Source organism: Galleria mellonella, unplaced genomic scaffold (assembly GCF_026898425.1).
Source record: "Galleria mellonella isolate WM207_F2 unplaced genomic scaffold, CSIRO_AGI_GalMel_v1 utg35, whole genome shotgun sequence".
NCBI classification, from domain to species: domain Eukaryota; kingdom Metazoa; phylum Arthropoda; class Insecta; order Lepidoptera; family Pyralidae; genus Galleria; species Galleria mellonella.
Genome location: NW_026442082.1, coordinates 1,077,035 through 1,149,123, shown reverse-complemented (window position 1 = coordinate 1,149,123; position 72,089 = coordinate 1,077,035). Strand labels below are relative to the sequence as shown.

The window sequence follows — 72,089 nt, the reverse complement described above, 5'->3', positions numbered from 1 at the left end:
GCTACTTACGAGGTAAAGACACGGAAATTAAATGATAAATATAGATAAAAAATATTAGCAATTATTATAATATAAGTAGTAAATTTTGCTCTTTAAAGAATAAAGACATCAATCATATAAATTTAATTACCAATAATAATAATAACAGGTAAAAAAACAACAATAAAAAAAATAACAATTCATTTTGCCAGCCCCAGCTTTTTTTTTAAATAAGTGAAAATGGAATGGAAGCCCCGGCTGTGCTATCGGTATACACTAGCGAGATACCAGTGAAGGGTGACAGGTAAGGATGAAGACAGGTTAGTTGGCCCATAGTGACCAATTTAACAGGAATTGACCGCTATGGTTTCCAGGAAGAACCGCGTGGAGGTCGACCTGTTAGGATGTACTGCTAGCAATGGGGCTGTTAAATCTCATTACTAACAATCCCTTTCCCCCATGGAGCCACCTCAGCTGTTGCTATATATGCACACCTCTAGCGAGATGTATCTATACGAATATAGCGCTTATTTTCAGGCGGTCCCTTAACTTATTTAATTTTAGCATTCGTGCGGGTCGCCAATACCCATTTTTCGGATGGGAGACTCAATACACTGAACAATAAATAAAAAACTATATGATGATGGTGAATCTCGCTCTGACATGAATTAGTAGGTATGTCCTCACTAGTTTTGTCTGAATTGTACTCCAATACTTATCTAATTATCTATGACTTTCACACAGAAGGAATCATCCAAAGTCGTAAAGCTATTATAAAAAAAAAATTATTGTACCTATCGGTGAACAACAAGAATTTTCGTAAACACATAATATTCGAATTTAGAATATAGAATTATGCTAGACGTAGGGTATATATATAGATTTTGACATATAGGATTTAGCTTTGCAATAATTGTCTGTTCACCTTATACATAGATTCCATAAACAAGTATCAAACCTAATTTTCAATTGATGATATAATCACACAATGTACTCTAAAAAAATGTGAATATTTCCCTTCTAGTAAAAAATATCAAAATTAATAGATATAGTTCAACTTTTTAAACTATATCAATTTGGACATTGGATATTAATTATAACATATTTTTTTTTTATAAAATTTGTGTGGAACCATCGAAAAGGTAAACATATTTATTTACTTTATGAATATAGTACTCTATAGTCATTAAAATTGAACAAAAGTGTAATTCACGCGTAACAAAAAATATACGAATTGACAAGCCCACCTCTTCGAAACATCGACTTCCTGACGACTTAAAACGAAAGCGCTTTCAATGAGCAGGAATTAAAAATAAATATACCAATAATCGTATTACTCACACTATGGGTACTTTAACCATAAAAGTTAATAACCTCTAATGCAGTAGTAATATTAGGGTTGTTTCGCGCAACCCATAAACAGCGCCTACGCAGGCACCATGAGCGGCGTTAAGTAATTAACCATAGTGGTCTCTATTAATCGGAGTATTAAAGTTTGTATAATACTACTACTTCAAAATGTAAAAAAAAAAATATAATGACATTAAAAAACGTGTTAAATAAGGGCATTTTGATTTAAAATAAAAAAAAAAGCAGCTTCTTGTAGTTGTGTCAAAATTTATATTGATTATTTTTATCTTGTTACTTTTCTTTTAAAAGAAATAAAATACAACATTGAATTACAAAATATTATGTAAACATATTAAACTTCAATTATTTTAATTTATAACACAAAACTATTCGCAATGAATAGAATTTTACTTCGCAAAGAAAAACGGCGGTTTCAATCGAAAAATCGTAACATTATTATGTGACCAATACAGAAGTAAAAAAGTAATAATAATAAAAAAATTGATAAAAATAAATAATGAAAATTGGTTCAAAATTGATGGCATAATTGCATCATATACAAAAAAAAAAATACAAATTAAGAACTTTCTATTTTTGCAAATTATTTATAAGTTGTGAGTTACCTAACTAGAAAAGATGTACCTCCACATTGGATTATTTATCTACATATCTATTGATAGACTTTACTACTACTTTTAATAGAAAAGAAAGTTATATGTTTAATCTTTTGAAGGACAGTCTATAATAATAATAATTTATAAAACTTAAAATTAATAGTTTTTTTCATAGAACTTCGGTACCCTATACGTCTATATACATATATATTACGACGCTTGCACAGTCTTAATTTTTTGAGTTTTGAATTTAAAAGCTTCAATAACTTTTAATATTTACGAATTACAAGAGAAATATTATATGTTTCACAGTATATGCTGATCTGTCCTTGGTACCGCTTATATCTAAGTGATAATCATTAATTTCCAGTAAGCGATTTTTGTACTAAAAACGAATTAAAATTCTAAATTGTATAAAAATATTACTTTATCACCCTAGATCTACAACACAAACATATTTTTTATTACTAAAAGTGCTGTAAATCAAGCAGTCTAGTAATACTTTCATCGTATTCATCTCACTAACAACGTCAGATGATCCAAACGCAATTAACGCGTAATTTCGCCGATGCTGTTAAAATTTATCTAGCGGGTTCAACGTAATTTGATTACTTGTTGCAGAGTTATTGATTATACAAGTAGCAAATGTGGGAATTGGGACTCTTTTCGATTGTATGGATGACAGGTTTCAAAATTCATTTGTAGGATATTTGAGTATGTAGATCTTTAAGGGATTTTTTTTTTTTTTTTTTATACAACTTAAAATGGCAAACAAGCTGACGGCCCACCTGATGGAAAGTGGTAACCGTCGCCTATAGACATGAGCAGTACCATGGACATAACAGAGTATACTGTTTCGCCCATGATACCCCCCATGCGATGCCATTCCTGAGGACTCAGGTGTTATTCCTCTGTACCCAGTAAATTCACGCCATATCCCACCCTTCAAACCGAAACACAGCCATGCAAACACAACTGCTTCACGGTTGAAATACGAATGGGACAGAGGTACCCACGCAATCGACTTTCGTACAAAGTCTCCAAGGGATCTTTAAGGGATGTAACGGTGTTCTTCAAAAATAGTGTAGGTATTAAGGTTTCTCAGGGTCAGTAACGAGTATGTGACACCCCTGGTATTGCAATATACCACACGTCTGCATATAGTGACTTTACCATCAATCGGGCTGTATGTTTCATTGACCTTTGTGGTATAAAAATAAATATGAAGATGATATACAACACTTCAGCGTCAGTAGATGTAAGTACCAACTTTTCTACATCTAATAATCTAATATCAATAATAATCTAAATGTAATAACTTAGTGTAATTCATTTGGTGTTTCTTTAAGAGTTCAATTTAATATTACAGTCCAATTTCTCTTCGTCGATTAGAAATAATGCCATAAGCTCGTCTGTTATAAAGTTTACTTCTGTATCATTAATTTAAACGAAAAATATACTATATAAGCGGTTCATTTAGGTTAATAAAGAGCGGTTGATAGCATAATTATAATAATTAACACCAGGTGACGCTGTGCTCTCAATTGATGAAATCTGTCATAATATTATAAATTGCTTTCAATAAAGTAGTTTATTACATTTGATGAATTCAGTTCAAGTACATTCTATAATATTTTTGCTATGGCGAGACCGTTATTTATTTATCCAGTAATACATCCATTTAATGGGTGGCGGTGTCAAAATATTAAAAAAGTTGCGAAATATTTTTAATTATGGCAAATATGGATAATATTTTAAATAAAGGTTTCATTCTCATATCCACATCATTATCATAATCATCATATTATTTGTCCACTGCTGGACATAGGTCTTCCTCATAGACTGCCATAAGGAACGCTCCTGATCCACCTGCATCTACTGACTCCTTACAATGCATTTGAAGTTGTCACTGCATCTAGTGGGCTTCGTCCTACACTGCGCTTACCCGTACGGGAACGCCACTCAAGACTCTTTCTTTCCCATCGGTTGTTGGTTTTTTGAGCTATGTAACCAGCCCCATTATGGTTATGTTCATGTCTATAAATAATTAACTTATTTCCCATTTTTAGTTGTATAAAAAGTACACTCTTTAAATATATCCTATCTATAAATAAATCGGCGTACGGTGTTGAGAGACAGTTTCGGACAATAGGTCTCAGCGGATGGGTATATAGACGAAGTTCTGATCCGTTGTTTGCAACTGTTGCGGTGAGTTAGCTAAATATAGATAAGTGTATCTACCACAGAATATTTTGCTGTAGAATTTAGGAGCTGATGGAAGATTTATTTTAATATTGTTTTATGCAACCTAAATGGCAAACACGCTGACGGCCCACCTGTTGGAAAGTGCTAACCGTAGCCTATAAACATGGGCAGTACCACGGACATAATAGAGTATACTGTTTCGCTCATTATACCCCTAATGCGTTGTCATTCCTGAGGACTAAAGCGTTATTCCTCTGTACCCTGTGAATTCACTGCCATATCCCACCCTTCAAACCGAAACACAGCCATGCAAACACGACTGCTTCACGGTTGAAACACGAATGGGACAGAGGTACCCAAGCAATTGATTTTTGTACAAAGTCCAGGTTTCAATATACCATGTAGGGGGGAATGGGATTGTTAGTAATGGGGCCATTACTAACAATATATCCTATCAGGTAGACCTCCACGTGGTTCCCCCTGGAAACCATTGTGTTTAATTCTAGTTGAATTCATCAGGATGGGCTAACTGACCTGCTTTCATCCTCATCTGTCATCTCTCACTGGTGCCCCGTTAGTGTATACCAATAGCGTCAGTGGGGTTACCATATAATTATCACCCATTAAAAAAATATACCATGTATTGGATTATAACTTACATTTTTTAAGAATTTGTTCCACAATAAAAAGACCGACTATAAAGGTTTTTTTTTTATTTAATAACGGGGTTATTTTTAAGCATCATAAAAAATTGCCGAATGGTCCCAACAAAGAATGGGCCACCCTTCCGTTCCCGTAGGTGTAGTAAGAGGCGACTAAGGGAACTTAATGGTTGAGGGATGGACAGCAGTGTTCCTCTTAAGACTTCATCAACACCTAACTGAGCTTGCCAACTCGCTTGTCAAGCGTGGCAACTACTGGCTAAATCCCTTATGGAGGAGGTCTATGTTCAGCAGTGGGCAGTTAGCGTCTGATATTATGATGATGATGATTACAAAAATAATACTGAATTTAAAATCTCGTTGATTTTGCAGTCGGTTAAAAATAGGTGGATATTTAATAATTGGCCATTTTAAAAAATTAATAAATTTTAAAGATTTTATTTAAAATCTGCTGAGGATAAATCACTAAATAACTAATTACGTTATAATCTATTTCAATAGAATTTAGTGAAAATGTAAACAAACGTGTAATCGAAATTCAATTGAAGTCATACAGATGAAACCTCATAAATGCATGGCGTGGCGTCCCCTTTTTAATTCGTCAAACACAGGCCCGTCCCCTTTGCACGTAGATTAACTTAATTACACGCCAATACGAGGGTCATACAGTTTTTTTGCAAATTAAAATCTGTCTAAATTTATTATTTACGTAAGTACGAAAAGTTTGATTTAATATGAAAAGCCTTAATAATGCAAATGTCTTAAAAAATCTTAATGAAAAGTCATAATAAATAATTACTAAAATAGAACAGTTAACAATCACCTATAAAATAGTACATAATGATACCCTAAAGATATAGATAAATTTATTTCCAAACATGTGTGTAGGTATAGTAGGTACCAAGACGTACTGGTCAGTCAGTGATGGTTTTTTTATGGGTGATGGTTTTTTTATGGGTGATTTTTTTTTGATGGGTGAAAATGGTATGGTAACCCCGCCTGCGCTAACGGGATACGCTGGCGGAGCACTAGTGAAGGGTGATCGATGAGAATGAAAACAGGCCAGTTAGCCCATCATGATTAATTAATCAGGAATTAACCATGATAGTTTCCAGGGGGAACCGCGAGGAGTTCGACCTGGTTGGGTATATTGCTAGCAATGGGATTCTTAGCCTCGATTACTAACAATCCCTTTCCCCCCTTTTATGGGTGATAATACGAGTAGAATGGTAACCCCACTTACGCCATCGGTATACACCAGTACCAGTTAAGGATGATAGGTGAGGATGAAGCAGGTCAGTTCATCGTGACGAATTCAACAAGAATTGTTCACGATGGTTTCCAGGGGAAACCACGTGGAGGTCGATCTTGTAGGGCATATTGCTAGCAATGGGGCTATCAAACTCCATTTCAAAAAACCTTTCCCCCCTCATTGATGGATTTGTATAGATCTAACATATTCTGCTAACATTACCGTGCTAAATTCTTTCAAGAACAGTGGCAGTTTTAAGTGCCTTACAAAATAAATTTATGCTTTTTATCTATTTATGCCTTCTAAAATATATTTGTTATTTTACTACCCAGTTTGATATTTTACTACGAACATATACTAAAATCAGTCTATCTTTATGGTAATATTTCTTTATTGTAATGTTCCATTTTTTTTTAATTCAATGTTTATCCGTTTTTTTTTAAATCGTTTAAAGGTACCTACGTACCTATAATTTGAGCTAAGGTGAATGACAGCAAATTTTAAAATTAAATTAATATATAATATTGAGATTAGACAGTTTTTAAGTACATAGTTTTGAAAATTTCATATTTTCATATATTATTAACGTGTAAAAGATGATTTTTGAAAAATAAAACATACCGACTTTAATCGTGACTAAATTAATATGAGACTAACATGTGCGTCAAATTTTATTGTTTTTAAAACGAATTCACAAAGTCTTTGAAGTCGTTTAAAAAATTAGAATTCATGATTATCTGTTAATTCATTTATTTCATAATATAATGAAATCGAACACACTATATTATAAAATATATTAACAAATACATTAATAAATATTTTGTATTGCTTTTTTTATAGCGATTTACTAATTTTTTATCCAATATTGTGAACTATAATCGTAATAATAAGTGGGCTACTAAAACAAAACCCTTAACGACGTCCCAATAACGTTATGGGTTTGTCCATAACCCCGGCCCTATTGCGAACAATTAACTTATTGCAACAGTTGAGGGGTTATACACAGATTAAAATGAAGGACAGATGCGATTTTTAGGTAGAAATATAAAAGCGAAGGAGAAGGATTGCTAGTAATGGTTATACTAGTCCTCATTGCAGGTTAACCTCCACGCGATCACTTCTGGAAACCGTTCTAGCAATATTACTTTATGATATATATTTTGGATATTACTTGAGAAGTTTTTCATTAAAAAAGTACAGTCAGTTATAAGTTTATTCAAATAGTCCATTAAATTACCATTTAAATATGTTTCATCATCATCATCATCATATCAGCCTTTAACTGTCTACTGCAATATAAGTCTTCCCCTTGGGGGGTTTTGCTAGTAGTTGCCACGCTTGGCAGGCGGATTGGCAACCCCAGTCAGGGTTTAGAGATGTTTTAATTGAGACGCTGCTGCCCATCCCTGACCCTCCTTTAATCGCCTCATACGACACCCACGGGATAGAAAGTGGTGGTCTATTCTATGCGGGGACCACAAGGTCATTAAATATGTTTGTATACTTATATAAAATAATTAGTTAATAAGAACACAATAATGCCTCTAAATTACAAAATCATTACACTCTCTTTAAAAGAAACCCTTCACTTAGAATCTGACTCCGAAAACTTAATGATTAATTCCACTAACTGAAAACTGAACTGAAACTGAACTGTAGAACTTGCGGTTGAAAGTTTTAACTATAAGTTGGTTGTCTTTGTAGGTATTCAGGGGCTGATCTGATCTGAATTTAGAAACAAGAGGCTCAGAGCCATCACCAACTTTTTATTGGACAAAAGTGACGTGTGTCAGAATCGGAAAACACACAGAGTAAATGTTCATTTTAATAAATTAATGAAATAAAATAATTAATGGACTTCTAAAAACGGTTAAACAGCTCGTCAGATAAAGTTATAGCAGACATGCAAGAGCAATCCTAAATTAAAAAAAAAAAAGGAATTTTGGATCATTTTTTTATAGCACGATATGTCATCGTCCAAAGCAAATATAGTAACTAGATGGTCCATGAATAAGATCAAACAAAAATAAATTGTTATGCTCTTAACGGTTGAGTGAAGTATGTTGGCTCAATAAATGCTTTTTGACGCTACTTTTGAAGAATTCGAGGTTACAGGACGAAAGAAACAGGTCACAGGAAAGGGCATTTCACATTGTCACGGTACGTTTCACGTAAGAGTTGGCAAACTTATTTGTACACGAATACGGGCGGTCTATCGTGTATTGATGCAGTCGCTAACCCATCGTGGTACAATATCAGAAAGGAGAAGGTGGAACAAGGGAATGAAATTCACGACATCGATTTAAGCATATATTTAAGACGGCCTAGAAATTCTTATCGCCAAAGCGTGACCTTCACTCGAGCAGTAATAAAAATAGCAGGCATTAGGATATCCAGCTTGAAACAGACATGCAGGGTTGTCAGATGCGAATTTTGTTTTTTACTGAAACGTCAAATATTTATTCCCCAAATCGATATAATTTTCAGGATTTTTATCCTATCTCTACATCATGAATTTCTTTTTTCATTATTTCTCCAAAAATTTTGCGAATAAAAAAATGATTATCCAAAATTGGGAAAAAAATATCCAAAACGCTAAAGATATGCAAAAATGCTTATAAAGTTTTAGATACTAGCTTACACTATTATATCCACAATCGAAAAGTTAACATTTTAAAATACCTAAACGTTAATTTTTGTATTGGAAAAATCTTTGTTAGTTCAAATTATGGGCTGGACAATAACCCGCCCCATCTCAGTTAACAATTAACTTATTGTTACAGTTAAGAGGGGTTATATGTAGATGTACGCATGTTTAGAAATGGCTTTGTTCCAGATATTACATAGAATAACTTACAAGCTATTGAATCAAACAGTGATGATATTTACTTTATTAATTCCAAGGATTTTTGTTATAATAATCCCATCATCATCATCATCATCTTATCAGCCATTAACTGTCCACTGTTAAACATAGGCCTCCCCGTATCGGGGAATTTTGCTAGTAAGTACCACGCTTGGACTACACAGCTATAATAATCTCATATATACTTTTTGAAATAAATTAAAGTTAATTTTTAAAAACAGTAAATCTTACACTAAATAGCTTACTGTGTCTCCGCCAAAATTATATGCATTCAATGCTTTGTTTGCACACTAGAAATGATAAGCCTATCAGTCACTTAAAATTACACATTTATTTGTTATGTATTTCTAAGTATTTTGTCATCTATATACACATATAAAGGGAAATTAACAAACTCACCATGTTTTGGCGTTTGTGACATTGGTTTCAACTATTTCCCGTTACATATGTACCTCTAAAGTAGCGTATTTTGGTCTATGTAATTCAATAACATTAATTACTACTTAATTTCTGTCTGATTATAATATTTTCGTTCGTGGATACAGTTGTGATTGTGTGCAATATCTGGTTTGTCTTGAAAATATTATCTAATATATTTTTTTTTTTACATTATGGCGATAGATCATTAACACTAACTTGAATAGGCATTAATTATATATACATACAAATAGAAAATTACAAATTATATGTGCTGTCTATATTATTTCTAATACCACTACAAACTTGTAGAGATACTATTGGATCTCACTCTATTGAGTTTTAACGCGATTTTGAGGGTTGTATAATGTGTCCAGTCTAACATTCACCCCCATTTTAATAATATTCTTTGCGTTCACAAAAGGACAGGGTTCAATATAAAATGGTTAGTAGATAAAATTTATTTGTTCTTAATTGAATTATAATCGATCTAGATGCGTGATAAAAATTTGCAGGCGATTTATTGTTAAGTTATTGTTGGGAGACTGGGTCTGTATTGTTTTTGTTTGGCCATGATTTAATAGATAATTAGGTATTATAATACACGGATCTCTATAAATATTCTGTCTGTCTACTTAGAATCTAGAGTGAATATAGATTGAAGATCGACTTTAGAGTCTACATATGCTAAAAAAGTAACAATTTTAGAAATTTTCAATTTAAATAAAAACTAATATTAAAAATAATTCATTTGCATAATAAATATGTATTACGGAGCAGTGGATTGTGATGAGATGGTAAATGATGTAGACACGGATTTTAGTAGAGAAAAATTTATAAACAATGACCAAGCTAGCCACGGACGACACAGCCAGGAACGGACATTGCCAAAAAACACAAAATTGAAATTACAAATAAGAACATTCTAAAAGTAAATATATATAAAAAAGTATATAATAAAATGTAAAGAGTTTGCATCGGTCGGTCGCCAATAATATGGTTGAAATAGATCTTAATTAATGTTAAAGAATCATATATTTGGCTACATTGTTTTAAAGGCGTACAAAAGTCTTATTTACGTGGATACTTTTATGTAATTTCAGATCTTACAGTAACAATATTTATTCTAATTATAATAAAAACTAGAAATAGCAACAAAGTAATTAATTATCTAGGAAAATACACTTGCCTATCTATTTAATTCGAGTCTTTGTTTCAATTAGAATGGTCCCTCTGTTTACAATATTCATATTTTACAATTATTTAATACTTTTAAATTTTATGCATTCGCTGCGTTGTACACTTTAATAACGACTGAACATTATTCCGTGAGATTTTGCAATGTTTACTATAAAACTTGTTCAAATCAACATCTGACGTAGCGTTTGTTATTTATAACGTAGCTAGTAAGCAATCTGTTGTTTAACAAACAAAACAACGCCGTCAGTGTCGGCCCGTGACAGCGAATTAAAAAAAAAGCGACAGGGCTGTCACATACGTGATAACGGTTAAAAACGTATTTAAAATTCGTTACCATGCGTTTAAAATTGTCTTTTTAAATTCACTCGCGGGCCGAGTATTTTTATAAGGCAAAAATAAAATAAATTATTGTGTTAAAAAATTTTGCACGTGTGATTTTTATTCAAATATGTTTGATAAGATTTTATATAAACTGTTCATTTGTAAATGTATCCGTTTATTTTAATTACAATAAATAAATATAAGAGAAAATGTTTTGGTAGACATATTATTTATATCACCGTTTATTCTCTGACAGAAGAAAATTTCAAAGAAATAGCTAGTACAAACTAATCTAAACTAATGGTTATTATACTCAGAAATTAAAATTAAGATAAATTATAAATAATTCTTTTTTTTAGTATAATAAATTATATCTTAACAAGTGTTTACCTACGCCTTTATGAGCGTGACCGGTATAAAAAGTACCTAGCCTATATCTCTTTCCATTTTAAATACTTATCATGTGCAGGTTAAATAATTAAATTATTAAAACGCTAAAAGATAAAAAAAAACTACATTTATACATTTAATATATTAGAAACAATATTTCTTCTATTTACGAAATAAGATATAAGAAATAAAATATAAGAACTATTATTTATTATTCATTTTAAAAACTATAATAATACGTTGCATTTGGACAACCCTTGTTATAATCGACAGTGTAGGGCGAATAGCTAATACAGTGCGGGACAATAAAACGGCACAGCGGCGGAGGGTTCTGATCGAATTATCCCTTAATATAATACGCCTGTAATATGCAATGCGCTGCGCATCTGATATCACTATGCTAGGGTGGGTTACGCGAATTAAATTATTAATTTATTTATTGTTATATTGATCGCCAGTGTAATGGAGTGGATCTTGTGCGTGAGTGTATAGTGTAATTATACTACTAACTTTTAGCCATTCTTATAAATTAGTGCACTGCTTTAACTGTATTCTTATACGTAATGTAGGTAAATATTTAACAAAGAAACTATTTATTGTTTAAATATTAAGAATTTGTTGTACAATATTCAGGGAATATTGATGAAAAATTTAATTAAAAAGAAATATTTTTATTATAAGTCTGAAATAAAAATTGTTTTATACTATTTATAATCCATGGATTTGTACATGTAAATTAAAATACATATAATCTATGTGACAATTTAAAATATGGTCCATTTACCAAATACCAGTCAGTTCAGCTATTACGTGACGTGATTATGTCAACAGACTTCTAAAATTTATTTGTTAAATGGACAGAGGATAATTTGATTGCATGACTTCATTAAATACCGATATAAGATACAAAAGGTATTTACGATTGAAAATCGAATGATAACAATCGAAGGTGTTTTTTTAAACTAATTCATAAAATAAAGAAATAAAAGAGGAAAAAAATTGTAAATGAAAAACTTGTTTTATTATACAAATAAAATATACAGACAAATGTTTTGATCATCAAAAATCATACGATCCATTGAGTCCGAATTGTGCTCACGTACCGTGTGAAAATCAGCAAAAAAGATACAGTCATTACAATGGACAGCGCACTGGGACCATCACAGGCACCCTACAAAATTATAATCACTTTGAACAAGATGTTATCCATATACAGAGAGTCAAGTGCAAAATTTTGTACTTTTGTACCACCCGACAGATTATGGGAATCACGCCTCGATTTCTAATTTCGTAATGTCTTCACTTCTATTTCTGTTACAATCAAAACTTATCCTATGTCTATAGATCTTAAAGTACACATTTCATTAAATTTGGTTGGAATTACAGCAATTATATCAACTGGTGTTACAATATCTTAAGCGACATTTCCAATGTCTGTAATTTCATGTTTTGAGCTAACAGCTTTAAAGTTGTTTTTGGAGTATCAGTAAGAATCAATATCAAGTGCCAGTTAACACTGGTACTCCCTAGGGGTCGAAACCCCAAAGCTTTGTGGGGTTAGAAGTTTATGAAGGTGCACTTGTTAGCCGGGGGAATTAGAAAAACTGTGTTATTGTTTTGTATGGGGGTAGGTTTATGTGATAATAAAAAGTATAGGGATATTGCCATTCTGTTACGTGGTGCCATTGAATTGCGAGATTGTTATTTAATTTTATTTTGATAAATGCGATTGCTCTTTTGTTTAATACCTATATTTAGGTTATGACTTATGAATTGCTTATTGATTTCGTTTAAATTATAGTGTATATTTATTATAAAGAAAAAAAGAAAAGTATCAGAAAAATTCAATCGTTATTTATTGTGTATCGTCGTATTTTCCTCTTTCACTGATTCCTATCAATCTTTACATCTTTACCGACTTTTGTCTATCATTTTTCATACAGTGCTTTGTCCATATTCATTTTAGAGTCTGATCATCATCTTCCTATTCTTATCCCAATTATATATTTGCGATCGGCGTAATATATTTTCCTCTTCCGTTTTTCTCTATTCACAGTTATTTCTACATTCAGATTTATTATGGCCATATTAATTTTCACACTATTCATTGTAATATTATTATGTATGTATATGTTATATAGAATAGTGAAATTTTGAAATTCCTTTTATAAAATAAATGAACACTAAAGGATTTTTGAAAATTCATCCTGTAAGTGGAATACCCTTAGAGATGAATGTTTATTCTTATTATAAATATGGCTAGTGTTTATATCTTTGTTACCAATATAATAAGTATCTCATAATTGCAGTCTTGCATATACTACGTATACGTACTTATGTATGAAGCGTGGGAGTTAGATTAGACCGTGTGACGATTTCTAAGCATTTATTATTTGCCTCTGGAGTATTCTGTAATTTTAGGGGATTGTCTTAGGACCAGTTTTCATTGATCTTCCTTCCCTTCCTTTGCTTCTCTTGTAACTGGTTTATGAAGGGTAAATATATGAAGTGTGAGGGTTGCAATTAAAATGGTTGAGATGGAAGTATTGTGATTAGGGCTGCCATCTTTAAAATCAACAAACCGGGTCATCTGGGATCATTGAAATTTTTCAACTTCTCTTACGACTGTGTTTTCCTTATAATATGTGTAAATGTTTTTATTATTATTTTCTAATCTAAATACTTTTTTTAGTCTTAAACTAACTACTAATTTGTTAAGATTGAAGTCGGTTATTTTTATCTTAAATTATTTATCTTATTTTTAAATTATATTTATTCCTATAATAAAATTACTTCAACAAGTAAATACAATAATTTTGATATTTTAAAATGCAAATAGTATTACAAAACTTGACTTGGACGGAAAACTCGAGATGAATCTTCCTCAGAACAAGGATAAAATAAAAACGACAGAGACAACCGGACAGACGGCAACCCTAACGAGCGATGGGTATTTATAAATTCGCACGAATATCAGATGTAACATGAGATAGTAGTGTAGTGAAAGATATAATTTTCTGATATGAAAGGGTCAAGAATAGGGTGTGAGTGATTATGAGATTAATATATTTTGAAGTTGGGAATTACAATTACGCTACACTATTTACTAGTGGATGAAACAAAATATGATATATGAAAATAGAGGCCCTTGGTTCTCTGTAAATCATGCAAGAGATTTCATAAACTGGTAATTAAGTTGAGACCCCACCTGACGAAAAGTGGTAACACTCACCTATAGATATGAACACAATATCTATTTAACTCGGTTACTTTTTCTTACGACTAAATTTTTATGGATCTATATGTATATATTGATGATATGGATTATATATGTATATATTGACATATTAACGTGTAAATATCTTAATAAACAAATGATAATGATAATAGTTATTATAATCTTAATCATTTCATTACTTATTACATGTTGACTAAGTATATTGTTGTTATATTAGGTATATATAGATTTACACATAACACTTTCTATCCCAGTCTACGGGGGGAATACAGCGAGATATTGTCAGTAAATAATAAACATTTATTTTTATAAAATACCTAAAATAACGGCTAACTTATAAATTGCCTTTTTAAATATATACATATTTACTACACAGACTCGACATTCTACAATTTATTATATATATAGATATGTAGGATCACGTTCACAAGTGTTCACCGAACTCACGTCAAGTGTTGACGCGTCCTGAATATTTGAGAACAAGACGATCACAGAGTCACGGGTCAGCTTGCGCTTGTCATCCGTCAAAGTCAATTTAAACTTTAAATTTACACTTTATTTCATTTTTTCCCATTTGAGGGGAACGCATAAAAGCGTTATCGCGTAAGGGCGATGAAAATAATAGGGGAGGAATTTTTAACAATTGAAAAGTTGACTGATAAAATATTTAAGGCTTTTCGATTTGATTGTACCGTATGCATCTAGTCTAGCCGTTTAGGGTACCTAACTTTTTTTTATTTACCACTGAGAGTGACAAACAATCCGATGGACCGCCTGATGGAAAGTGGTAAACGTCGTATGTAGGTAGAAATAACAACATAGACAAAACAATACACCAAGCGGACCATTGCGGCCCCTGTAATGTTTTCCTCAATTTGGCGGTATTTTTTTAGTGTTAACACACAATGTCTTCTTTATTAATATTTTGTTTATTTATTCTTTTTGTATTTGATAGTTTATTCTCGTATTAGTTGCATACAAAATTTGTCATTTTTTCCACGAAGATTGCAAACAAGCATATAGCTCGTCTGATGATAAACGGTTACTATAGCCTATGGATGTTCTGAAGAACCCCATATTGTAGTCTCTAGAGAAAATTACAGCCTGAGCGTTCACGGAAGAAAACCCCTCTGAAACTGTACGGTACGCGACTGTATGGATGGCAAGCGGTGCGATGATAAAAGGTGACAAAAAGTAATAAAATGATAAGACACTATAATAAGAGGCCATATTTGAAGTATAAAAGCCATATTTGAACCCTTACAATTAAATTAACGTGTATTTTTTTGCGTCTTGCATATTATTTCCTGCACTGAATAAATCGCGTAAAAATCGCACGATGATTATTCGCTGTTTTTTTTTTAACGGAAGCCTTAGGATTACATTAGCGTGTATTTTACTGCGTCTTGCTTATTATTTTCTGTGCAGAACAAATCGCGTAAAAAATCGGGCGATCGTAATTTGCCATGTTTTTTTTTATGGAAGCCCCAGGATTTAATTAGTGTGATTTTTCCTGTGTATATATGCCGTACCAATATACATTAAAATAATGTACCTTATTTACACATTAAGTCATGTTTTTAATGATACGCATACACATCCACTAGTAGGTACATGAATCAGATTGTTAATATTAAGTATGTATTTCTTAATAAAATTGAACTTTAAGGCTATATAATTAGGATACAAAGTTTGTATTAATGTGTAAACTTGACACTGTTGCGGTTTGCTAATGAGACTGACGTATCCCACTTGATTCTTGTTGTCGAGTTACGAATCTGATGTAGAGGACCAAAATGTATTAACAAACAAAATTCATTTTATGCAAATGTGCTAACAATCTCTTTAAAGCATGTTAATAATTAAGATAAATATAAAACAATTTGATGAACTCATTTATTAGAATCTATTCTTACCGTCCTGCTTATTATATATAGTACGAAGTAAAGAAAGGAAATACGAAAAAGGAAGACACTTTAATAAAGCTACCAAATACCATCAATAGAAGTCACTAATTTTTTGTCCAAATTACTTAGATTATGCTATTGATTATTGTTATGATTTTTATTTACCTAAGAAACAAGTACTTTTTTTATTATAAGATAGATTTGAACTTAATCTTATCTCACCTACATGCATATGATAATTAATGATAAAATCAAAAATGTAGTTGTCTTTGTTGTCTTAATGTCTTGTCAGAAATACTTATTCACCATCCTCTTAAAGAGTCTCAAATTGTATTTCTCCTAAAATACAGAAGTAAAAAGGTCATTTCATTTCTTAACAATTCTCGCATTCATGGACGGCTGTAGTGAATCTCTAATTTTTTTCCTGAAGTAGAAGAGAGATGACTAGATTAAAATGTTCTACCGACGAAACTTTTCTCAAAGAAACATGGATTGGAGACGTCAAAATAGTGTGGAAAGCTCTATATTTTTTGTCATTTTTGAATTTACGTTTATTCTGTAAAAATATTTGATTTCATTAGTAAAATATCTCTTTGAAGTTATTGTATACAAACTGAAAAACATTACGCTTTTGAAAATCGGTTAAAAACCCATTACGGTGCTCTCTCCAACCCGTTTTAGAATTACTAACTGAAGTGTGCGTTGCCCTCAGATTGGTTGCCAGCCCCGGATTATATGTGATGCCGCACTAATCGGTCTCACTTACACGCTAATTGCTTTCCACCATGCCACTAAATAACAGCCAAGCGAGAGCTTAGCGCGGGTTACAAGTTATGAAGTCATTAAAAATGCATTGAGCTCAAAGACGCGTTTATTATTTAGGCATAAAATCTTAGGTCTCAGGAGCAACACCGCATGAATGGGTAACCATAGATGTCATAATGTAATTTGTGTTTTCCATGATATTTTAATATTTGTAGAATGTCATTTTTCATTACTTCGGCTGCTAACTTCTTTCCTACTCTATAAGTTGCATAAGAAACAAGAAATTTTTATATTACAAAACTGGCAAACGAAGTAGACCTGTCTAATGGTAACTGGAAACCATTATTTAGGGATGTTTAACCTTTTTCCTACTTTTAACTTATTTTTCTATTATATCTAGGGAAATTCAACTCATTAGACTTCATTCGTATATTGCATGACTGTGTTTTGGTTTGAATGGTAGGATATAGCAGTATAATTATGAGATATACAGATATAATACCTTAGTTCTTATAGGAATAGCGAGTGATAATATAACCATAATAAAATATTTACAAGAAATCAATAAATTTGAGACTGTGCAAGTATTTAATGTAAAATTTCCTTGTTTTTTTTTTTATGCGTAATTACAACACGCTATGATCACAATAGCAAAAACGCAATTCATATGTAGGTATAGATTTAATAACCAATTTTAACAAAGGCCACTGCCATTGTCACGCAAGGATAATGAAATAGAAAAACTTTAAAGTTTTTAATTTTTTTTTTAAACAGTACTATAATAGCCATAACTGCTCTGTCTCTTGACGTCGATGGCGTGACGAATAAATTGTTCACAAAACGCATATGACAAAGTTTGTCAAGTTTTGATTTATAGCGGGAATGTCTTGAATTGGTAGTTATGAGATTATGAAAACAAATGTGAATTGGCTTCAAAAATAAAGAAGAAAAGGAAAAATATATATTATCGATAAATCCAGCGGTATTTATTAATTTTTCTTTGCTACTTTCAATTATTTGATGTCGGCTTGTTTCTTTATAATCAAGTTGTATTCACATGGCGGTGTTTCAATTTGAAGGGATATATCAATAAAATAACCGGGTACAGAGGGATAACATCATAATCTTCTGAAATAACAATGCATGAAGAACGCAGTAGGTAATGGTTACCACTTACTATCAGGTGGACCATGAGATTATTATTTGCCATTCTAAATTGCATAAAAATAAAAACAAAGGCCGACTTGTTTTCGTGAAACAGAATAATATTTGTGTGAAACGTCAATGGTGCTAGTGATCGTCTTACATTCACCTAAAATGTATCGAATTATTTATTTAAAAAAAACTGTTACAATAAATGTAATGTATTGTAACAATGCACTACAGCCTTACTATAACAACATAATAGTTCAGTTTGCACGCCACAACCATTAAAATTAAAATTGTCGGTCACCGGTTTGATTCCTGAGTTGAGCTCGAGACGTGCCCTCACGTCTCATTTTGTGACTAATTTGGGACAAACATCACGCGATCCAAATAATACGATACAGTGTTTTTGTGTTGGTTTTCAAATATTTTCAACTAATTATTAGTAATCTTTATTATTTTCAAACGTATAGTAGAGATTGTTTTTGCAAATTATTACATAAGTACGTATTTTTCTGAAAAAGTTTAAAGTGTACATTACATTACATGTACATTAGTTATTTATTCAAAAAATAATGTAGGTATATTGTGTCTGAAATTAAGTACGATCATAGAAAAAAAGCATTAAATTAAATTGAATAAGTAATAAATAACAATAATAAATATATTTTACAATCAACAATGTCAACTTCATCCGTAATATATATGTCAAATTTATTTTCAATTCTAGTATTTACGTTAATCACTAGTACAAGTCTTTAACTGAGTAATAGCATTTTTCCAATAAAAGGAGTCGTAGTTTAAATTTAAAAGAATTGAGATTACTCGTAACAGTCCAATAAAATTGACATGTTATTTAGTCCTGACTCATTGAGGATATATTTTTAATTCATCATTCGATTTCAAAAAGGAGGATTTTAAATCGATTGTATTTTGTTTATGTTTGTTACTTCCTAACTCCGTCAATTACAAACTTATTTAGAAAATTATTTTTTACCTGAAAAAATATACTTATAGATTAGTCCCATAGAAATTTTAACAAAATCAGTTGAATACTTTAGTTTCGAAATCAAAATAACTGGTTTTTTTACAACCAAAGTCGATTTTTTTTAGGATTACAAACCCCACATTATGCCATAAAAGAAAGCGACACTGATAAATGTGAACAATTTTGAATCAGATTAAAAAAAGAGAAGGTTTCTTAGTAATCGTATCGTAATTTACAAGTGGTATCGAACCCTTAACTCTGAGGAGAGATTTTGCCTCACTCTGCGTGTTCTACCATTTGTACAGATGCCTACAGCCACTTTCTACCACCGTACGGTTCGCCATTGACAGGTAGTTCACCCTTATACCCTAGGGCCTAGATGGTCAGTTTCAGAGACGCTTTCTCCAACGAATACTTAAGTTATGGAATGAGCTCCCTTCCGAGGTTTTTCCAAGAGACTGCACCATGGAGTTCTTCAAAACCGGGGTAAAGAGGTTTCTTAAGGGTCGGCATCGCGCGCCTAATACCCCTGGTATTGCAGGCGTTCATAGGCTACGGTAACCGCTTATTATCAGGTGGGCCGTATGCTTGTTTGCCGCCTCAGTGGTATAAAAACATCGTCTAATTTTCATTAATATCTTATATAAATATATACATACAATTATAAATATAATATCATTAACATTAAAAAAGAAGAGACATGGTTCTCAACTCGATTGTACTTTTTTTATGTTACTTCAGAACTCTGTCATTTATAAACCGATTCGGTAAATCAGTTTATAAATGACAGATTTTTTATCGATTTTATCAAAATTAGTTCAGTACATCGTTTAGTTTTTAAAACTAAATATTTTGTGTGTTTTTGGTGAACAAAATCTACTTGTTTTGTGAGTATCTTCATAAATTCCGAACCGATGAAGATATTTACTTGTAAGCAGTAAAATTTCCTCCCATGATTGATTGATTGTACAATTTTTTTTTCACATTTCAAATAATCGTTTCTTTATTAGAGCAAAATTGTAAATTATTAAAGGAAAATCATGAATTCTTCATGAATTATAATTTTCACAATTATAAGAGAACAGTTAAAATGTCGCTGTTGAAATTTAACCTGTATTCTTAACAGACAATATTTCTTCTTAAGTACAGCAGTATTAATTCTGTATTGTAAAAAGAATAAATATGTCCACACTTTCATTCATCCGCAAAAAAATACAAAGGTAACATCAATAATCCTAACCCATTAGAGCATCAAACTCACGACCAAGGTGACTCCTAACTAAAATGGCGCCATAATACATTTTTTGTGGCTTAATATCGATTACGTGGCGACATCCTTTAAAAAATCATTTGGAATAACCTTAATTCTATCCAATGTAACGATATAGATACATGTATAAAATGTATATTATTATTCATTACAAATTTTGTTTACAAAATTATTGAGAGAGGCAAGAAGTGGACAGCAATGGATAAAATAATAATCGATATGAACGTAATCCAGAGCGATGGTACAAAAACAATTCGTTTATTTTTTTTTTCTCTACAACTCAGCTAATGATGGCACAGAAGTCACGTTTTATAATGCTTTGTTATTATACAAAACCTGAGGCATTAAAATTGTATTACAACCAGTAATGGAGGTCCTAATTGTCGTTAAATCGACCGTTTTCGACGACGGAAATAAGTTTAAATCGATTCCGTTTAAAGTTGTTTCGAGACGATTGTTTTCGATTCAAGAAATTGTCTTTTGAAACTATTACTTTTTTAATGTATTTTTTTATAACAGTTTGTGGTTAAAAAATTATTATGACAGTCGTTTTGTTATTAATTCATACAATGTATATATCGATTATTATGAGCAATCAATGTTGTATCGGTTTTTTTAATTGACTTCAAAAAAGGAATTTCTCAATTTAGTTGTATTTTTTCAACATTTGTTAACTCATAAGTCCGTTATTTGTTAACTGATTGGTAAACTGTTCTTTTATCTGAAAAGAAAAAGTAGATTCAAGTTCTAGGACTTTCCATATTGGTCATCAATCTCCGACCGTTATTCAGTCTATTCATATGTTGCGACATGTGTTTCATCTCCAAACGAGACATCTTCAGGCAAATTAATAGATCTCTACTCGGAGCCTAGTATTAACCGGTCGATGCCCAGACAACGAATAATAATACCATTTTTTTCTCTCTTTTGTCTTTTATTACTTTGTTATTGTTCTTTCTTTTTTTTTTTAATTACGAATATAGCGAAATTAAACAAAATAATTCTAATTATATTACTAGTAATTTAACTACGCTAGTACGTTATAATGTCTGCATAAACCAGTACACGTATTCTCTGAGCAGCCTGATTACTTAGGTTCTATTAACTTTTTCTGGAAATATAGCTTTAAAAATTGTCATTTTAGATATGCAGTGGCTTAACATATCGTCATTCTATATCATCATCATCATATCAGCCTTTAACTGTCCACTGTCGTTTTATATATTCGACATGGAATAATAGAATATAAATAAATTGTTAATTTTATAAACTGTATCTTTTTTATATAATTAAGAATGGCAAACAAGCTGATGGCCTATCAGATGGAAAGTGGTAACGGTCGCTTATAGACATGAGCATTACCATGGACATAACGAGTATACTGTTTCGCCTATGATACCCCCCATGCGTTGCCATTCCTGAGGACTCTGGTGTTATCCTCTACTCTGTAAATTCACTACCACATCCCACACTTCAAACCGAAACACATCCATATAAACAACTGCTTCACGGTAGAAACACAAATGGGACAGAGGTGCCAAAACAAACGACTTTTGTACAAAGTCTCCCTCTGGTAAATGGTATCTCTCTTTGAACAATAAAGAGTTTCCATTAATTCCTTCATTTGTTCATAAATATAAAATGATTAATAAAAAATATATTAATTTGGTCATCTCAGTACAATTACTATTACCATCATTTGTATAATAACTGTCATCATCATCATATCAGCCTTTAATCGTCCACTGCTGAACATAAGCTTCCCCGTTAAGGGGGTTTGCCAGTGATTGCCACATTTGGCAGGCGGATTGATATCCGCAGTTAGGCTTCTACAGATATTTTATGAAGGACTCTGCTGCTTATCCCTCGGCCTTCCTTAGTCACCTCTTAGGACACCCACAGGAAAGGAACGGGAGACCTATTCTATGTCGGAACCACACGATTATATAATAACTATGTACAAAGTTAATTAATATCCTTCTCTAATTAAGTAAGGCCTTTCCCCAGTAATGTGATGTCAATGTATTAATATGATTGGTATAATGTCAATAAAATGACATAGCTAGTTTATATAAATAAAAATCAATTTGTAGCCTAACATGACGAATTTCATAAGAATTAAATACGGTCGCTTTTAGGTTCAATCGCGTGGAGGTCGACATATTACTAGCAATAAAGCTGTTAGACCCCTTTATTAACAATCCCTTTCCCCCAAGTAAATAATAATTCAATTTCAAATGTTTTCAATTATTTCACGTGTTTCAACCGTGAAGCAGTTGTATTTGCATGGCCGTGTTTCAGTTTGAAGGGTGGAATATGGCGTGAATTTACTGGGTACAGAGGAATAACACCTGAGTCCTCAGGAATGGCAACGCATGGGGGGTATCATGGGCGAAACAGTATACTCTGTTATGTCTATGGTACTGCTCATATCTATAGGCGACGGTTACCACTTTCCATGAGGTGGGCCGTCAGCTTGTTTGCCATTCTAAGTTGTATAAAAAAAATCTCGGCTGGGTAGCGTTCGGAAAACTACACCTCATCTTTTCATCCAAAATACTTCAGAGTTTGAAGACGAAGGTCCTTAACCAGTCCGTTTTGCCAGTGATGACTTATGGAATCTAAACGTGGTCCTACACGATTACCCATATGCAAAAGCTTTAGATTACTAGCGGGCTGTGGAGAGAGTTATGTTTGGAGTTTCTTTGCGTGATAGAATCCTATACAAGGATATCCGCAAAAGAATCAAAGTAACCAACATAGCCCAAAGGATAAGCAAGCTGAAGTGGCTATGGTCACATAGCTCGAAGAACCGACAACCAATAGGAAAGAAAGGTTCTTGAGTGGCGATCTCGCACGGGCACAGTGTAGGACGACCCCCACTAGATGAAGTGACGACCTCAAATGGATTGCGGGGAGTCAGTGGATACAGGTGGCTCATGTCCGTTCCTTATGGCGCTTATGGCGTTTATGGCTTGGACAATGAACATGGGCCAGGTGTAGATAGAATTTTCAAACATAATAATAATATTATTATGGTTGAAAATTCTATCTACCTGTGCGAATCTGTACCGGATCTCTAATTTACAATAAAACAACACAATTCATATTTTTATATTTTATTAAAACATCCTCAATGAGTATGTAGTTTCTATTGAAAACTGATTATTCGAACAATAAAATTTACAATTGTTTGCTGAATGTTATGTCGAAACAGAATATACGGGAGTAGGAACTTACATCACGAAAAAATCTAGCTTTTAATATTTTATTAGATATGACAACATTGTGTGAGGTTTGTTGAAATTCCGTGGAATGGTTTTCAAATATTTGTAAAAATTTTGCCTTATCATGTTATTTCTATTTAATAATATATTAAAGTTGAAGATATATGAGATTTGTTTTAAATTTATTATTTTATTTTTTAAATAAATGAAATATAAAAATCCCGAGTGAGTGCCCGAAGCACTCATGTAAAAAAATCGATATTCAAATATAAAACAAATATATTATTTTTCAAAAACTACCGATTGTTAGTTTTTATTCTATACGTCAATATCTATCATTACTTGATTTCTCATAATGTGGTATATTACACCTACATATATATTCAAATATGATGTATTAGATTATTTCATAGCCAATTTTGAAATGAAGTATTTATATTTTAAACATACTCCCGTACATGTTGCCTCTCTAAGTAAAACATAAACGTTTTATAATAATTGAGCTATACGTCAATGCTTAATATAAACTTAATATTTACAAGTACATGGAATGTCTATTCAATATTTCACTTTTAGATGAAGAGAATAATATCATGCGGTATAGGAAATAAAGTTGAAATTCGAAGTTTTAAATTATAGGTAACCAATAAAAAATTGTTGAATGGATATAACATTTAGATGTAATTGAACACAACATAGTATCATTGATAAAAAATGTATTAATTTTTTTTTTATAAAATTACATATGTTAATACTGAGTTATTCCTCTATACTTTGTGCGTTATATAATAGTGTGGATGTTAGCTGACATTTCAATGGTAGGTATTTATTGTAAAAAAACTGTAGTTAGCCAGTAAGATTTTGGAGGCAAAGACTATCTAATCATATACTTTTTATACGACTGCATAAAAGAGAGTGTAATGTTCATTATATGAGTTTGTTAATTCCATCATTACTTTTAGATACCTGAATAGAATTGGATTAATAGGCATCCGTTAGAATCCTTACTAATTTTGTGAAAAATAACTTGATGGTTATTTTTCTTTTAAATTAATTTGTGTATTGGCAGGGTCATCGTTTTTTAATTTGCAAAACAGACTCGTGACAATAAAATATTTTAATTTGTCTTATTTTTAAGTTCTTATCAAATTTGTTAAATCGTAATAACTTACGTTTCGGTAATATTTTTTTTTGTTTTGGTAATCTGGTAAAAGCACCATACTATAACGCACAGATTAACTCTTTAAAAAAGAGCATCTATAACGACTGTCCAAAGATCACAAGAATCCATCATAACTCAGTGTTACATTAAAATGTAATATAAGAAATGCCATTTCCTTTTGTAATAAATAAATGTTTTGAAATAGTATGCGCTAAGTTTGATTTTCAATTAAATTACAGCCTTACTTCTAGTAAGTATTCATTAAGTACAAAGCGAGATCCTAGAAATGTGCTAATGAGCGTAATGTTTAAGAGCCAAGTTCGTAAATAATTTATTTACTATATTTACAAAAAAATAATAATTGTAAACATAGATTTTATTTTACAATCATTAAGTACTATATACACGTATCCAGTATATAATAATAATTATATAATGTTATAAAATAATTAAATAATTCAGTAAATGTCATATAATACTGCTGGTTTGTATTATCAATAAACATAGAAACTCGGTCATTGAAGACATAGAAAATCTATGATATTACCTATATTTATGATATATTACAATTTATTAAGTACATGAAAATTTATATTATTAACGTTGACAATATTGCTTAAAATATACGAGACTGCATGTTCTAATAACACAAATTATTTTATAAGATTAAATTACTTAAACTTAAATTTTTAATACACGAACTATAAAAAAATTTCATTTAGTCGATGATAAGTTCTTTTTTTATGTGTGATTAGTTTTATTTTAAATAATTCTTCTGAAATTATATTAAAAATAGATGTAAAGTTTTGCCTTCCAGTAGCTACATAATGGAAAAATTGAGATCGTAAGATATTTCATTAGCATACATTAAGTCTATTATATTCCTTGTAATTTTTAATAATATTTACAATTGAGAGCGGATCTCGTGACTTATTAATATGGGGATTATAACATCTTTTATACAGAACTTGACCCAAGTTTTCACGTGACTATTCCGATATAAAATTGTGTTAAATTTCAACATATAGGTGAAGCGACGGGTGGTGGATGAGGTGGTGGTGCTGTCGCTGCCTGGGCGTTCAAAAATCCATTCTGGTTTCCAGCCCAGGGCTGTAAGTTTTGTAAAGCGCTTAACGCTGTATTTGTGGGTGGCGCTGGTGCAGTGTTACTAGGAGGTTGGTAATGAAGCGCTGATAGCGGAGCTGCCCCTGGTGGTGGTTCAGGCATGTAGCCTTTGCTTAACGCTTCAGCTTGGAGAGAGAGCATCAAGCGATTAGCCGCTTGACGCTCAGCTTCGCGTTCTTCAGCAGTCTGGCGTCTGTAACAAGAAGGAAAGAAAAATATTTATAAAATTAATTTATTTTCTGTTTTTATTTTTTAAATAGATGGCTAGAAGTTATATAGTTACATATATAAAGTCCACCCAAGTTGCATTAAACTGCCTGAAGAAGAATAAATCAGTAAGAAATATAGTAATGTAGTCCCCTAATAAAGTATAATATTATATAATAATACGTAGTTACTCAAAATTACCAGTAAATAAAATAAATAAATAAGTAAATAGTAAACTGTTTACATACACATTATTTATACGTACATACACATACGTATTACATAAAATATACCAGTTATTGTATCCAATAAATTGCCTAAACCTGATGATAGAATACAAATAAACGATCAATCTAGGAGTTTTCATTAAAACATGCTAAACAATGACATCGATCTTAATTTAAAACAATTAAGGCACACATTAGCGTGTACCAACATTAGTTTTAAGGGTTACTACACGATAAGGTAGACGTATAAATATTTAACAGCGCGGCTGAATTGAATAACATTAAAACAATTATCGTTAGCTGCCGCTTAAATGGGACCTTCTGAAATGTCGGTAAATAATACATGAAGCTAGAAATGTGCCGTTTATACCTTAATTTGATTTATGTCATCGTCTAATTGGGGGTAGGTAAATGCGACAACCAAATTAGTTGATTGAATTAACTCTGTAATAGATTATTATTTTGATGGCCACGTTTTTGTTGTGGATTTGTGAAATATTAATTTCCTGTTATCCTTATAAATAAATAACAAAGTGATGATGAACGTTATTATTTTTTGAAAAACAATATTTGAAATCTTTCAATTATTTAAGATATAATAACAATTAATTTTTTGCATTTTTATCTGTCTGACACCAACTGTTTCCAGTTCCAAAAAGGAATTTCCAAAAACTCTCGTAATTTTTTTTTATTCCTTGGAAATAATTATAAAGATGAAATTAAACTTGTTTGTTTGTTACCTCTGGACGCTTTAATGGCACAACTGACCGTCATGAAATTTGCTATACACGTATTATTTGGGATGGAGAAAGGTTAAAAACTAGAAAACATAGGCTATTATTTATTTTGGCATTGCGAACGAAGTCGCGGTTAAAACTAGTCTCATTTCAAAACCTTCATGCAAAATTTAAGCTGCTAGCTTAGTACTTAATAGTAAATTGATATGCCACTCATTGTGTAAATTGTTCTAATTCTTTTTTATATTATATAGATTATTACAGCTTCTAAAATGTATTTATAAGAGATATTCTTTATTGTTTTATATAAGGATATCATCAGTTGATCCCAGGAGTCAAGTGCGACGTCTGCCGCGATAAACTCACAACTCGAGCTGGTACGACCGCTCTTAACATAGCGCCTTAAATGTTTGCATTATTTATGTTGCAACACCAAATCAGTTGATCAACTAGTCTATAGATTTCATTATGTAAATCTAAACAAATCTATGGATTTTGGTCTGTTACTGCATTTGTATTAAAATGTAAAATTAAGTCTTTTTTTATTTCATAATATTCAATACGTACCTATTATTTTATTTAATAAGGCTATCATTTACCAATATAAGAGACAACTAAGAGTTGTGTAAAATTATTTTTTTGAAAATGTAAAGACCTTGACGAGAGTGTTTTTACTGAATCACTCCGCAACAACGAATGAACTTAAATGAAATTTAGTAGACTGATAGACCACATAATAGATATTATGTTTAGACTATATATTTATCCTAATTCACGTGGACAAAGTTGAGCGACACATTTAGTTTTTTACATAACTTGAAATAGCAAACAAGCTGAGAACCCGATTAGAAACTTATTAAGTTTGTCTGCACATATTTTTATAAATATTCTTCTTATTTATTGATACCATTGTTTTTACTAAGTATATATTGCATCAACCATAGAAAAAGCATTTCTTACTGGAAACGTCACGTCACACGAACTGTACCGTAGTTTAAGGTTAGAATTTCTCTTTATTTATGCACAAATAGTTCGGTATCATTAAAGTAGAAACAAATCCATGACAATCCTATTACTTGAACGTCAGTCGTTTTGACTAGTCGTATAATAACCTGGGAATGCCGCAGCGACCGCAATCCAAACTTGGACTAGTTGGGCAACAAGTCGTGGTCTCGGGTAATTTTGAATTGTTTTCCGACTAGGAATTATAATATGCCGGAACTAGAAGTGGCAAGATGTAATATCAGTTATTTAAGACTTGAATTATTAAAAAAAACTTATTTTACAGTTATAGTAGCTGTATATTTTATAAAAATGATAATGAATTCACAACTACAAAAAAAAAACACATTCTGATACATGTACATACATGATACATAGGTACATGAATTATAAATGTACATAATGTTTTTATCCATAGCTACTTATATTATAGATGAATCCTAAATTGTATCTAGTAGCGAATATATCCACGTATTTGTAAAATTGATTAAGATTTCAAGGTAAATTATATACCAATTTTTTATTTGCTAAATTGTAAATAATATTAAATTAAATAATTACACGGCCGCCATTAAATGGATATAAATAATCCTAAGATTCAAGTACGCTCAGTGATTCAGCCCTGTTGTCTTATCTAGAAATGTAATATTAATTCTTAGTTAGACAGGTACCTATATAATATTCCAACAACTTAACTCTTAGTGGCCTCTACTTAAAAGGGGTGAACACACTTTACTTTAAGCGTCTCTTAGCTTAAAATTTTAATTTAGTACAGTAAAAGACTCTTGAACTTTAGCTGATGTTAAGTATAAGTTGACGGTAACGTCTAATTATAAAGACAACTTTTGTTCTAAGAAGACGTTATCAAAAAAGGTGAACATTCTAATAAATTACCCACATGTTTGTATTTTTTATTCATATTTAAGAATTTATTTTATATTTAAGATCATGAAATAGTTGCTATATACTAAATAATATGAATTGTAAAGAATATTTTAGGATATTTTTGGGGAGGCTTAAGTTGAGCAGTAGGGGTGGGGTTAGTGGGGGGGGGGGGATGCCAGTAGTCACCACGCTTAGCAGATGGATTGGCAACCGCTGTTAGGCTTTGAAGATATTTTAAAAGAGACGTTGCTGCCCATTCCTCGCCCTCCATAGTCGCCTTTTACGACACCAACTGGAAGGAAGGGGAGACCTATTCTATGCCGGGACCACACGGCATACTACGTTTATAGAACTACTGTCTACATCATGTTATAGTTTGAAATGTAGATTATACTTTTGAATTAGAAAGTCATGAATGAATACAAATACTCACTACTTCCTATGCCACTGCGTTAGGTTGACTGGAAGAGATCTCTTTTAGAGATAAGTTCACATTTGCTTACATTATTACTAATTGTTATTATTACTGTATGTTTTATTGTAATAAAGAATATTAAAAAAAAATTAGAATGAAATAAATTTTTGTATTAAAAATTGTACAAGTGTTTTGTTATGGCAGTACTGAAAAAGAATATGATCCGTTTGATGGTCAAATTAGGAGCACAATAGCCTACAACATCAAGGGTAGAAATTACGTACCGTTACCGACTCGTGTTTGAATTAATAATTCACTCAGAAGATTTTAATACGGTAATAGGAATAAAGAAAATACGCACTTATGAAATTATTAACGCACTTTCGAATACCGTTACACTAAAATGTGTTATATCGCTTTAATTTAAGCTTGAACGTTACTTAATGCCAATATTTCCAGAACATTAAGATAAATACTGTTAGCTAAGTACATGGTCCTTATGTTGCACTAATTAAGATACCAACAAACCCCTGAGTGGTCTGTTTAGCATTAATTTGCATGTGCCACCGTCGATAATTTAGCGTGTTCCCACAATGAAGTTATAAAGTGCAAAATCGTTTGATTGCACGCATAAAAGTTTGTACAGATGAATGAAGCTTTTAAGTCTGAGTCGATATTATCTCGCGGTGTCGACGAAGTTAAAGAGTCTCAATTATATAGAATGCTTTTATCGTTATTGAAAATTTTCGGTGCCGCGTTGTACTCGATAATAATCGCGACATTTCACTTTAATGTTCTTTATCGGGGTACACGAGCCTTAAATAAATAACAGATTGGGTACTTTGCGTAGGTAACAGGGCATGTTCAGTGTTGTACGAGATTGAACTCTAGTGTTGTGAAGTTGTGGTACAATTTCAGTGTGGTTTTAAACATGAATAAAGAAAAATATGGGGAAATATAAAAAATAATGTAGAATAGTCATGTCTAACGTTACTTTTTGTCATAAATTCTCTTAATATAATACTCATTGTCGATTTAGTGTCAGTAATTTATGGTTAAACAAAAAATCAGAGATATCGCAATTTTATACAAATATATTTTACAAACAAACAAAGTAAATGAAATAAAGATAATTATATATCTTTTAATTATTTGATGTGTAATGGAAGATTCTGTGTGTATCTATGTTTAGTAGATATATTATTTTATTATAGGTTTTGTATTTTTTTTATCTCTGTATATACGTGTATGGTTCATTTCAGTTGACTAACTATATAAACTTCTCTTTTCATTTAAGAGTTTCCACTTGTCGGTGCAACTAATTCATGCATCTTCTTCTAGCCAGTTCTATCCCAGGCCATATCCTTGATCTCCCTATACGACATGACACCTAGTGTTTCTTTTATCTGTCCCGTGTAGTTATTCCTCGGTCTTCCTCTTCCTCTTCTACTATCGTATAAATATGTTTTAGTACTTATTGTATATTTTTAACATAAAAAATAGTTTAAATTTTTCAATTACTGTCTGTGCCAAAATAAATGAAACAAACAAAGAAAAAAATATATTTTTATAAATATCGCCAGTAAAGTTTTTGATAAAAAAAAAATAAACTCAAATCGGTTGATTACTGACGGTGTAATAAGGTAACAAACATAAAAAAATTGGTTGTACCGGATTGATGATCCCCTTTTTTTACCTATTGAAAAATACTTGAAAATATCTACTTTTAAATAGATAAAGGTTTGCATTGTATTAAATTAAAATTTAAGGTGTATAATGAAATTAAGCATGTGTGAATGTATTAACTAATTGAAGCAAGTCTAAGCGAAGAAAGTTTGACGTCATAATTCACGTTTATTAAAACAGACAGTGGTATGAATACAAAGTTAATTCATTCGTTGAATTCAAAGTTTAGACTGATATACAGCTACCTCGAAGTTTCAAGTCTATTCTATATAGACCTCCCAGCCCTGTTTAGGGCCAACACACACTGACGCAGGTGAATAATATGAATATTATTATCCTTTCAAACTTTGTTAAAAGTTTCGTAAATACAGATTATACTTTAATATTATAATAACTACAGGTTTACGTGTAATTTGGTCGAGAAAGCTCGACTAGTTTTTATTTTATTTATTTTTATTTTATTTTTAATAAGGCACACATAACAAATTATAACCTTTGTTAGGTTTATATATAGGTAATTATGGTGTTAATACTAGGTTATAATTCAAAAACATGTGTACACAACATGATTAACATTTAAACATAACATTTCAATTTCGACACGTGGAAGACATAATAATTAGTAAACATTATATACATATAATTTACATTAAAAGAAATTTAAACTATAAAACTATCATCACACAAGAAAAACAGCCCAGCTTTAGGATGGCTTTAACATGAACTACATCAAAAAATAAAGTTTCGGGATCATTCGGGACCTTTAGTCTTGAGTAACTATGACACATTTCAAACTTGTTTTTGACTACATTAGCTGTAAAGAAGCATGCCGTATTCGTCTTATAATCTCTTATTTTGTAGGTAAATTATGATGTCTCATTTCGAGGTGCGACACGTGTCGCAAAACGTGCGTGGATAAAATGGTAGTTGAAGATAAATGACTGACATGGAAAGTTGTAGAACGTCTGGTAATAATAATAGTAGTCAATCTTCGAGTGGTAGTAATCGCACACATAATGGTACAAAATGATCCTAATTAAATAACCAATGATAGGAACTTCTGTAAAAGTTCATTAAAAATTTTGCTAATTAGCTTTTTTGTCAAATCTTACAAACATTTCTCATTCGTTTGAGAAAAGTCAAATAAATTATTTTCAAATGAGTAAAGAATAAATTAGCTGAGTTAAGAGCTATATTAATGGGGCACATTGCACAAAAGCCAGCCGGCTTTGCGACAATAAAAGAAAGAAAGGGAAAGCGAACGTCACTCTACGTCGTTCAATATCTCTGCGATCAATTTATCGCTCTTCACCACTGTCGTCTGTGCGCGCTGATCCTTAACGTTAATGAGGATTCAGCCAAACGGGAGAATTATAACGAGTTCGGAGAGTTCTAATTACGTTGGATGAAATTTACCGACGTAATGAATGATTGAACAAAGCGTTAAGTCTATTATTGTAGCAAGAACTTTATTAGGACGGTTAATGTAGGTACGAGGTGTGCGATAGTGATGTGCCATGTCGATTTATCGAATTACTAACATTAATAGTCTGTTGATCTGATCTTTAGTCGCGTAAATTAGGATAAAAATTATCCTATATATTAGTATGAGTTGTACTATATCAGGACACAAAATTTCATACAAATACGTTTATACGAAATCTAATATTTTTTTAAGGGAAAAACGAGTATGCTTTTTTGCTCACCTGATAATCAACCGTCGCTCATAAGCGCCCGCCATAGGTACTATAATAATTTTAGATGAGCTTCTGGCCTTTTAAAAAGTTATATGTTTTTTTACCATTTTAACTATCGTTGAGAATCGTCTCAAACTAGTTATGAGAATTCAAAGACAATAATATTGTAAGTAATTCAAAGGAGTTAATTTCTTAAATTGGTTCTATCAACACTCGAATACCCCGTAATTGTCGAAACGCGACATGTCTTCCACTGCAATATGGAGATGGTTGAATTTATATTTAAGACAAATAATTTGCCATATGAGAAACAATAATCATCGATGTCGATTAATCAACAAACGCTCAACACTGGCAAAATTCATAGCGTTTCGAGTTAAGCCCGCGTCTTTATAATTAGATAAAGCGAGGTACAATTAAACTTTCCTTAAATAAGCCAAACGTAGCGGGCTGGCAATTAGTAATTTCGGGCTGATTATTTTATAAGACCTTCCAAGGAGGTCGGTGTAAGTGCTGGAATTGTCAAAATTAATGAAGTCTGAGTCGCCTCTAATATTTGACACGAGGACATTATATTTTACCTGTGTACTGGAATTTTAAACGTGATCATTTTGTGATTAATATTTTTTTTTATACCATTGACGTGACTAACTTAGAATGGGAAACAAGCGGACGATCCACCTGATGAAAAGTGGTAACCGTTGCCTATAGACATGAGCAGTACCATGGACATAACAGAGTATACTGTTTCGCCCATGATACCCCCCATGCGTTGCCATTCCTGAGGACTCAGGTGTTATTCCTCTGTACCCTGTAAATTCACGCCAATAATACACACCAATAAATAAAATACGTACGTAAATAAACATTAACTTTTGAACTTTTCCCCTGCTTGTTTTATACTTTAGAAAAGACGAGAATTAATGCAATCAATGAGTGGGTAAAAGAAAACACTTCTGCCTCAGAAGTTGAGACACGACAGCGCCACGTCTTATGATCACGGCCAATTAACTTGGTCGAAACATCGAAAATAATTCAGATAAATTATTTTACAGTTTACTTTAATATCTTTAATTTAGATATTATATATACGCTTCATAAAGGTGGATTAGCAGGAAATGCCATTCGCATTTAGTCCGTCTATTTTACGCTTTTATATACTTGTGTACTAAATATTATATTATTTATATAAATATATTTATTAAAATAATTATAACATCATAATAACAAAAATCAAATAAATGCTTATTGTTACATATAAAATTATATTATCAATATTTAACTCGACCACAAACATTTCTAAGCCGCTTCTAATATCTTTGGCAATAGTAATATAAATAAACTAATTAATAAATAAACGTAGGTACAAATAACATGTTTGTATCAGCCGTTAACTGAACATAGCCTCCCCGTAAGGGAGGTTTTGACAGTAGTTACCACGCTTGGCGGGTGGCTCAGCAACTGCAGTTAGGCATTGGTGAAGTTTTAAGAGGGATGCTGCTGCTTATTCCTCGAACATTAAGTTCTCTTAGTTGCCTCTTACGACATCCATGGAAAAGGAAGAAGTGGCAAATTCTATGCCGGGACCACGTGACGGTATAAAATATTAAACATAGTATATTATTATCAAAAATATATAGCATATTGAAATTTGAAATGTAAAAAGGAAAAACAATTTATTAATTGCCATTGCTAACGAAACAACCATCCTTTGTAAAAGGAAAAAGGCATAAATTGTTAAAGTACACCCATTTGACTCTTCTAGGGGGAATTTATAAAGGTGGTGGCTTCATTTCGCCGAATGGCGCGCGGCGGTTGATTCTAACAAATTTATCCCGGCTAATTAAGATGTGCTTTATTAATTACTTTGGGTTTTCTCAACTGTTTTTCGTTTTACGTTTTTTTTTATAATTCAAATTGTGTTTTAAAATCACTTTGGGGTTAAGGAGGACTGCGTTAATTCCGATTATAATATTTATAGATCTTATAATATAAAATCCAACTTTTGAATCAAAATAATTCTCGTATTTGTCTTTTCTAGAAGTACATTTTAATTAAATATACCGATATCCGAAATTCGACTTTGAATGCTCGAAATGCGAAATTATTTAGTTATCTTAAATACATATTAATCTATAAAAATTAATTGATGAATGTATGTAAGCATAATACTTCAGAACTGCTGTACTTATTTGATTAATTCTATTTTTATTGTGTTTGTAATTGTCAAAGCAGGGTTTGTATGAAAAAAAATATTTAAAAAATCGTATGGAAAAGTAAAAATTTTAAATAATTAAATTTGAATTAAATCTCAATCTTAAAAAAGAAAACGATAGGAAAGAAAGATAAGAAAAACATTTTCCTATCATTCGAAAGAAATTGGAGTTAGCCCTTAAAATCCAACTACTTAATTTTCAAAAGTACCGAATTCCCACACTTAAAATAAAAACAGAAAATATGATAAGGAGATAAAAGAAGCTTCATCTAGCATAGATGCATTTGCATTCTTGTCTGTTATGGACGCCCAAAAGATAGACTGTCAGAATTTGCCATAAAACTGGAAAATTTACTAATAAGTTACTATTTTTACTGTCATTTTTATTCACTTCATCTTTATTCAAATAGACTCGTTTACAAGCTCTTTTAAATCTACTACAGGCTTCAGAAAGTTGTTTAGAAGATTGAGAAGAGACCACAAGAAAACTCAACAGTTACTCTTTTCTACTTCAATGAAAGAGACTACAAAAAAATAACTTACAGAAATTTTAAACAAAAGAATAATTGACCCCACCGTAAGGTCAACTGATGTCCAAATAAGTACTGATGTAAAAGTAAGTAATCAATTAATTGTTTAAATGTTGTTAATTGGTGTTGTTGTTGTTGATTTGTTACTAATTTCATTTAGAGAATTATTATTAATCATTATTTTTTATAATAATTTTATCAAAAACCTGGTTACCTTCTCATTAAGTTCCATTGAAAGAGACTATATTTATTTGACATATATGGAAATTTAATGATTATAAATTACATATTATTTCGTTGTTAGTAATTCAAAATATCACTTTCTCATTTGTATAAAATGTCAATAGCACACGAATAAAGTCATCTTGATTTATTTAATAAAATTGAATATTAATATCTTTATCGCTACAATGCGATATATTAGATATACTATTTTGTAATTATTGATTTATCTACTTTCAGTTAATCTGCATTGTCTTATAGGATATAACATTATCCAATTTTTACTTATATTATAAATGTTTTAACCAGAGGGAGACTTTGTACAAAAGTCGATTGCCTCTGTCCCATTCGTGTTTCTACCGTGAAGCAGTTGTGTTTGCATGGCTGTGTTTCGGTTTGAAGAATGGGATATGGCGTGAATTTACAGGGTACAGAGGAATAACACCTGAGTCCTCAGGAATGGCAACGCATGGGGGGTATCATGGGAGAAACAGTATACCCTGTTATGTCCATGGTACTGCTCATGTTTATAGGCGACGGTTACCACTTTCCATCAGGTGGGCCGTCAGCTTGTTTGCCATTCTAAGTTGTATAAAAGAAAAAGAAAAGGATGTTTTTACATTTGTGTGTTCAATTTTTTGACTTTATGAGGTACATAAAGTCTTAACAAGTTAAGCTACTTTTCTCCGGATCAATCAAATTCCCAGTCGTGTGGATGAAGTCATGGGCAAAACTAGTATTATTGTTAAGAAACTTATGAACCTATATGTCAGTGTTATAATTTCACTGCTTATAAGTATCGTCTTAAATGATCAAAGGCATCTCTGAGAAATATTTAGAGATAGATAATAATAGAGGCATTTACATGCAGCCATATAAAAAGACGTGCACTAAATATTAGGGGTGGACGATATATGGCATGTATAGATATTGACCTAATAACTGATATATTAAATATCCAGTCTAATTAATGTAATAAAATTATAAGTAGACAAGGTTGTGCTTGGAAGATAAATTAGAAATAAAATTATTGATTCTTAATAAGAGCAACGGAAGACAATACAATATTTTTTAGAAATTTTGTCTGTATCTCTGTCTGTATGTTTATTTTGGTGTCACACAAAAAGTATTGGACCAAATTATATAATGTCTCCACAGTTGTATTCCTGAAGGTCTACCTTAAAATTGGTATATGTTTTATCTTGATGCGGCATCTAAAAGTAGTCTATTTCATTGTAAGTATTCTCTATTTCTGAAATCTACGCTTATGAAGTAGCCGGTAAAAAGCTAGTGTGTAATTTTAATATGAAAAGTTCGATCGAAATGTATACAGATAGATATCCGACCAATATGAGCGATATTGAAACGAGTGTTAAATAATTTCCTGTGTAAGTCAATATGTAGATATCAAAGCAGTACCAATATTATCCATGACTACTAAACACGTAACCACCCCTTTTTCATGTTGGCTAAAACAGAATAAAAATATCTAAATAAATACCAAGCTATCATAAAGCAAAAGAGAACTCACAACACCACTGTTGGCAGTTATCAAAACAGTCAAATAAATTCCGGCGCAGCTTTTAAATCTTTAAAATGTTGAACTCGTAAAAACTCCATACATAATAGATGTTAAAATGAATTTATTATGATTTTCAAATTTTCCGCATTGGACGCGGAGGTATTCACTTAAATTCACTAGAATTTTAATTTACATTTATAAAATCAAAAATTTCATACAAATAAATTAAGAACAAAAAATATAGACTAAGTGATTAACTAAGTAAATTATTAGTACTTGCATTAAAACATTACACGCTTTATTGAATTAAATAATTAAAAAAGGTATAAAAAAGCAGCAGTTTGGTGTTTATTCTACTAATATTACATACCTACGTCTGTTATATTTGGTGACGCCAGTTTGAAATTAAAAGATAATTTATATTAATATTTGTGCCGACTCGCTTTTCGTTATATATAAGGGATAGGTACTTTACATGCTCGCAAATTTAATAGTAATCTGTGGGCTATGGACTGATTGTGTCCGATCTTTGTCGGTGCTGCCCTCTCGCGCCGATCGCTTCTTCTGTTTCGAACTTCGTATGAGTAACTGCGACTGGCCGCTCTCCTACAAATTAATTAACGAATAATATATTTCTGCTGTGTTTCGTGTCATCTTTCTGACCATCAAAACACCGGATCCTGTAGAGAGCTGCTGGAATTGTTCGCAGGTGAGTACCTATCCTATTTTTCAAATTACGAAAAGCGAGGTAAAAATCAGCCGGCGATTCGGCTCAAATATCGAAAGAAATAATTGTGATTATTATTAAGTTTGCTTCACCAATATTTATTAATATTTTTAAATTATATTCCGACAATTGCAGGGAGTCAGTGGATGAAGGGAGGCTTATGTCCAGCAGTGGACGGATAATGGCTGAAATGATGATGATTGAAGCAATTATGCTTTTTCTTTCATTGTAATTTCATTATTATCAAGGTTGGTGAATAAATGTCTATATATTATAAATATATCAAAATGAATATAACTTTTATTCTACATGTTGTAATTTTCACTGTCATTCGATTAAGTTAGGAGAGAACGAGCAATGAAATTAACCGAAGAGAAACACATCTCCTCCAGGACGAACACCCCACGATCCCCGTATCAATCAGCAAACGGATTTGTTTCCTAATTCCCGAGAAGACAGCCTACAAGCTACAATTATCCAAAGACATCTTGATGCGACGCGCCACAGATCAAACGGCTCATTCCTAAACTATTATCTACCTTAACACAAAAGGAATACAATCTATTATCCCTCACCAACAATACATTTCCAGAAATTAAATCGTAAGAACGGATCTTCAACGAATATAGACCGTTTGCGGTAAAAGAAAAAGCTCTATTTGAGATGAGAATATTCAGGACCCTAATTCGGCCAGTTTTAATATTCACTTATACAGGGGAAAAGAATTACAGGAAGAAAATGAAGCAGGGTGTGTAAATAAATAAACGAAACGCCCGCCATGTTGCTATTGGTGGGTACATTACGTGTTAGATCGTAGCACACCAATTCGATTTGTCGATTGTCGGAACACTGAATCGAGTAATTCCAACAGAATAGCTATCGACCTTTAGAATCTGTGAATAGCAAGGAAATTACTTCGTAATGGCTTTCTTGTTTAATAGTAACTTCCAATATACTCAGTTTAGATTGTGAGTGAGTGATTTGAAATTATTATTAAAGTTAGTTTTGAGCTACCCTTCTAATACTTTTGTATTATCTCTTTTAAAATTCATAAATGATTTTACAATTTTAAATGTTAAAGAAATAAAATTAAGTATAGGTATGTATAAAACGTTCATTTTGAGAATCTAATGTTTATTTAATGCATGAGAATTTTAAAAGTAAGGATATTATTATTTCAATTATTCTTAAACAAAAAAAAAAATATCAAGAAAAAAGAAAATATTCTATTTTATAAAAAAAACATTTCGTATTCAAACGCCTAACAAGAGATTCCATTCTAGATAAAAGGCATGGTGATAATATGAAGGAATATGTAACATAAACTCAAGACGGCGCATAAAATAAACTAAAGAACGCACGTAAAAGTCACAAAAATAGGCAATAAAGCAAACGAACGGGAACAATGCATGTAAAAAGTCGAGTGTACGTCTTTCCGCCGCAGTAAATAATTGATGACTCAAACTGCCGAGTTGTGTTCTTCATACAATATTTATCTCCCTAGCTTCCCCATGTTACCGCCTGCTTGATGCTGTGTACAATATATGTATGAGCCGTATAGCCACTTAACCGCTGCTGTCCTTTGTTACAACGATTTAGCCTTTTTGGGGAGCAAATTGATCCGAGTTGGTTTGATTGGCGAAAAATTTCTAAAGAAGTTATTCTTTGATTGATGATTGCAAAAGGAGCTTTTTTTCTGTACCTTCGTTTATTTTAAAATTATATTTTATATTAAACAATCTAGTCCGACAAACGCTGTTCTGCCCTCTGTCATTAATACCGAGACCATTTTTTTTTATTTCATGTCAAAAACTTAAATCTTATCTCTCGAATTTCTCGATTGAGCAGTTTTGGAGATTAGCGAAAACGAACATCGTGAAATGGATTTTTACATCCATATTAAAAAGATTATAATAATATAATGACTGATTTAAAATTAGTAAAATCATAAAATTTTACAAATCTCTGCAAAGAATAACAAGTTAGTCTCTGAAAATTTACTGAATTACAATTAGGGATTGACACAGATATCTATATATTTTTTATTACTATTACATCAACCGTTAACTGTCCACTACTAAACATAGATCTCCCCCCTAAAAGAGACTTTGCCAGTAGTTGCCACGCTTTGCAAGCGCAGTGTCAACCACAGTTAGGCTTTGGTGACGTTTTAAAAGGGACGGTGCTGCCCATCCCTTGATTATTAAATTCCCTTAGCCACCTCTTATGACACTCACGGGAACAAAAAGGGTGATCTATATAAAATAGGTTTTTGCCTTTGAATAGTCGGGACCACACGGCAATATTGTATAGATTACAGATACAATATATTTATTGTATTATTAGACGACAATAACCAATTTATTTAATAAGTATAATAAGTCATTGACCTCTAGAATTGAATTTGTATTATTATGTATATCGACTAGATACCACACAATCAACGAGCGTAATCGAATTATGCAAGTGTATGAACATTTTTATCGATACCTCATTTATTATATTGTCACGTCCTTATCTATTTGAATAGAGTTGGATACGTATAGGTGTGTACAGTAAACATATGATTCTATTGTTTCTACAACGAATTGCATTTCAATTTTATGTAGGTATTATGTTTTTCGTTGCGTTTTGATTGATCTTAAGCAATAGAGCTTCCTTCCTATTTTTTAACCGACTTCAAAAAGAAGTTGCTTTTCAATTCGGTTATATATTTTTTATGTTTGTTACCTCATAACTGTATCAGTTATAAACCGATTTTGGATAATTCTTTTTTTTTTCTTCAAAGATATATTTGGAGATTGATCCTATTGACATTTTATCAAATGATTTTGATAAAATCTCTATCGGACCAATCTGAAAGTATATCCTTACAGATATAGATATAAATAATAAAAACAATTCAAATCGGTTTATAAATAAATAAATGAAAATAAATTAATAAATAATAACTGACGGTAGATAACAAACAAAAAATTAAACGTAATTCCGAGAACCTCCTCCTTTTTTTAAACTTAGCTGAAAAATAACATCTTGCACTTCTTGTCGTTAAGAAATATTTATATTTTGCAGAATTCGTGTATATTTGATTTTCCTAATATATAGAACTCATTTCAAATTAATAGAGTTATAATTATTTTACTTCTTGTTCTTCCATTAAACCGAATAAAAATTTTAAGCCATAGACAATTTTTTTCTTTCAACCTTTCTCTATTCTTCACAAGTAAAAGGTGCAGATTTAAAATATAAAAATAAAAAAAATTGTTTTATTTTAACAACATGATACAGTTAATGCAGTTACATTAATTTTACACTTTGTTCCCTGTGTAAAATATATCATTGAAACTTTAAAACATAGTGGTAACAATAAACTTATAGTTTTAAACCTCTAAAAGCTTTAAAATAAAATCTTATTTTTCTAATAGCTTTATAATAAGCACATTATTTATTTATTTTTTATTTAGTTTCTTATATGCTTTTATATCTCCTCCATTTCGTCTGACATAGACAACAGAGCTTTTTATTGACGTTGTTCACAGAAGCTTAATATTTTTATTTGAATCATTCCGGACTGATAAACATAACCCATTTGTCATAGATAAAATGCCACTTAATTTGTGTGTCAGGTGAGACTGAGGTGTAATCTATATTGGTCTCAAGTTGTCATCTCAATAAGAATAATCAAAGGTTTTGGTAGTTTAAAAGATTTATAAGAATGCTTGACTCTTAGTAGAAAGATGAGTCCAAAATTATAGCCATTGTCATCACCATATCAGCCGGTAACTGTCCACTGATGAACACAAGCCTTCTTCATACCCACAAGAGGAGTTTTTTTAGTAGGTAGTTGCCACGCTTATCAGGCGGGTTGGCAACCGCAGCTAGGCTTATAGTGAAATTTTAAGAGGGGTACTGCTGCCCATTCCTCTATAATTAAGTTCCCTTAGTCGCTTCTCACAATACCTACGGAAAAGAAAGAGGTGGCAACATGCCGGGACCACATGGTGGCACATAATAGCCATTGTATATATATCAATTTACATTCATAAATAGTCTAGGTATCTACTCCATGGCAGCATATTATCACAGTGTAAGAAGCTAACAAACTACAAATAAACTAAACATACGAATGTATAGAAAAGTTTTTTTAGACTGTGGTAAGTTTCCCTATATTATTAAGAATCATATGTATCTTTAAATAAATGTTAAACCAATTTTAATAAATTATTTTATTATTATAATTTATATTTTAGCAATTGCTTAAAATCCATATAAAATTCCAATAATATTTTAAATGTAAAAGCACTCTTTAATTGAGTAAATTATGCATGAGGCATTAATGTAATAAAAGTTATTCCAAAGGTCATACTTGATATTATTGATATTATTGATATTATTATGATAGGTAATACATAAAGTCAGCTTTAATATTTTAGTTTCAATATTTCTGAACCACTGGAATTTAGTTTCATAATCTATAACTACATCGGTGCATTTACATGCATGTACTTTACTTTGAGTTACTTTAGAGTTTTACATCATCTGTTAAAATATATTCATACATCATAACGCGAATTTATAATACTGTTGAAATAAAGCATTAGCTCTAGTTGTAATTGACTCGAATTATTATGTCGAATGAATCAGGAAGTAATTCAATGAACCAGTTCACGGCTGCCTCAAAATTCAGGTAATGTCATAAATAAGTAAGTTGCTTTATTTATTTTTTTATTTTGACAAAGGTTAAGCACCGTTTGTAAATTTTATAGTAAATATGATTTTCTTAATTATCTCAATTTAATAATGCAAGACTACATAATCTTTTTTATATATCTTTATTTCTTCTTAATTCGAAATATGATACAATATGAATGCATCTATATCATATTTCAAATTAAGAATTCTTTATTTCTCCTAGCACTTAAAGGCATAACAATCTTGCTCTAGTGAGTAGAACAGAACAGAACTCACATTTTATAAGTTAAATGTGTATATATGTATAAATATATATTTGAATTATGATAAATAGAGATGAAAATATCATAACCTGACTTAAATTCTTCCGTTTTTATCGAAGACATTTTTTGTCAATTTATATGTACTTAACAAATTGTATCTGAACCTGACAATAAATTGTATAGTTTTATCATAATCTAAATGAGTCTTTTATTTTAAATCCCTACAGCATGAGAACTTGTGGAACTCAAATTCCAAAACCTGATTAATATTGTGTCGCCGTGTTGGTATTTTAAGTAGGGTTGTCGCTTTAATAGATCAGAGACTTAATATAAAAAAATTGCAACGTATAAAAATACAACTTTCTTGTAACATTGTCTCTATAATAAACTACTTGTTTTTGTATTTGTTTTATTGTTTAATACATAATATGTAATAATTTTATTAGATTAATTGCACAAAAAATTTAATAAACAATATCAAAACAAACTGCATTTATAATTCAAAATAGAAAATAAAAAAATATATTATACCTTAGGTATAAAAGTACCTAATAAAAGTTGTAATAACCAATCAATAATAAACAATAATTTAAATTTTAAATAAAGAATGAAAGAGTACAATAAAAATAATAACATCGTCGTCAAGTCAGAAAAATTACTCGGGAAATTAATCAAGTATGCACCTACAAATCCTATCAACGCGTTCTAGCCACGTCGCCCCTCGTTAGACGATAAACCAACTTTTAATATTGTAAAACAAAACAAAAACAAGAAGCTAGTTACAGTGATAAGCCGCCCATTAACACGGCTGGTTAATACAAAGAGACGTCTGATAAATCGACCGAGCAGTGTCTTTTCTCTGTTAATAAAAAAAAATGGAAAGAGAAACAGTGTGTGTTTAATGGGTTGAATTTTTTTAAAATATTTATTTGTGTAATTGGTACTTAATTGATACATGAATATAAATAAATCTGCATAATAACTACGAGTAAGTATCTAAAGAGAGTGTGAACTTAAAATAAAATTGCGAGTTTTCCGATTAAAGAAAATTATAATTTGATACTATATATTCTTCTTGAAAACATTTGTGCCTCAATAATAAATCAACTGTGAAATAGTATAGATAAAATAAGCATAACTTCAGTAATAAAGATGGTAATAAATGTAAACAATGTGATTGAACAGATAAATCCTCTTATAACATTATATTTAGTTTAATTAAAAAGGGTCGACTTTACAACATTCGAATGAGAAAGATCTGTAGAGAATTTAATTAAAGATTAAACTAGTATTATTACTATCTACTGCTACTATTACTTATATTATAAACGTGAAATTTGTAATCAAGTATATTTGTTAATCAATCATGGTTTTTTGTCCTAATGAATTTGATCCAAATTTAATTACATACCCTGCTTCAACGTTTGGGAGAATCTTTATCCTAATTCATCTGGTAAAAAAACATTTTATTAATTATTGTAATAAATGAATAAAAATTATTAAGAATAATAGTGGATTAAGTACAAACGTGAAATATGCTATTGATTTTGCATAAAATCATCGTACATGTGCATGAACAGGGTCCATTCTTACAATAGCGAAGCAAACTGGGGTCGTGCCTAAACAATGCATTATCCAACAAAGCCTATCGAGAATTACAGCGAAACTGAATACAATATATCGTAACACTATCAGACAGTAGATCACGAGCATCTCGAGAGGCCGCATACCTACTGCTTTTTATTTTTATTTTTTTTATTGTAACGCGAGCGGTGGCATGGCACCGCCGCCGTATCGAGCACGCGTTATCTTTGCCCAACACAAACACCACTTGTCCATTAGAACGTAATCGGTTGTGATGCCACCAACCGACTCCAACTTATAGTTTAATTCGACATTTGTTTACCTTTGTGTTTAAGTGAAATTCCTTATTCGAATTGCAATATCTTCCTTCAAAGCGCCCGTAGATATTATACATATTTTTTCGAGTCTGATGCGCAATATTCCGCTACTTCAAGAACCAAGCCTTCTTATGTTATATTTTTAAATATTCTTTAACTAAAGCACTGTGTTTAATTCCTTTTAAAATTATAATTAATTCATGCTGTTGTAGTAATATACAATTGGACGATTAGATGTTGTTGTAAGGTGGCGAGATTATAATCTATAGGGTGAAGGGGGCTATATTTAGAATCTGAAATATTTCTCACATAATGATGAATAATTATGTTTTTTTTATACAACTTAGAATGGCAAACAAGCTGACGGCCCACCTGATGGAAAGTGGTAACCGTCGCCTATAGACATGAACAGTACCGTGGATATAACAGAGTATACTGTTTCGCCCATGATACCCCCATGCGTTGCCATTCCTGAGGACTCAGGTGTTATTCCTCCGTACCCAGTAATTTCACGCCATATCCCACCCTTCAAACTGAAACGCAGCTATGCAAACACAACTGCTATACGGTTTAAACACGAATGGGACAGAGGTACCCAAGCAATCGACTTTTGTACAAAGTCTCCCTCTGGTAAAATGTTATTAAATATCTAAAACATGTTTACCAAAAATATTCAATAATCGAAATGAACACATTATCTTAAACTGCTTGTAAACAAGTGTATTTAAATAAATATTTCCATTTTTATTTTATTCTATTAATAACAATATGTCTAGTAATATTCTTTGACTTGTAATTATCATGAACAACATTCACATATTTATTTGAATATAAAACACCTCTTTAAACTAGTATAATAAAACGAACTGATAACGTTTCATGTTTTTAAACTAATTTTATAGTAAATCAAAATAATATAAATTAGTCGTTAATGCTTTTGGGTATACATTAAATAAGACAGATAAAAAGTAAGTTTGACTTATTGAAATTCTGACATAGATAGACATTTGATAGATATCAAAGATAATGATTTTTTTAAGCAAAATGTTAATCCAAGGGAGAATGATCTTTGCAAAATTATAAGAAATTGCTTACAACAGGTATACAAGTATATCTTACAAACCTATGTAACCTGAGCTATTAGTGACTTATGAAAGTCTCTAATACCCATATTTTTGGAAGAAACCCATATTTATTAACTTGAAAATTTGTTAATAAATAGATTCTGTTTACAAAAGCAAAAAAATACCGACATCAATCGTAAAACCTGTTATTTTTATTTAAAAACTGAACTACTAAACAGTAACTTGCGACCACTCTGAAAGCATACCTCTTCAGATAAAAAAAATTAAATAAGTTTATAGATGACAGTGTTCTGAGGTCACAAACAAAAAAATCGAATTAAGAAAAATAATTTTATGTATTAAAAAAGGAAGAAAAAAAGTTTATCAATGTTTCTCTTGCAGTATCTAAGTTTACAAATAGTATTTAAAATTCCTCTAAATTTTGAATTGATAGTGTCAGTAGGTACATACTTCTCTAAATATATGAAGTATCCTTTAGTATAAACGCTGTGTGGTCCCGGCATAGAATGGGTCACTCCTTTCTTTCCCATGGGAGCCGTAAGAGGTGATTTAGGAAACTTAATAATCAAGGGATGGGCTGCAGCGTTCTTCTTAATACATCACCAAAATCTTACTGCAGTTACTATTATCCAGCTGCTAAGCATGGCAACTACTGTTAAAACATATATAGGCCTTTTCCATAAGGGGAGTTTTCCCCTTATGGGAAAGGCCTATGTATATAATAATAATAAACTGTGACATAAGAAAAAATAAATGTAAAATTACGATTGAATTCACGTAATCCTACTATAAGAGTTATTTTTTACCTTTTTAGTATAGAACCCTAAAAATTGTAAGCTTTTAATAGAGCAAGTTATCTACGGGTTTATTTAACCTTATCGAAAATAATGATTCAATATTAATGTGTCGTCCAGTTAAAAGCTTTTACGAAACACGTGTCTGCTTATTGATTGACTTGTATTAATTAATTTGGATGGTAATTGCCATTTTCCATAATTTATTGTAAGCAGATGGCTTGTCCGTGATTCTGTTTAACTGGTGTCGCTTCACTTTAAAACAGGTTAATTAAAATGATGTATCGATAGTCCAAACAGACGCATGATATATCAACACCGATACTGATAAGTGAAGTAAATTGTAATTAGGTACATACATGTTATATAATATGGAAATTTATTCAACACAAAATTAACTATCTATTTATGATAATTAATTATTTAGAAGTAATGGGAGGTATTTAAGTATGGAAATCATAGTTATTTGTCTAATTGTATTATCAAAATCTTTTGAAACACGATCTGCAAGCAAATTTCCAGTAAATAGGTACAATTTAATGTAGGTAGACTTCCTGCATTTTGAAATACGTAACTTCGTAAGTTCCGTGACACAAAATAATTGTACATGAACCTAAATAAAAGACTTAACTTTATCTTCTCGCGTGTTAAAAGTTTTTTTTTTTTTTTTACATAATTTATCGCGACGGTCTCGACACATTCTTAGCATTTTTCGAACGAATTTAGAACTCTGTCTATATATATTACGAATGGAGATTCATATTTATCTTGTGATGTTGTAGCAAACAATAAATACAGCCGAATTTAAACACCTTATAAAGTACGTAATAGTTAGATAAATAATTAAATTGATTTGTATCCAACTAGCTATTACCCGCGTCTTTTATTGCATTATGTCCTCTTTATGTTGAAATTTTCAAAAACCTTGATGTACGTTTTTTTAATGCCTGAGAATGGAAGGGTAACCTCGCGCTATCGGTATACGCAGAGATAATAGGTAAAGATGAAAAAAGTCAGTTAGCTCGTCATGACGAACCTAAGCGGATGTATACGTTTAAAATAAACCTATATTTCTTTAAGCTTACTAGACTATTTTTGTTGTGCGTTGATAGGCAGTCAGGACTAACGATTTTATAAGTATAAGTACATATTTGAACAAGAGTAATTTAATACAAGATACATAGATGAATAAAAAGAGGTAACATCATGCAATCATGCTGACACTATATTGTCATAGCATCGTTTATTTTCTTTGCATTTTGCCCACCCACACTACTCCAGTCTGATTCATGGATATAATTTGAAACAACGTTGTAATGATAGATAAATAAATATCATTAAACATATTAAATACAGAGCCTAGAGGGCTCTGTATTTAATATGGCAAATTCCAGTTTATAGTTCTAAATTAAGGCAGGCTTGTACTATGTGTGCAACAATAGATACTTTCTCACTTTTTTTTTATAAATATACACTTATTATATATAGAACACACTTAGAATATAAACAAAGATAAATACTTATAAATAAATGTAAATGTTTGTATTGCACAGAAATCGAATTCGCGACTGGAAGATAAGGTGTGTTAAGGGTAACGGTAGCCATTTTTTTTTATTTATGTAATTTTTTCACGATGATTATATATATATGTAACGGGAATTTCGTGTATATATATATACATATGTGTGTGTGTGTGTGTGTGTGTGTGTGTGTGTGTGTGTGTGTGTGTCAGCTTATTTGCTTACCAATAAAAAAAACTAACCTCCACTTAGTCCGTCGGTTCTGAAACCACGTTTTCACTTGCGCATCTGTCATTTTCAAAGTTTTCGCTAGTGACGCTCTCTCCGCTGACGCCAGGTACTTCTGTTTGTGGAATCTTTTCTCTAACTCTGCTATTTGAAGCCTGGTGAATGAGGTTCTGGGTTTCTTCCGTTTTGGAGGCGTTCTGTTCTGGTACGGGTGTCCAATCCGCCTCGTGATAGGGAATGATGCTGGAACAAACATTCAATTTAGAATTTATATGAAACTAGCTTTGCGCCCGCTACTTTCCACGCGTGGATTTCAGAAGGAGGACAACCAATGAGATAGAGACTTCTAGATGGCAATACATATAACATATTTAGGATATCAGGACCCCAACTGCAAAAACACAATACAATTTGGCGTAGTAGTTTTTTCGTGATGCTGGAACCAACATACAAATAAGCAGACACAATTTCTAAAAAAAAATATTTTGGCATCTATTAGTTTTATTCAGACTCCTCATTTTTTTTAAATCTCCCATCTATGGGCATCAACTAGTTACAAGTTTATTATTTTGGTAAGACTATACTATATACAAGCTTGATGGGATGACATATCAAAATACTTTACTTAACCTTTTATCCTATTTCCTTACTAATCCTATTAATATTAAATATAAATATAAAAGTTTCTAAAGAAGCGAATTACGGTTAATTAGCTAAACCGATTTGAATGGAATCGAGCACATAAATGTACCGTACAGTATATTAACACATAATATACTTCTATCTGTCGTGTGCTCCTGGCATAGAATGGGCCACTCCTTCCTTTACCGTGGGTGTAGTAGGAGGCGACTCAGGGAACTTAGTAGTAGAGGGATGGACAGCAGCGTCCTTCTTAAAAAATCACCAAAACCCAACTGCGGTTGCTAATCTGCATAGCAGACAGATGTTGTCTGCTATGCAGATTAGCAACTTTAGTAGATTAGTTGTGCTGTCGGAAAGCAGAGCACCCCGCAAGTTCCAGTCATACCCGATGTCCCACAGGATTGGTCCTAGCACCGACCTCTGTGGGATACCACGCTGCATCTCTATTCCACTCGTCGGGAAATCGTCCCGTCTCCAGGCACCTGTCGAACAGGTCCCGAAGACGGTCCCCTAGGGCACCCAGGGCCAACGCTAGAACGCGGCCGGGTATCCCATCAGGCTCCTGTGCGGTGTTCTTCGCCTGGAGCCTATCCACAGCCGCTGCGAACTCCTCCTGGGAGACTCTCGTAACCCCAACAACTCCGGCACCGCTAACCTCACGGCTCCACGGTACCATGGGAACAGGTGTAAACTCCGGCTGCGTTGGGAGTAGGTTGCTAATTCGCCTGCTAAGCGTAATAACTACTGGCAAAAACTCCCTTATAAGGGAGGCTATGTCCAGCAGTGGGCAGTTAATGACTAATATGATCATGATGATACTTCTATCTATAGGCATAATATTATTATGCTTATTAGCCGAAATATATATAAGGGTACGTTTTGTACGCTACATTTTCCACTTAAATCGCTCAACGAATCGATATTAATTGTGGCATCGTAATATTTGGCACAGAGAAGGACTGAAGCTCTTTCGAACTCCAACGAACCTAAATCCTATGATTACATAGTTAAAATTGCATTGAGAGTTAGGTTTATATTCAAAATTTATAATAGAAACTAAGATTAACGTCCGTTTCGAACTTGCGGTTATCAGAAAATAGTATCTGAACAATTACTGAAATAATAGTCTTAATAGGTAATCAAAAATCTTATCTTTATAATGGGAATCACGACTATAAATGGCGTTTGAGTAACAAAAGTCATGAATAAATAAAAATCTGATTAAACTTTATTCGCTATTAAATTACTCATAAATGCGTTTCGTGATTACTGCAGAGGTAGCAATCACAATTTCTCATTCATAATAAATGTAAAATTATATGTTGATGGCCGTTCGTGGAAAATCGCCTTAAAACTGACTGTTCTAAAGTCCGTTACACACAATAGCAATCAAATATTGTTATTGCATCGTATATATGATTAAACTAAAGAACAAAAGCATAATGACAACGCACAGCCTACTTTGATCGCCTAATGGCATGTCTATTCGATAACTGGCTCATACGTGTCTATATTTTAAGAAAAAAGTAAATTCATCATTCAAAGAAGCGGTTAGACGTAAATTCTCTTTTCAAAATTATATCCAACATGGCGGGCCAGTAATTGCGTTTTAAAATTCGAAGCTCAATAAATTATATTCGTTTATACGAAGCTCAGAGATTGGTCGAACGTTCGTAATGACCAGTATTTTTCGTAATCGATCGATTTGCATTAAATGATCCGTGAGATGAGATCATGTCGTTAACTATATTACGTTCGATTCAATGTCAATTCAAAATTCATAATCGACAAAATAATGATCATGAATAGAGGATCATTTCGACATAGTCATTTCGAATTCATTTTAAATTCGCAAACCGTAAAATGCCTTTACATTAGTATGTCTATGAGTAATCATTTTGTTGATTCTGTGTAGGATTTTAGATTGGATTTCATGTTAAATATACAGTAAAATATAATAATTTGATTTTCTGAACCTCGTAGATGAGTCATCAATATCATACATTGATGCCTTGACTACGTGTCCGTGAAATTAAGTCTAATTTACATCATGAAACTACTGTCATGAAAACAGCATAGTTTTCTAAAAAAAAACAGTTTTCATATTTTGCGCAATTATTTTATTAACAATAGTTTTACTATTGTTATACAGCTAATTTCATTAAAATACGACGTGAAACTAATGCCACCAAAGTGTCTGCATTTAGAGCAGGTTTTTTATGTAGTTATTAAGACAGTAGTTTATTACATTTGATATCTTTAAAATTAGTTCCTGAAATTATTTTAAGTAATTTATACAACGTAACCAATTTCATGTTCTTTTAGTTTTGTATGTTATGCAATTTACACGTTACTAATACCTATCCAATCGATTTTCACAATTATTTTAAAATTAGAAGCTACAATTTTTAAAACTTCTTATTGGGAAGCAAAATCTGCTTTTAAATTATGTGTTCTAAATTCAAATAACTCCAATGCAATTTTACATTTCGTCATTCATTAATGTATATGTGTTTACGAATAAACTTTCTTTTTGTTAAGCAAAATTTATACTTGTTAAAACTCCAGTACAACCTTGTTCCTGTTACCCTATTCTAAATTCAAATTACCAACTCATTCGTTCTCTACTCAAACATGAAACTGTATTAAAAGACGCGCTCCTATTGGCCGTTCTGAATGGTAATGGTTGCCTCACGTGACCGCAAATTGTCCTCAATTGCAGGGGTAACTTAACCATAGTTTAAGAACGTACTTAGTGACTTTTATGTTCTCACTAAATATTTGACTTTAAATACGGTGTTTCGTGCATTTTACTTCTGATTGTCACACAATGGAACATGATATTGTAGGTATGTGTAGTAATTTGTGTTACAATCCGACGAATAATTTACAAAGTACTTTAGTCATCGTTTACTTTGGAATATGTTTGTTGTTACCGTGACAACTGGTAACCAGAGCGTTGCGGTAATATTGTTTATGTATAAAATTTTTGTTTCTTATTTTTGTTTTCTTTGCGCATTGTCGTCGACTCATAATGTTTCGTACATAATCAAATTTATTCACAATGCTTATCTGTTACTGAATCAAATAAGATTACATAATACAATAAATAACGTTTATAATTTATATAGTAATATATTTTTACATGCGCACACACACACACACATATAAATAATAAATGCCTAATATTACAATTATAATATTTGCCATAATATTTTATCTGTGCAGTCATTTAGTCGATGTGAGGGTCAAACAATCTGTGTTATCTTTTAGCATGTACATATGTATACAAACTTTCAAATATACCTTTTGTTCAATTTATTATATACGCAATAAAATAAAAATACAACAATCTCCAATAAACTATCCCGTAGGTACCTATCCTTTGTCTCCGCCGCACATAAAAAGTATATTCAACTAACAGTACGAAACAATAAAAGCGATTACTTACACAGTCTACTGTAGGCACACTTGTGTCACATAATATCAGGGTAGAAAAGGGTGGCGTAACAAGATTCCGCGGTCCTAATTCGGTTACACCGTATGATTCATGGGCGCGTCTACGTGGCTACCGACAATGGTTGTTAGTTACTACATTTTGTAGATGCCTAGGGATTCCAATTTTGAATTGTACATTTTTTTATTTACTTTATTAACGTTTCGAGCTGCGAATAGGCGTTTTGTATATTCCATATTTGAATATGTTTAAAAACAGTCCTTCCTAACTTTGAAGAAAAAATTTTTGTGTGTTATCTATGTAAATATATAGTTCATTGAAAATATTATATTATAGTACTTCTAGATGATTGTATAGATTCCTTTTTCAGTTTCGACAATATAAGAGCAGTGCCGACTTTTAAATAATAGACAGAATACTCGCTTCGAATTCAAAATTAGAAGCCTTTTATTATAATATATAAAATTAATTCTTGGATCTGAAAAATAAGATCGAGTGTTGATGCAAATATGGCAATTAATACAGTACAATACTCGCGCTGTCAATGTGACTTCATCTTAAAGTATTCACTATAATACTACTACAATTTATGTAAAAGACTAAAAGTATATGCTGGATTAATCCACTGTATCGTCAAAATCGACAGTTATAACATCAGTGTTAAAATTTTTATTGGATAAATAGCTATATTTTATTTTATTATACATCATCATCATAAAACTAATTATATTAAAGATAAACGTAAAGAAAAATTAACAAACAAATTAACGTTGAAGGGTTTAAGCGTCTCAGAGGGTAATCCCTTTATGATATTATCCCTTTGGGCAACCCTTTTCTCCCCCGGTTGGGGTTTTGGGCACTCAAAGTGAATCTGTTTTATATATATCACTTTATTACACCCTTCTGGCATTTTCAGGGCTTTTAAGATTACGTATTATTTTGAGGTAAAGTGATGTATGTATTTTTATTTATCTATGAAAAAAAAATTATATGTAAAGTTATATGTAATAACCTCTTTTATAGAATCAATAGATTCAATATCATCTAAACTGAATATCTCCCTAGAAATATCTCAACAAAACAACCTAATTTTTATTCTAAAAGACGCGCTTTTAAAATAAATAACCGGATTGACAATTAACGTAAATGGGTGACGTTGATTAAGGTAAGTTAATCCAGTTATTTAATTTTTTTTTTTAATGCAGAGATAATTATTAATTTTTAGGCCCTGATCTGTACCGAAGCTTATTTTTTAAAAGGCTGTCAAATAAAATGATGTTAGAAATGTTGCCATGCTCAAATAGTTCTATTAAATAATAAACATTCAGATATCGCACAGCTCTTTTAATGGCTATTAAATATATATATAAAAAAAATAGAATATAGTTCCCATTTAATACGAAGTGTCTTTAGTTCACTCATATTTTGCCCAATATCCTTAAACTCGTAATAGAGAAAAAAAAATTGCTATTCAAAATTTGAAAATAGAATGTAGGCTATCTATTTATAAGGACGTATCTTCACTTCAGTTACATCCTACTCGGTTGAAAAAGGAAGGACGGGAAGACAAATGCCTGACGTCTAATTGGGCGCAGACGTCACTTGGGATTACAGACACTCGTTCCATCACTCCGATAGTCGTATTTGTCTACGCCTGTTGAGTTTTCGCCCATTGTGTGTTGTATGATTTGATGGTGATTTACAATTTTGAACGATGTAGGTACACGTATTTTACGTGCGTACATTTTTATTGTACGCTTTGGTATATATACTTTGAACTCTTTTTTCTTCTTCTTTTAAAGATCTCACTTATTATTTGAGACATTAAACATTTTTATGGGTACGGGACATTAAACATTTAGGGCTGATATGATGATGATGATATGATGATGATGAGAGTGATATATAATTCCAATAAGAACCCTATATCTTCTATTCATAATGGATTCTAATATAATATGCGACTTTAATTAATAAATGAAACCCTATATATACAAAAAAGAAAAAAAAAAAACTGTGAGAGAATTTGATAGAGTTCTTTGTAGTGGTTTAAAAACAAAAATGTTCATCAACACCGTACCCATAACGTCACCGTTTCCGACCAAACCGGACAATGGTCGGAATAGAAGAATAAATGGACATACTTCATACATATTACACGCAACAAGCGAACTCCCGTTTCCCACTAGTTACGGACGAATGGAATCGGGTGTACGGCACAGGCTCATGGAAAATTCAGCGGCTGAAAGCGGAATGCAATCGAGCTACGGGTTATGTTGCATTTTGGAGTAACATTGCACTCGTTTGCTTGAACAAAGGCTACCTTTATGACATTGTGCTTTTAGTGTTGCTGTTTTGTAGGTACGTGTAAAACACTGCAGCCTATCTAATGCCTGTACATTCGTAATACTATGCGCTCGCTTCAGTGAGTAAATAAAGCATAAACAAAAGATTTAAAGGAGGATGAATGTAGTGAGGATGGAGGTTTTTATATTAGGTTCTTTGTGTATTCAACATTAGAGACATTGAGGAAAGATACATAGAATACATATCTACTCATGAAATACATAAATTTATTATTATAAATATATGTTTTTAACATGAGTTTTTTAGATATACTTATTACGCCAAATAGCTACAGCCTTTTTCTTTTCTCATTTACCCCAAGTTGTCTGGAAGAGATTACTTTAGCGGTAAGACCGCCTTTAGTACCTAGGTACTACATATGTGTAATATAATATATATATATATATATATATATATATATATATATATTATATATAGTGTTGTATTATTCTTTAAGTGATGCAATAAAGAATAAATAAATAAACAAATATGTCTGTTAGCATTATTCTGAGCGTATAGTAGTAAAAAGTTATGTATTAAAGTATATCTAGTATCAATAATAATGTTTTGGGAGAGGGAAAAGACTTATAAGTAATGGAGTCTAAAGGGCACATGGATAGCAATATCATATCACATGGATATCGACGCAGTTCCCCCTGGAAACCATCGTAATTAGTTCTTGTTGAATTCGTCAGAATAGACTTACCTGCTTTCGTCCTTACTTGTTATCATATACTAATGCCCCGTCTACAAATATTTATAACACGTTCGGGGATACCATTACTTTCATTGTTAAAAATTTCATGAGCACACATTATAGCTTAATATACTAATGGTTTAACTTATGTGTAGTAGTAGATCGAGAAATAATTATATAATTTATTTCAGTTTAAAATAGATAGAAAAAATATTTTTAAATAAAAAGAACACTTGGGATAGCAGATAAGCTGAATGCAGAGTTAATTGACTTATCAATAGAATTAAATAATTGTAAAGAAAAAATATATAACAAAGATTTAGAAATAGATGAATTATCACAAAAAATTAAACTATTAGAGAACTCGTTGTCCAATTTATCTTTGAAATACGAATCAGCTAAGAATGAAATACATGAATATTCTGATCAGTTGGATAATTTAATAAAATTAGGTAACTACAACATGGAGCGGTTTGTTTCTCTTACGGATAGATGTCACTGTAATTCACCAGAGTCTGATAACTATATCCAACCGTCCCACCATAATCAGTTGAACATTGATATCTCATCCGTCACGGAACCAGACGTTTCATGTTTACCCACACGAAACAGTACAAAAGTAAATAAATGCAGCACTGTACATGAAACCATCAGGAGAACAATTGTTTATTCAGATGAATTTGGCAAGGATTTAGGTAGTTTATTATCGAACTGCCTCTCGCAACAAGTAATAAATAATTGTTTTCCGGGATCAGGTATATATAAGATTATAAAAAATATAGTAAATGAAAAATATGATATTCACACGACCCTAGTAATAGCGTTAGGGAATTGTTTGCATATGCGTAAATCTGATATAGTTAATTTAATAAAATCATTATATAATATAGTGGAGCTTGGTATAGGTAAAATATTATTATGCGCATTTCCCTACTCTCAATCCCTGACTAATGAACAGAATAAGTTCATTTATAGTATAAATAATTTAATTTATTCGATGACATATCATTGTAATGATATATTTTATTTTGAAAGTAACAAATTTGTTACAAATTATTATATGACGGGAGGTAATTTTTATCTTCCTAAAAAACAAAAAAAGACTATTGCTAGTTTACTAGCGTATAACATTTATGATCCCATTATAAGTAGTATAACGGGTTTAATTAGTAATATTAGTAATTATACTAATAATGTGACATGTGTTAATTTAAACTAACATCTACGACATTGGTTAAGCCACAGGATATGGTCATTATTCATCAAAATATTCGTGGCTTCTCCAGCAAAGAATTAGAATTAAGTCTTTTCTTAGAATCTAACAATGTACGGGTGTTATGTCTGACAGAACATTGGCTTAAACAATATGAAATAATTTGTCCTTTTGAACATTATAATATAGCTAGTTTTTTTGCTAGGAACAATGCCATTCATGGCGGGTCAATTATTATTTTAAAAAATGATGTAGAATATAAAAACCGTCAAGACATTGTAAATATTTCTATTGAGCAAACAATTGAACTATCTTGCGTAGAATTAGTTACTTGTATAATAATTTGCGTTTATCGTCCGCCATCGGCTTGTTTTGATTCTTTTGAACTGGCTATGGAGGAAGCATTGAGACGAGTCGCACGGAGGAATAAAACATTATTTGTATGTGGCGATTTTAATGTTGATTTATTATCGGAATGCTCAATAAGCTTAAGATTGATTAACTTATTTAAATCATTTAATTTGCACAATCTTTTTTTAGAACCCACTAGGGTCGCAGGAAATTCTGCCACTTGTATAGATAATGTTTTTTGTAATTGTGAAGTAAAGGTGAAAATGAATTTCGACTGTCTTGGATCTGATCATTACGGACAAAAAGTTATAATTGAAACTAAGGGATCCAAAGGGACTCAAACAATTACATGCAGACAAATAACACAAAAGAATTTGGCACGTTTTAAAAATAAAATTGAACATAAAATATCTAGTGTCATAGTACCTCAATATGACCCGGACATTGTATGTGAACATATTTTTAATTTAATTGAACATGAAGCTAGCAGTGAATTTAAAACAAAAACATTTTCAACTAGTGTAAAATCAAAGTTTTGTGACTGGGCCACGTTTGGTATTTATAAGTCTAGGGCTAATCTTTACGAACTTTACGAAAAACGAAGCTATATATCCGATCCCTTATTTCATGAACATGTAAAATCTTATTCGAAAATATTTAAAAAGGTTTGTCATACAGCTAAGTCTCTCTATTTAGGTAAAATAATAACTAAATCTAAAGATAAAATAAAAGCCACTTGGAAAGTAATAAATAGCGAAACTGGAAAAGTTAATTTTCAAAATAGCAAAATAGCTTTAAATATTAATAACAAATTGGTAAATTCCGACACAGAGGTCGCGCATACATTCGAATCTTATTTTACTAATATTCCATTAATTACGACACAGGCTCTAAAATCTTCCCCGTCTGCTGCTGAAACTTTACTAACAGACAATGTTAGCAAGTCATCAGCTGTATTTAACTTTAGACATACATCATCAGTAGAAATAATGAAAATATTCAAACAACTTAATAATAAAAAAACAGAGGATCTATGGGGTATATCTGTTAAAATACTGGATAGTATAATGGAAATTATTGCGCCCTCTCTTGCTTTTATTTTCAATAAATGTATAGATGAAGGTAAATTTCCTAACATAATGAAAATTAGTAAAATCATACCGCTTTTTAAATCTGGAGATAGGAGTGACCCAATAAATTATAGACCTATATCCATACTCCCAGCACTCAGTAAAATTTTTGAAAAAATAATCCTTATGCAACTTGTCAGTTATTTCAATTTAAATAATTTAATCCACAATAGTCAATTCGGTTTTTCCAAAGGTCGTTCAACTACAGACGCAGGTGCAGAGTTGCTTAGACACGTATTTGCTGCATGGGAAACCAAAATGGATGTGATAGGTGTTTTTTGTGACCTTTCTAAGGCTTTTGATTGCGTTGATCATAATACATTGCTAAAAAAACTTGCTTTTTATGGCGTCAAAGACAATGCTTTAAATTTAATAAAATCTTATCTATCTGATAGAATACAGAAAGTGAAGATTAGCAACGCTACGTCTGACGGGTCACTTGTGCAAATGGGTGTACCTCAAGGATCTATTCTCGGTCCATTTTTATTCCTAGTTTACATTAATGATCTCCCATATGCCATGCAGGATAGATGCGGCATAGTATTGTTTGCAGACGATACTTCATTGATTTTTAAAGTTAATAGAATGACTAATAATTATGACGATGTAAATAGTGCTTTGCGGCGTCTCCTGCACTGGTTTACAACTAACAATCTTATGTTAAACGCTAAAAAAACAAAATGTGTTAATTTCTCTCTATCTAAAAGTTTTAATACTAATTGCAATATTAAATTAAATGACGAATCTCTCGAATTTATAGAATCTACTGTCTTTCTAGGAATCACACTAGATAATAAAACACAATGGGGTGCACAAATTCAAAGCCTTGCAGCGAAACTAAGTTCAGCAGCTTTTGCCGTGCGTAAAGTTAGACAGTACACTGATACTGATACTGCTAGATTAGTCTATTTTAGTTATTTTCATAGTTTACTCTCTTATGGAATATTACTATGGGGAAAAGCGGCAGATATTAAGAATATATTCATATTACAAAAACGTGCCGTTCGAGCGATCTACTGTATGAAGAGTCGTGACTCATTAAGAGAGAAATTCAAAGAGGCAAATATTCTCACCGTTGCTTCTCAATTTATATATTCAAATATTCTATATGTTCATAAAAATCTTGACTTATTTCCAAAAAACAGCAATATTCATAATATTAATACTAGATTTAAAGACAAACTTGCTGTCCCCAAGTATCGTTTAGAAAAAGTTAATAGGTCTTTTATGGGAATAGGTATAAAAATTTACAATAAGATACCAAAGGATATGTTGGAATTACCCTTAAATAAATTCAAAACATCTGTTAAATCATATTTACTGAGCAAAGCCTATTACTCACTAAACGATTACTTGAATGACGAGTGTGCATGGCAATAGTTGTTCATGCACTGAATTTTCATTTAATGTTAGACATAGACACCTATATAAATATACATTGTAAATAAACTGGCTTTAAAAAAAAAAGTAATTCAATTGAGTTTCTTGCCAGTTCTTCTCAATTGGATCTATATACCGAACTGGACGGTAGGGTAAATATAAAATTATAATGTAAAAATTTGACGTTCATAAGCGGCTAAAATGTCCTACATGAATAAATGATTTTTGAATTTGAATTTGAATTTGAATTTGAAGAAATTTCTGTCGTCTTAAAAACATACACAAGCATCAAACTGAACATAACAACGTACCTTGAACCTTGTACCATGAAGAATAAAAGACTAAATCTCATTTATATTGTGGGTTATAGTTAAATGACATTGTAATACATAAATAAATTTATCAATTCTAGATCTTGCAACAATGCAATAGGGTTCATATGCTAAATAGGAATTTCATCTCAATTGTAATTTTCATAACAGGCCGAAACCGCGTTTATCCACAATTAGATAACCCCAGTGGGCCGAATGATGACAGCGAAGGGACAAAATTTTAATGAGCAAGCGTGTGGATAATCGGCCCATCATGTGAACGTCTCACGGACGTAATTAACTTGACTGCGATGGAATTTTGTTTGCGTGATATTTTGTATATTATGATACTTGTAATGAAGGTGTATGGCTACTGAAAATTTTATATTTTTAACCGAATTCGAAAGAGAAAGAGATTCGTTCTCAATTACTTGCCCATTTTATATGTATACTACATAATATTTGTTTAATAGTACAATAGACTCTATTCTAGCTTCGATAAAACAGTATTACATGTGTAGCTAGTGAACGAAATAGGTTACAGACCTGAAATTTGGATAATTTATCTAAATATAAAATATTGTATTCGTAATATAATTAAAATTAATTTTTATTATATTATTATTATTATGAACTGCAACAGCTAGCTTGTATAATTATCACGACCATTGACTTCAATCGAGTATTACGCCGATGTTGTATACTATTATGTAGTATTGGTAAAATTACCTTCATCCAAAATAAGACCTTATTGACATTATTAGAAAATACGATATGCAATGCCACTTAAACTGTTCGCTGAATCTTCTAATCTTTCTAAGGCGGTATGCTCTGGCAATATAATATTTTATGAACGCCTGGTCCCGGCCGGCACCCATATATTTACACATTTGAAATATGGCAGCTTTTATAACCTCTCACGTTATGGATTGGCGATAAAATATATCAGTATTTAGGCATATTTTTATGGCAACATCCTCATATTGTCGGTTTATGTGTCATAAACAGTGACAGTGGTAAAAGCTAATATACTTTATGCTATGTAATTGATTAGTTTTATCGATATAAATAAAAAAAAAAAGACATGGTAATTGTGACCCCAATATGATCATCAGACATAATGGGACTAATTCTGAAATATTATTTTATGAACCTACCTATAACATTCTCTGAAAAGGAGATAAATGGATATGATGTTTAATAGAATCGAACATAAACAGTTAACACAGGAATAACACCTGAGTCCTCAGGAATGGCAAAATCATGGGCGAAACAGTATACTGTATATGGTACTGCTGATGTCTATAGGCGACGGTTACCATTTTCCATCAGGTGGGCCGTCAGCTTGCTTGCCATTCTAAGTTGTACAAAAAAAAAAGCTGCGGTAATTAATTCTCTGCGAAAAATTTTAGATCGTCACTCCAAGAAATTCAAATTTTGTTATCTTTTATATTCTTAAATTCCTATATCTTAAATGAATAGTCTGCATATATGAACGATCAGATGTTATATAGATATATTAGAATTTAAAAATATTTTTATTTGAAATACAGAATTTTGTGTATACAAATATATTTTACGCCGCCACAAGCAGGACTTTGTTCTGCAAAGAAAAAACAGCTAGGTATGTCAATTTATAAACGCTTTCGACTGCAAGAAAACTATAAAATCGTTTCAAAATTGGTAAATATCGTCAATACTTTGTAATATATACATATATACTATAATATTGTAAATATAAAAGTATATAAAAATGCTTCAACTCACACTTAAAATTTGGTCCAGTTATAGATAAAAAAATAAAAAGAATAGTAATAGTAAATAATTAATTATATACAATTACGTTATTATACGTATTTTGTATACTATCGTATAGTTACACGAGAACAGCTATTAAAAAAATAATAACAAAATGGTTCTCATTTTGTTATTATTTTTTTAAATTCGTTTAAAAATCGAACGCTTATGGATAACTGCTTTTACTGTACAGAAAAAACAAACTGTGTTTTATGATGAGTCAATTGGGTCACCTTATTATACAGACTTATTATTAGAGACATGGGCTGTGATGTATCCGCAAAAATATATTTATAACAAGCATTATCCCCTTGTTTGTAACCTATATCATTTAGGGTTCTTGACAACAATATAATTGTACTCGTAACAGTTGAATATTTAAGCTTATCTTTTAGAGAAAAACCTGTGCCTAGCAGGAGCAGAGGTTGTAATAATTTCGTATCGAAAATTTTGCAGATTTTAAAGGAATTTGATGCATAAAAGATTAGTATAGGTGCGGTTGAACAATACAGTTTCTGTGTCAAACTATCTCATTGTTTATGTTATTTTTAATCTCCTTCAATCTGCACCATATTAAGAAATGAATAAAAATTGCATATTGTTCATTTTAAAGACAGATAATTATTTATTTATTTATAAAACGGCTTGTGAACTTTTACCAATTCGCCTAACAAGGTCGTATACAAATTATAAAAAGTATATTTTAATAATAGATATTATAATCATAATTATTATTAATAATAGATGAAAAGACTTGTATGAGATTTTGTTACATAAAAACAAATTAAACCATCACCATATTGTGTGAATAACAAGTACAACAAAACAAACAGGAAATTATGTAGAGAAATAACAATAGGAGGCTTAAGTAGTCTCTTCTAAACAGTTTTAGGTACAATCATAATCGATTTTATTTACGCCATCTATTTTTAGTAACATGAGCGTGAGTAAATATATATATTTACATATTATTTTTGTCACAATTTAGAAACTTTGTACGATACGAAATAGTATCTATATGTTACCGCATAAAGTACACGACAGCAATAACAAGCGGAAGGGGAAAGCGGGTTCTATTTTCACACATGCAAACAGCATAACCCACGAGTATATCATCGCATATTGGTTCCCGTCAAATTTTCATAACGCCGACGATCCGACCACCCGGGAAATGCGGGCAGAGAGGTTTCGAGGGGAGGCGGTGGTAATGGGAGCCTTATTTTAGTATATTCTATCGATGATTTTGTTGCGCATTTTGATGCTCTGGAAAACAACGACGTATAAAACGAAACTATATTTGTACGTAAGTTTAATTTACGGATAGATATTTTAGACGAACAGTAACTCCGTGTGTAAATATATAAAGTTCTATTGAAATAAGTTATATTTACATACTTGTATCTATTCAAAAGATATTACCTTCTTTTCTTTGACAGACGGGTATAAAGAGAGGAATTAAATTGCGATCTATAGACACTAAAAGGGTCGAACTAGTCCGGATGGGCCCGGGTGGCTGAATACAAACCCGGGACCCGAGACTAGATGATGGTAGTTGCACCAGTTGGTAGCGGCACTGCAAGCCCCGCAAGCCAGGCCCATAGGGGCCTACACAAACTGGGATCCGGCTGGCAAATGCCACCTCAACTATATGGCCAGTCCGACTCTGGACACCAATACAAACGAGCCATCAGTATTACGAAATTATATTTAACAGTCAAATCTTCAATTTAATGAAATAAAAATCAATTAATATTGATTCCAGTAACATAATAATCTTAAATGAAGAATAAATGAACATCTGCCGCGTAATTTCTTTCCCTTGACCGGTTATGCCCGTAATCCGTCGCGGTAGACACATTAAAAGCTTAAAATGCCTCAATCCCATTATTTTATTGACACAAATAGCGGTGAGCGCTAATAAAATAAACAAACTGTTGTAAAATGCCAATTATTTGTACCTATTAATTATATTATTAAGTTATTGGCCGGCGGACTTCAAACAAATAGGCCGGGTAATGAAGAGATCAGACTGGTTATAATTACCGTAATAGATATTTTTTTACGAATTAAGTTTTGGTTTGGAACTGTCTGTCGTAATAGCCTAGTATTGTAATATTATTGTACTAATAAAATGTCAATAGAGACTCTATTGATATTTTATTAGTTTTCTGACTATCAGTAGTTTTTAAGTTTTTTAATGGAAGTTCCATTTGAACATCACAGCTATGAGATTTTTTACACTTATCTATATACCCTTTGATTACCTTCTGTATTTCTTGGCATTATGACACATTTACAGATAGACATGTTTTGGAATTCTATTTGCTACGGAACCTTATAATTTTAATTTTCGTGGTATGATTCCATTGTTTTATGTATCCAATGTAATAAATACCTGATTATATCAGTTATAAGTGATAACAAAGCTAAATTAATTTACCATACAAATAAAATTACTCAATAAAAATAATTTTATATGTGTATTATTTAATCCATTACTTAACTGGCCAGTTTTTCGAAATGGGCACATCAAAATTGAAGGAATTTCGCTCAATTTATGCAATAATTCTTAATCAATATGCTATATATTTACCTGAATCTATTTTGACAATTTATTTTATGACACTGTTTTTTACTTCTGTTGTTGTTGTATAAATTTTGTCGCTAACTCTAATGAGTTACTATTTTTTTTTAATAATACTTTAAATTTTCAAATCACTATGAAATTACCATGACTATGCTAATTGTGCTGTATAAAAAAGCATAATATACCTATGTACTTTAAAACATCTTTTTGTTATTAATGCAGTTGTGACCTAAATTCTGACTCAAGCATTCATTAAACAAAATAATGAACTTAGAACACAAATCGTGCCGCCAAAGCAATTGAAGACAATTGCAAACTAAAGCGATTATGTTGTATCAAAGCTAAGAATATTGTATATAATGAGTCATTGTATGCCAATGAAAATCAGATATTGCGTACAGGAGTCGATTTGAGCCTTATCTACTCTTTTATTAAGGAAATATACTAATAAATATAAATAAACAAATAAAATAAAGTGTATTAACAATAATGCAATCTTTAACAAATCTTAAATCATCAGCTTAAAGTTTAAAGACAAAGATCTTTAACCAGTGAGTGTTTCAGTTTCACTCCTATTTTGGCTGTTCTTATTTTCTTATTCCTATTCTGTATTTGACTTATTTATATGGCTATTCATCTTTTACAAAATTCATCCAAATCCTTTTTAGATTTTCCTCTACTCCTTATAGCCATCCACGGCTATGATAATAGAAGAATGGATTCATACCAAATAGTTTTCTCGGAACATTATCTTCGTCCCTATATATCCATATCATGGCATACGATTACTTTTTAGCCTTTCTATAAAATTTTTCGTTTTTATTTTTATTCTTTCAAACTCTGCTACTTAATCTTATCCATCCTTATAGCTCTACACACCCGTCTCAATATTTATATTTCAACTACATGGTTTTTCGTGTCTTACCAATTAAAAAGCTTTTAATGTTTCATCATCTTAGGTACTTACTACAGCACGTAGGTAATCAAGCTATATTTAATGAAATTCCTAGTAATTGGTCTATTGGTCTCATTTCTACCAATATATCCTGTTAAGTCGACTTCCACGCGGACCCCTTGGAAACCATTGTGAGCAATTCCTAATAAATTCCTAAGGAGCCATCCTTAACTGAATTGGCTTCAACTTCGCCTATCATCGCCCACTTGTATCTGCCATTTCATATTCATCCTATTAAAAATATTAAGCGATTGCAATAGATCTTTAAGTTTTACACGAAGATTGAGACAACCATTGATCCTATCGTTTCAAAGTCATTGAACACGGTGAAATCATCGCCATAAAAAGCGTCAAATAGACCATTCAGTAATTGAAGCATGGACGCGGGTTAGGTAAAAATTTGTGGTCACAATAATGACCCTGAGGCGGAAATGGTCACTAGGCAGATCATTTGGAACGATTACATTGTCTATTGATTTCGTGAAACATTCACTTTTTTTTTGTGACGAGATATACTTTTTACTAATTTAAACAAATCCTCTTCCTGGTGTGTAATTGGTCAAACTTGTGCAAAACGTTATCTAAAGGGCTTCTTAAACTATCAATATACAAAATGAACTTTGTATAATCTCATCGTAATTAGAGTAGTAGTTAATTACATTATCTAATATTTGTATTGTATTTATATTCAAGATTAATAGATAAAACGATTGAAAGCAAGAAACATAAAATGTTTAATTGAGCCAGTTCAGTAATTTATTTATTTATTTAAAAATAAATAAATAAAATTAGTACTATATAAATAAAATTAACAAACATTTTATAACAGAGTGGTATGGTTAATAACAGGTTTTTCTAAATTAAATTCTGTAGATTATGTAGTTGATAAAAACATATTACCTTGCTATAGTGTGTAGTTGGTAAATGCATGGAATAAAGACACGGTCAGTGTTGTGTGCAAAAACCCTCAATATAGGAATATAATTTGTGGGATGTGGGATTAATGAGTGGGTAGAAGAAAAAACTTCTACTCCGGAAGCGGAGGTATGACAGCACTACGTCAGTCTACTCCTGACTACCGTTGGTATAACCTGGCCAAAACGTCGCGATAATTCAGATAAATTATCCTAGTTTACTTAAATAATCGGGTTAATTCCCGTCTATTATAAACCATTATACATATGTGTACGCTCAATGACGGCAAAACATAATATTCTGTATACTAGTGAAGCGACCTAGCTCCGCATGATTTTTTTTAATTAAATGCAGGAAAAGAGAGAATATAGCTTTCTGTAGGTGAAATAACTTTTCAAATTGGTAAAATATTTTTTGAGTATATCAATTCCAAAAAAAAATCCAATCTTTCTTCTTACACTGCCATAATACAATTATTGTATTACAATGAGTCAGTGTATGCAGGATGCTTGAAACCGTCCATTATGACAGTGTATGGGGGTAACCTATGTTCAGCAGTGGACAGTTAACGGCTGATATGACGATGATACACGCTCGCCAGGTGGTTTGCTATAGCGATTTATATCGAGTATTTCTTCTCTTGCGACGTTTTTTCTTTACGACATTCTAAGGTTGAAAGCAACTGACAAATTGTAGATTTCAACCGACTTAAAAAGAACGAGGTTTTCAATTCGGTTGTAATTTTTTTATGTTTCTTACCTCATAACTCTGTTAGTTATAAACCGATTTGGAAAATTCTTTTTTTTTTTTTATTTGAAACGACATACTTACAGATTAGGCCAACAGAAGTTTTATCAAAATCGGTTCAGTAATATCATTTTGTAATTAAAATTACTAGTTTTGGCATAAAAGTACCTAAAGTCGTTTTTTTTTGTGAAATACAATCTTAAATTATTATCTATATTACTATAGTATTCCGTCGGCATACATAAATATCTACTATAAAATATATAGACAAATGGTATGAATATATATTTAATTAATTATGCATATAAATCTATACAGAATAAACTAAATCACTCTTCGTTACAGAATTAAAATAAACTTAAACCACCAGCTAGATTTGTGTAACATCCCTATCACAAAGTACTGTAACCACAAATCTACGATTTCTCAGGTTTATTGAATTGCATTTTTTAAAGTTATTTTCGACTTTTATTTAACGGGTAAATAGTCAGAGAAATATAAATTAGTGTAAGGAGTAAAAATTATAACTCTTCCAAAAAATAAACATAAAACTATTTTTTTTTCAATCGGTTCCCGAGGACCTGTCACACACTGAGTCTCGCGGATTTTACTACTTACATATTTATTGACTTCAATAAAAATTATCATTATTATATACAAAATATACTTTAATACACATATAATATATATATATATATATATATATATATGGTTTTGTACAACCCTTTAACTTACAATCTAAGCAATAATGATTGCAATCTTGGAATTTCAAGGGATGTGCAGAAAAACAGCTAGTAAGTTAGCATAACAGGGTCAAGCAGTGAATAATTTCACCTAACTCATGGGTCGATCCTCTTTATAGATTGTACACCAAATCTTGCTTCCGCAGATATTTGATATGATGTAGTATCAAAATATCTTATAAAAAAAAATGGATTCTATCAAATCCCAGTGTTTTTGTCACCACTTAAACACTTCCGATCCAATGCCATAAAAGTAAATATAGTTCCACCGAGCTATTGACTCAATTACAGAATGGAAGGCGCTTCCACTTTGCCGGTGGTCGCAAAAACGGGGTTCGACCACGCGCCGCGCCGCTAACCGCCGCCCGGGATGTCCGTTCGTCGTAATTCGTGACTTGACAAATTGCTAAGTTCCCTTAATTACATGGAACTAGTTTGTCGTAGACATTATATCAGATTTTATCTCTGTATACGATATAGTTTATAAATAGGTATTGATTTTTTTTATCATAAAAATACACTTTTTAGAAAATTTTCTTTCGTAAGCTTTAGAAATATAAAAAAAGATCATGGAAAACGCACACTTTTATTTTACTTCATTATAATGTATGCATTATGTATATGTATGAAAATAATTTGGAGATTTTTATAATATTAGGTATTTTTATTATATTACTTATTCATAAACCTATTTATATATTTTATATTTCTTTCAACATTATTATATACAGTTATATATAAAAACGATAAGATAAAATGAAAACTTTATTCATTAAATAAAGTATTTACAATTTTTTTATAGTAATGTTCACTGTTCTGAACCAAATTAGCTTAGCTTATAAAAAAAAAAAAGTAAGTCGACCGGCGGCGTAGCGGCGCGACAAATTACAGTGAAGAAGGCGCCTCCAATCTCACCTTACCGCCGGAAAGGAACGAAAAAAAGGGAATAGTTTTCTACGTGTGTCATCACAAGCAAGGGTATAATCGCCGGGGACATTGTCACCCTTTTTTTTTTATTTGGACAAGGAAATTGTGCAAGATTTGTGGTTTTTTTCTTTTGTTTTGAATATGAGAATTTAAATTTAGTTGCCAGTGCTTATGTTGCAGCTAAAATTAATATTTGCTTAAATAAAAATAGAAGATGAATATAAAATACTACCAAATTAAATATATTGGTCGATAATTGAAATAATATGATTATTTCTAGTCCATAATGGAATTCTATATTTATATATTAGGTACTAACGATTTGCCTAACCTTCACACACGTAGATATATATAAATGATTTTTTTTATATGCTTTAATAGGCAATTTCGATACTTTATGTTACTTTCTTGTAATTTTGGTAAAGATATGCCTAAGTATAGGATAAGCCTATGTTACTCATTGATAATGTAAATAGTTTTTTTTTATACAACTTAGAATGGCAAACAAGCTGACGGCCCAACTGATGGAAAGTGGTAACCGTCGCCTATAGACATGAGCAGTACCATGGACATAACAGAGTTCTACTGTTTCGCCCATGATACCTCCCATGCGTTGCCATTCCTGAGGACTCAGGTGTTATTCCTCTGTACCCAGTAAATTCACACTATATCCCACCCTTCAAACCGAAACACAGCCATGCAAACACAACTGCTTCACGGTTGAAACACGAATGGGACAGAGGTACCCAAGCAATCGTCTTTTGTACAAAGTCTCCCTTTGGTGATATTATAGATGATAGAATTTTACCCATTAAATAATTTTTGAATTTATTTATTACGTACAAACAAATCTTTTCTTTTAGTAATATTAGTATATATCTACTACTGATATAAAAAAAAAAAGTAGTTTATGACGCTTAAATTCTCTACTTTATGAATATTAAAAAATAACAAGGACAAATGAGAGCATCGTTGTAAGTATAAAAGCAATTAGATTATTAAGGTACTTACCATTTAATCTATCCTTAACCACTTGGTGTGCAAACGCGGCTGCTGCAGCTTGCCTCATAGGATCTAGCGCCACACCCCAAGCACCTAATGCTCCCAAAGCCCTATGTGCCGGCACTCTTACTACTCCAGGATTACTAGAAAATCCATATCCAGCTCCTAATCCTAAACCCGGTCTCAATAATAGACCGGAATTAGGATAGAGACCGGGGTTGTGAGCAAAATTTAACGGTAAACTTGTATTGTCTTTAGTATCGTCCTTTGCACTTTCCGATTCAGTGTCTTGGTCACTTCTCTCATCACTCTCTCTAGAATTTCGCCGTTTGTCTATATCTTCGAATTGTTTCCCTAAGAGTCGAGATATGCTGAAGGGTAAATTTACTCTAGGTTGTGTATCAGTCATATGGTCATTTGGAGAATCATGATACCTATCGTGGTAGCTGTGTTCGGAATCTCTATCATCGGAACCTATACTTCTGTCACATTGGCCTGATAGTCTACTATCCGAGTCTACGTTTATCTCTTCTTGATCATCATCTGAATGCACTGATGACATGTTGTTCGTTTTTTTTTTTTATTTAGTAAAATTAACACTGGCACTCAATAGTTATCTTCACTGTAACATTTGATTATTGCCATTGATGATTAAAATACACATAATATATTATTTTTTTATTACCGTTTATTATTATATTATTAAATTTAAAACGAGTAAGTCATTCGCACTCGTGTTGCTTATTAGAAAAAGCTCCGTTTAGCGCGCTACGCTCGACCGCCCGCGGCCGAATCGTTACACACAGTATCAAGCGAAACGAGCCAATCAGCCGCACCCCCACTGCTTTTCGAATTTCGAACGCGATAGTTTGACCGCACAAACGACTCAACTATGCCCGTTGAGTGGAACAGTTTCCAACAAAAGCTTAATACGATTTCCAAACATAAAAACTCGTTTGGACTCACTAACTTAAACAGAACGGTTTGCTCCGTCCCTTTCGCGGTATGTCTCGCTTCAATTGTGTCCCCCCGTATAGGTCAATGCATTCCAATTTCACTCTTAACGTACGAGGCTCTAAGTGTATTTTTGTTAACCTCACGATGGTAGTTGGCACGTTTTGAGCACCGTTGTGACGATGAAAACATTGCCAAGATTACATGTAAAAAAGAGACAAACATACGCGACAACATAAATGATTGTTTATGTTAGAAAGAAACGACTATATGTTGATCAGAGGGCGGGACCCTTTGTCTTGTAACGCGTCGTTTAAATCCAGTTATGGTCTGACAAATGGTGTACATATTAAGGGGGGCAATGTTAGGAAACTATTTTTGAATCTTTTAAGACAGTTAAATTATTTACGTTCGGCGGTCGAGTGAGCTCCTCCATAGTAGACAATGCACTTTATAATAAAATAGATCCCAAGTTTCATGTTATGGCCATAGATAAGTGGGGATAATGTATTGTTGAAGATAGCTACTTTATGGTATTGACTCTGACAGCTGGAGTGGTAAAGGGTGTTAGATTATGGTTTGTACGATAAAGAGCCAGAGAATGGCGATTGGCTTTACAATAATGGTCGAATGTAATAGAATCTGAACTATAATTGATTTCCATAAATGTCTAAAACATATTTTCAGAAAATAGAATATTGTATTTTATCAACTAGGTATAATAATAATAATATTAAACATATGTTTACTATTACATTTACATTATTTCCTTAATTCATTTATTAAAACTAATTAAAAAAAAATTATGACAGAAAAAATATAATTTCGGGTTGCGTTATTTTAGCTTTCAGACCTATATTGTGTATTTTGTAGATGGTACAGTCATGCGTAAAATTTTGATAAGTACGTATATAAATACTTAACACTCCTATTGCCTACTATTTTATTGGACTGTCATAATTTCGTCCTATAATTTATTTATTTATTACATCTACTGGGTAAGCCTTACAGTCATAGCCATAATGTCCCATTCTATTACGTTTCTTATTCCTAATTCGCCCCTTTATTCCTAACTCAATTGAATATTACTTTTAATTTTTTCTTATGACCTAGGTACAACAGAAATGAGTTCGTTACACATCGTAAAGCAACATATTATTATGTCAAGTCATATAAATACGTAACATTGTACTTCATCAATTGGTACACTTAAATAGGTACTTACTTACTTGAAGGATGAATAAAAACTGACAATCTAAAACTTGCTGTCATACTTATAAGTAAAAATAAAAATAG

At 31.5% G+C, this 72,089-nt stretch overlaps 1 protein-coding gene across 1 annotated transcript; it reads right to left on the bottom strand.

The window, feature by feature from the left end:
• Window positions 1–25,863: 25,863 nt before the first annotated feature.
• Window positions 25,864–70,758, bottom strand: LOC113514542 (T-cell leukemia homeobox protein 2). Its single transcript, XM_026898631.3, has 3 exons — window positions 69,849–70,758; window positions 48,654–48,882; window positions 25,864–26,277 (listed from the first exon to the last, which is right to left on the bottom strand). The coding sequence occupies exons 1-3, from the start codon at window positions 70,399–70,401 to the stop codon at window positions 25,977–25,979; spliced, it is 1,083 nt and encodes a 360-aa protein (XP_026754432.1). The 5' UTR covers window positions 70,402–70,758; the 3' UTR covers window positions 25,864–25,976.
• Window positions 70,759–72,089: the final 1,331 nt, after the last annotated feature.

Excerpts from the sequence above, each read along its gene's own strand:
- LOC113514542 (XM_026898631.3), bottom strand. The coding sequence starts at position 70,401 with ATGTCATCAGTGCATTCAGATGATGATCAAGAAGAGATAAACGTAGAC. Across the intron at positions 48,883-69,848 it reads GGTTAAGGATAGATTAAATG|CATCATTCCCTATCACGAGG; the intron begins GTAAGTACCTTA and ends TGTTTGTTCCAG. Across the intron at positions 26,278-48,653 it reads AACCGACGGACTAAGTGGAG|ACGCCAGACTGCTGAAGAAC; the intron begins GTTAGTTTTTTT and ends TTCTTGTTACAG.